Source organism: Rattus norvegicus, chromosome 1 (assembly GCF_036323735.1).
Source record: "Rattus norvegicus strain BN/NHsdMcwi chromosome 1, GRCr8, whole genome shotgun sequence".
Classification (NCBI taxonomy): Eukaryota; Metazoa; Chordata; class Mammalia; order Rodentia; family Muridae; genus Rattus; species Rattus norvegicus.
Window position 1 is genome coordinate 166,740,639 of NC_086019.1, and position 72,089 is coordinate 166,812,727.

Genomic DNA, 72,089 nt, shown 5'->3' on the forward strand with positions numbered 1-72,089 from the left:
GCAGAATGACTTTAGGAAAAGAGTCATTTTCACCCAGGATTTAGTGGCTGCAGTCTATCAGGAAAGTTGTGGTGGTGGAACGATTTCTGTATATAGGAAAGAGAGGATGAAGCTTCTTCCTCTCGTCTAGACAGAGCAGGAAGCAAGAGAGACAGATGGGATTCAACTGGCTTTCTCCTACTGTTCTTTAAAATTATCCATGTGAACTCAGCCCTTGGGATCACTCCAGACTCAGGAGAGATCACCTGCTCAGTTAATCCCCTTTGGAGCTTTTCAGTATGCCAAAGCCATGCCTCATTAATGACTTAGATATTAATTTGATCAAGTTGACAAAACTAAACATCATATTCATACTAAAATTTGTCCTAAGAAGTTATTCATCTCTTATGCTTCTCCTTTTCATATTTCTCTTGGTGACCATGATCATACAATATTTATTGGTTTGAGATTATGAATTCCAGCACTTGAATCAGACAAGCTCTACTAACTCCTTTCGAAACACTTTGCAAAGGGTTAGAATAGCTGAGTACTGCTAGATCCTGGAGAAGAATGGGTAGCATCTGACTGGGTGAACTTTTCTCTGCAACATAAGAATACCATTACAGAAACCCACGACTAATGAAAATGCAGTTATGAAGCCCAGTCCACGCCAATGCAGCTACAACTCAACAGCTCCACCTGAGGCTCAAGGAGTGCTTTGGAAGAGGAAGTGGACAGACTGTGGGAGCCAGAGGATCAGGGAGTTTGCTATAAGATTGTGCCTCCTCAGATGTCAGGAGATACATTCTTAAGGTCTCACCAACATGACTGCCAAAACATGAGCTGACCAGGGATGACACCAATAAACAACTGACATGGAAGGAAGAGGGCTAAAATACACAAAACTACCACCAGCTGAGGAATGCCAAGGATAGAACTGGTTTTCCTTGGGGGAAAGGAAAACTGATTATTATTATTCAAGTCAACCCTGAAAACATTCAGAGGGGTAACATTATACAGACTGCATGAGAATTTATTTGTTTAGGGATATGTATACGATCCAACAATACTTAATGGAAAAGAGGCTATAAGTTTGGAAAAGAACAAGGACGATGCATGGGAGGGGAATGAGAGAGGAAAGGAAAGGAGAGGAGAAAATTATGTAATTGGATTATAATTTCAGAAAATAAAAAATTAATAATGAAGATAAGGGAGGACACTTCATATTTATCAAAAGAAAAACCCACCAAGATGAACTCTCAAGCCTAAATATCTATGCAAGGGAACCTACATTCATAAAAGAAACCTTACTAAAGCTCAAATCATACATTGCACATCACACAATAATAGTAGGTTTCAACACCCCACTCTCATCAATGGGCACATCATGGAAACAGGAATTAAACAGAGACATAGAGAAACTAACAGAAGTTATGAATGAAAAGGATTTAACAGATATTTATAGAATATTTCATCCTAGAACCTCTAGAACAAAATGAAGCAAATACACCCAAGAGTAGTAAAAGGCAGGAAATAATCAAACTTAGGACTTTTTTTCAACCAAGCAGAAAAAAGATTTATACAAAGAATCAAGAAAACCAGGAGCTGGTTCTTTAAGAAAATCAACAAGATAGATAAACCCTAAGACAGACTAACCAGAGGGCACAGAGAGTGTATCCAAATTAACAAAATTAGAAATGAAAAGGGAGACATAACAGAATCTGAGGAAATTGAAAAAAAATCAGATCCTACTACAAAAGCCTGTATTCAACAAAACAGGAAAATCTGGAGGAAATGGACAATTTTATAGACAAATACCAGGTACCAAAGTTAAATCAGGAACAGATAAACCCTAAAGAACTAGAAGCAGTTATTAAAAGTCTCCCAACCAAAAAGAGCCCAGGACCAGATGGGTTTAGTGTAGAATTCTATCAGACCTTCATAGAAGACCTCTTACCAATACAGTCCAAACTATTCCACAAAATGGAAACAGACGGAGCACTTCCGAATTCCTTCTATGAAGCCACAATTACACTTATACCTAAACCACACAAAGACTCAGCAAAGAAAGAGAACATCAGACCAATTTCCCATATGAATATCAACAGAAAACTACTCAATAAAATTCTTGCAAACTGAATATAAGAACACATCAAAGCGATCACCATCATAATCAGGTAGGCTTCATCCCAGGGATTCAGGGATGGTCCAATATACTGAAATCCATCAACGTAATCTACCATGCAAACAAACTCAAAGAAAGAAACCACATGATCATTTCATTAGATGCTGAGACAGAATTTGATCACCTCTTCATGATCAAAGTCCTTGGAAAGATCAGGAATTCAAGGCCCATACCTAAATATAGTAAAATCAATGTACGACAAACCAGTAGCTAACATTAAACTAAATGGAAAGAGATTTGAAGCAATCCCAGTAAAATCATGGACTAGACAAGGCTGCCCACTCTCTCCCTACTTTTTCAATATAGTACTCCAAGTCCTAGCCAGAACAATCAGACAATGAAAGAAGGTGAAAGGGATACAAATTGAAAAGGAGAAGTCAAAATATCACTATTTGCAGATGATATGATAGTGTACTTAAGTGACCCCAAAAGTTCCATCAGAGAACTACTAAGCCTGAAAAACATCTTCAGCAAAGTGTCTGGGTATAAAATTAACTCAGACAAATCTTTAGCCTTCCTCTACTCAAAGGATAAACAGGCTGAGAAAGAAATTAAGGAAATGAAATCCTTCACGATAGTCCCAAATAATATAAAATACCTCAGTGTGACTCTAACCAAACAGGTGAAAAAGATCTGTATGAAAAAAAAAACTTCAAGAAGTTCTGAAGAAAGAAATTGAAGTAGATCTCAGAAGATGGAAAGACCTCCCATGCTCATGGATTGGCAGAATTAATATAGTAAAAATGGCCATTTTGCTAAAAGCAATCTACAGATTCAGTTCAATCCCAATCAAAATACCAATCCAATTCTTCAAAGAGTTAGATAGAACAATTTGCAAATTCATTTGCAATAACAAAAATCCCAGGATAGGGAAAACTATACTCAACAATAAAAGAACTTCTGGGGAAATCAGCATCTCTGATCTAAAGCAGTATTACAGAGCAATAGTGATAAAAATCTGCATGGTATTTGTACAGAGACAGGTAGGTAGATCAGTGGAATAGAATTGAAGACCCAGAAATGAACCCACACACCTATGATCACTTGATCTTTGACAAAGGAGGTAAAACCATCCAATGGAAAAAAGATAGCATTTTCAGCAAATGGTGCTGGTTCAACTGGAGGTCAACACGTAGAAGAATGCAGATCGATCCATGCTTATCACCCTGTACAAAGCTTAAGTCCAAGTGGATCAAGGACCTCCACATCAAACCAGACACACTCAAACTAATAGAAGAAAAACTAGGGAAGCATCTGGAACACATGGGCACTGGAAAAAATTTCCTGAACAAAACACCAATGGCTTATGCTCTAAGATCAAGAATCAACAAATGGGATCTCATAAAACTGCAAAGCTTCTGTAAGGCAAAGGACACTGTGGTTAGGACAAAATGGCAACCAACAGATTGGGAAAAGATCTTTACCAATCCTACAACAGATAGAGGCCTTATATCCAAAATATACAAAGAACTCAAGAAGTTAGACCGCAGGGAAACAAATGACCCTATTAAAATGGGGTACAGAGCTAAACAAAGAATTCTCAGCTGAGAAATATCAAATGACTGAGAAGTTCGTAAAGAAATGCTCAACATCCTTAGTTATCAGGGAAGTGCAAATCAAAACAACCCTGAGATTTCACCTCACACCAGTGAGAATGGCTAAGATCAAAAACTCAGGTGACAGCAGATGCTGGCGAGGATGCGGAGAAAGAGGAACACTCCTCCATTGTTGGTGGGATTGCAGACTGGTACAACCATTCTGGAAGTCAGTCTGGAGGTTCCTCAGAAAATTGCACATTGAAATACCTGAGGACTCAGCTATACCTCTCTTGGGCATATACCCAAAAGATGCCCCAACATATAACAAAGACACATACCCCTCTATGTTCATAGCAGCCTTATTTATAATAGCCAGAAGCTGGAAAGAACCCAGATGCCCTTCAACAGAGGAATGGATACAGAAAATGTGGTACATCTACACAACGGAATATTACTCAGCTATCAAAAACAATGACTTTATGAAATTCATAGGCAAATGGATGGAACTGGAAAAATCCTGAGTGAGGTAACCCAATCACAGAAAAACACACATGGTATGCACTCATTGATAAGTGGATATTAGCCAAAATGCTTGAATTACCCTAGATGCACAGAACACATGAAACTCAAGAAGGATGACCAAAATGCGAATGCTTCACTCCTTCTTTAAAAGGGGAACAAGAATATCCTTGGGAGGGAATAGGGAGGCAAAGTTTAGAACAGAGGCAGAAGGAACACCCATTCAGAGCCTGCCTCACATGTGACCCATACATATACAGCCACCAAACTAGATAAGATGGATGAAGCAAAGAAGTGCAGGCCGATAGGAACCGGATGTGGATCTCTCCTGAGGGACACAGCCAGAATACAGAAAGTACATAGGCAAATGCCATCATTAAACCACTGAACTGAGAACAGGACCCCCGTTGAAGGAATCTTAGAAAGGACTAAAAGAGCTTGAAGGGGCTTGAGACCCCATATGAACAACAATGCCAAGCAACCAGAGCTTCCAGGGACTAAGCCACTACCCAAAGACTATACATGGACTGATCCTGGGCTCCAACTGCATAGGTAGCAATGAATAGCCTAGTAAGAGCACCAGTGGAAGGGAAAGCCCTTGGTCCTGCCACGACTGAACCCCTAGTGAATGTGATTGTTGTGGGGAGTGGGGTAGTGGGGGGAGAATGGGGAGGGGAACACCCATGGAGAAGGGAAGGCTGAGGAGTTAGGGAGATGTTGGCAGGGAAACCGGGAAGGGGAATAACAATGGAAATGTAACTAAGAAATTCTCAAGTTAATAAAGATGGGGAAAAAAAAGAATTAAGGCAGAAGTGGAGCCAGCATGGGCTACATGAAACTCTGTCTCAATAAAAAGTGTCTTTGGGTGAAAAGTCAGGTTTCCATAGGTATTATGAAAATCACTTATGGTATATAGAAACATTAAATAGGTATAAAAATTACTCATAAATGCATTATTGTGCTATCAACTAGCTCTGACCATAATTTTTATAAGAGCTCCATAATAGCTTATGTAATAGTGAAATTGTTTATTTACCTATAATAAAACCCACCTAATCAATTTAACCAGTGACAAATTTATTTGTTAATACTTCAGAATAACTTCATGAACATATGATATGAGAACCCTTCATTTCTCACATAAAACAGAAGGAAATGAAGAATTGCGAAATGTAATAAGCATAGAACTTCTTTTGAAATAAAAAAAAGGTGTTGAATATGTCTATAGAGAAAACATAAAATAGACTTCCATTCTTAGAAAGAGGAGAGGATATTAGAGACATTTAGGAAGTACATTATCAAAGTATATAATTTATTCTCTATTTTTAAATTTTAATTGAAAAAAGATTTATTTTTTCATACAATGTATCCTAATTATAGTTTCACTCCTTCTACCCATCCCAGTTCTTTCCAAATCCACTAACCACTGGATCCAATCCCATTCTCTCGGAAAAAAGAGATCTCTATGAGATAACAACCAAACATAACAAATTAAGTCTAATAGTCTAATAAACTGAAGCAAAGACTTTCACATTAACATAGGAGAGGGCAGCCAACATAGGAGGTAGAGAGTCTCAAGTGCAGGTAACAAATTCAGAGACCTACTTATTCTCATAGTCAGGAGTTCCATAAAATACAAAACCAAAACCAAAACAAAACAAAGAATAACTAAAAAAAACTGTGGGTTTTTTGACAGATTTTTAAAATTCAATTTACATCCCATTTGTTTTCCCCTCTTCATGTCCCCCCTCCCAACTAACAGCTTTAATACATACACAGAGGAACTGCTGTAGACTCCCATAAGCCCTGTTCTTCCTGCTTCAGTGTCTATAAGCTCATGTGCACATTGCTCAGTTTATTCCCTGAATGCTCTCCATACCCTGGTTCTTAGAAGCTTTCCACTCACTCTTCCACAGTATTCCCTAAGCTCTGAGGGGAGAGGTTTGATGGAGATTTCAAATTTAGACTCTCTTTCTACATAATGTCTGGCTACAGGTCTCTGTATCTTTTCTGGTCTGCAGCTGGAGGAGACTTCCCTGATGACTGGATAGAGTACGAAGAATGTCCTTAGGAATCATTTCATTAGGAATCATTTCATCTCAGTCAGTCTGTTGATCGGGCTTTCCTCCTCCTCTTTTCTCTTGCTGCTGCTTCTTCCTCCTCCTTTAGAACAATTGTATTTGGTCTTTGAGTCTTTGGGATATTTAGTTTTGGTTTGAAGTCTATTTTGTTAGATATTAAAACAGTTACACAAGTTTGCTTCATAGGTCTATTTGCTTGGCATATCTTTTTCCAAGCCTTTACCTTTAGGTAATGACCATCTTTGATGTTGAGATGTATTTCTTGGATGCAACAGAAGGAAGGATTCTGCTTTTGTGTACATTCTGAGTCTTTGTCTTTTGAAGGCGAGGGGAATTAATACATTACATTGATATTGAGGGATATCAATGACCAATGATTATTGATTCCTATTGTTTTGTTGTTGTTGATGATGATGGTATTTGTGGTTCTCTTTTGATTTTGCTGATGTAAGATTATTTATTTCTGTGTTTATATAATTGTAATTAACCGCCATAGGTTGGAGTTTTCCTTCTAGCATTTTCTGTAGGGTTGAGTTTGTAAATAGAGATTGTAAAAATTTGACTTTATTATAGAATATTTCTCCATCTATAATGTTTGAATGTTTTGCTGGGTATAGTATAGTTTGGACAGGCATCTCTGGTGTTAGAGTTTGAAGCACATCTCTTCAGGCCCTTCTGACTTTTAGATTCTTTACGGAGAAGTCAGGTGTAATTTAATAGATCTGAATTTATATGTTATTTGGTCTTTTTCTCTTACAGCTTTTAATATTTTTCTCTTTTTTATGTTTATTGTTTTGATTAGTATGTGGCAAGGTTTTTTCCTGGTTATATCTATTTTGGGTTCTGTATACTTTTTGTACTTCTATAGGCATCTTTATTTTTCATGAGGAAAACTTTCTTCTATGAATTTTGTTGAAAATATTTTCTGGTTGTTTGAATTGGGATATTTCTCTTTCTTTTATTCCTATTATTCATAGGTTTGGTCTTTTCATAGTGCTCCCATATTTTTTGGATATTTTGTGCCAGTAATTTTTTAGATTTAATATTTTACTTGACAGATTCTCTCTTCCACCTCTTGTATTTCATTGGTGAAACTTGCCTCTGTAGTTTTTGTTTGCATTACTAAATTTTTCATTTTCACAACTTTCTTTTTTTTTTCTTTTTTTTTTTTTTTTATTAACTTGAGTATTTCTTATATACATTTCGAGTGTTATTCCCTTTCCCGGTTTCCGGGCAAACATCCCCCTCCCCCCTCCCCTTCCTTATGGGTGTTCCCCTCCCAACCCTCCCACCATTGCCGCCCTCCCCCCATAGACTAGTTCACTGGGGGTTCAGTCTTAGCAGGACCCAGGGCTTCCCCTTCCACTGGTGCTCTTACTAGTATATTCATTGCTACCTATGGGGTCAGAGTCCAGGGTCAGTCCATGTATAGTCTTTAGGTAGTGGCTTAGTCCCTGGAAGCTCTGATTGCTTGGCATTGTTGTACTTTTGGGGTCTCGAGCCCCTTCAAGCTCTTCCAGTTCTTTCTCTGATTCCTTCAATAGGGGACCTATTCTCAGTTCAGTGGTTTGCTGCTGGCATTCGCCTCTGTATTTGCTGTATTCTGGCTGTGTCTCTCAGGAGCGATCTACATCCGGCTCCTGTCGGTCTGCACTTCTTTGCTTCATCCATCTAGTCCAATTGGGTGGCTGTATATGTATGGGCCAAATGTGGGACAGGCTCTGAATGGGTGTTCCTTCAGTCTCTGTTTTAATCTTTGCCTCTCCCTTCCCTGCCAAGGGTATTCTTTTTCCTCATTTAAAGAAGGAGTGAAGCATTCACATTTTGATCATCCGTCTTGAGTTTCGTTTGTTCTAGGGATCTAGGGTAATTCAAGCATTTGGGCTAATAGCCACTTATCAATGAGTGCATACCATGTATGTCTTTCTGTGATTGGGTTAGTTCACTCAGGATGATATTTTCCAGTTCCAACCATTTGCCTACGAATTTCATAAACTCGTTGTTTTTGATAGCTGAGTAATATTCCATTGTGTAGATGTACCACATTTTCTGTATCCATTCCTCTGTTGAAGGGCATCTGGGTTCTTTCCATTTTCTGGCTATTATAAATAAGGCTGCAATGAACGTAGTGGAGCACGTGTCTCTTTTATATGTTGAGGCATCTTTTGGGTATATGCCCAAGAGATGTATAGCTGGATCCTCAGGCAGTTCAATGTCCAATTTTCTGAGGAACCTCCAGACTGATTTCCAGAATGGTTGCACCAGTCTGCAATCCCACCAACAATGGAGGAGTGTTCCTCTTTCTCCACATCCTCGCCAGCATCTGCTGTCACCTGAGTTTTTGATCTTAGCCAATCGCACTGGTGTGAGGTGAAATCTCAGGGTTGTTTTGATTTGCATTTCCCTTATGACTAAAGATGTTGAACATTTCTTTAGGTGTTTCTCAGCCATTCGGCATTCCTCAGCTGTGAATTCTTTGTTTAGCTCTGAACCCCATTTTTTAATAGGGTTATTTGTTTCCCTGCGGTCTAACTTCTTGAGTTCTTTGTATATTTTGGATATAAGGCCTCTATCTGTTGTAGGGTTGGTAAAGATCTTTTCCCAATCTGTTGGTTGCCGTTTTGTCCTAACCACAGTGTCCTTTGCCTTACAGAAGCTTTGCAGTTTTATGAGATCCCATTTGTCAATTCTTGATCTTAGAGCATAAGCCATTGGTGTTTTGTTCAGGAAATTTTTTCCAGTGCCCATGTGTTCCAGATGCTTCCCTAGTTTTTCTTCTATTAGTTTGAGTGTGTCTGGTTTGATGTGGAGGTCCTTGATCCACTTGGACTTAAGCTTTGTACAGGGTGATAAGCATGGATCGATCTGCATTCTTCTACATGTTGCCCTCCAGTTGAACCAGCACCATTTGCTGAAAATGCTATCTTTTTTCCAATGGATGGTTTTGGCTCCTTTGTCAAAAATCAAGTGACCATAGGTGTGTGGGTTCATTTCTGGGTCTTCAATTCTATTCCATTGGTCTATCTGTCTGTCTCTGTACCAATACCATGCAGTTTTTATCACTATTGCTCTGTAATACTGCTTGAGTTCAGGGATAGTGATTCCCCCTGAAGTCCTTTTATTGTTGAGGATAGTTTTAGCTATCCTGGGTTTTTTGTTATTCCAGATGAATTTGCAGATTGTTCTGTCTAACTCTTTGAAGAATTGGATTGGTATTTTGATGGGGATTGCATTGAATCTGTAGATCGCTTTTGGTAAAATGGCCATTTTTACTATATTAATCCTGCCAATCCATGAGCATGGGAGATCTTTCCATCTTCTGAGGTCTTCTTCAATTTCTTTCTTCAGTGTCTTGAAGTTCTTATTGTACAGATCTTTTACTTGCTTGGTTAAAGTCACACCGAGGTACTTTATATTATTTGGGTCTATTATGAAGGGTGTCGTTTCCCTAATTTCTTTCTCGGCTTGTTTCTCTTTTGTATAGAGGAAGGCAACTGATTTATTTGAGTTAATTTTATACCCAGCCACTTTGCTGAAGTTGTTTATCAGCTTTAGTAGTTCTCTGGTGGAACTTTTGGGATCACTTAAATATACTATCATATCATCTGCAAATAGTGATATTTTGACCTCTTCTTTTCCGATCTGTATCCCTTTGATCTCCTTTTGTTGTCTGATTGCTCTGGCTAGAACTTCAAGAACTATATTGAATAAGTAGGGAGAGAGTGGGCAGCCTTGTCTAGTCCCTGATTTTAGTGGGATTGCTTCAAGTTTCTCTCCATTTAGTTTAATGTTAGCAACTGGTTTGCTGTATATGGCTTTTACTATGTTTAGGTATGGGCCTTGAATTCCTATTCTTTCCAGGACTTTTATCATGAAGGGGTGTTGAATTTTGTCAAATGCTTTCTCAGCATCTAATGAAATGATCATGTGGTTCTGTTCTTTCAGTTTGTTTATATAATGGATCACGTTGATGGTTTTCCGTATATTAAACCATCCCTGCATGCCTGGGATGAAGCCTACTTGATCATGGTGGATGATTGTTTTGATGTGCTCTTGAATTCGGTTTGCCAGAATTTTATTGAGTATTTTTGCGTCGATATTCATAAGGGAAATTGGTCTGAAGTTCTCTTTCTTTGTTGTGTCTTTGTGTGGTTTAGGTATAAGAGTAATTGTAGCTTCGTAGAAGGAATTTGGTAGGGCTCCATCTGTTTCAATTTTGTGGAATAGTTTGGATAATATTGGTATGAGGTCTTCTATGAAGGTTTGATAGAATTCTGCACTAAACCCATCTGGACCTGGGCTCTTTTTGGTTGGGAGACCTTTAATGACTGCTTCTATTTCCTTAGGAGTTATGGGGTTGTTTAACTGGTTTATCTGTTCCTGATTTAACTTTGATACCTGGTATCTGTCTAGGAAATTGTCCATTTCCTGAAGATTTTCAAATTTTGTTGAATATAGGTTTTTATAGTAAGATCTGATGATTTTTTGAATTTCCTCTGAATCTGTAGTTATGTCTCCCTTTTCATTTCTGATTTTGTTAATTTGGACGCACTCTCTGTGTCCTCTCGTTAGTCTGGCTAAGGGTTTATCTATCTTGTTGATTTTCTCAAAGAACCAACTTTTGGTCCTGTTGATTCTTTCTATGGCCCTTTTTGTTTCTACTTGGTTGATTTCAGCTCTGAGTTTGATTATTTCCTGCCTTCTACTCCTCCTGGGTGTATTTGTTTCTTTTTGTTCTAGAGCTTTTAGGTGTGCTGTCAAGCTGCTGACATATGCTCTTTCCTGTTTCTTTCTGCAGGCACTCAGCGCTATGAGTTTTCCTCTTAGCACAGCTTTCATTGTGTCCCATAAGTTTGAGTATGTTGTATCCTCATTTTCATTAAATTCTAAAAAGTTTTTAATTTCTTTCTTTATTTCTTCCTTGACCAGGTTATCATTGAGTAGAGCATTGTTCAATTTCCACGTATATGTGGGCATTCTTCCCTTATTGTTATTGAAGACCAGTTTTAGGCCGTGGTGGTCTGATAGCACGCATGGGATTATTTCTATCTTTTTGTACCTGTTGAGGCCCGTTTTTTGACCAATTATATGGTCAATTTTGGAGAAAGTACCATGAGGAGCTGAGAAGAAGGTATATCCTTTTGCTTTAGGATAGAATGTTCTATAAATATCCGTTAAGTCCATTTGGCTCATGACTTCTCTTAGTCTGTCGACATCACTGTTTAATTTCTGTTTCCATGATCTGTCCATTGATGAGAGTGGGGTGTTAAAATCTCCCACTATTATTGTGTGAGGTGCAATGTGTGTTTTGAGCTTTAGTAAGGTTTCTTTTACGTATGTAGGTGCCCTTGTATTTGGGGCATAGATATTTAGGATTGAGAGTTCATCTTGGTGGATCTTTCCTTTGATGAATATGAAGTGTCCTTCCTTATCTTTTTTGATGACTTTTAGTTGGAAATTGATTTTATTTGATATTAGAATGGCTACTCCAGCTTGCTTCTTCTGACCATTTGCTTGGAAAGTTGTTTTCCAGCCTTTCACTCTGAGGTAGTGTCTGTCTTTGTCTCTGAGGTGTGTTTCCTGTAGGCAGCAGAATGCAGGGTCCTCGTTGCGTATCCAGTTTGTTAATCTATGTCTTTTTATTGGGGAGTTGAGGCCATTGATATTGAGAGATATTAAGGAATAGTGATTATTGCTTCCCGTTATATTCATATTTGGATGTAAGGTTATGTTTGTGTGCTTTCATTCTCTTTGTTTTGTTGCCAAGACGATTAGTTTCTTGCTTCTTCTAGGGTATAGCTTGCCTCCTTATGTTGGGCTTTACCATTTATTATCCTTTGTAGTGCTGGATTTGTAGAAAGATATTGTGTAAATTTGGTTTTGTCATGGAATATCTTGGTTTCTCCATCAATGTTAATTGAGAGTTTTGCTGGATACAGTAACCTGGGCTGGCATTTGTGTTCTCTTAGGGTCTGTATGACATCAGTCCAGGATCTTCTGGCCTTCATAGTTTCTGGCGAGAAGTCTGGTGTGATTCTGATAGGTCTGCCTTTATATGTTACTTGACCTTTTTCCCTTACTGCTTTTAATATTCTTTCTTTATTTTGTGTGTTTGGTGTTTTGACAATTATGTGACGGGAGGTGTTTCTTTTCTGGTCCAATCTATTTGGAGTTCTGTAGGCTTCTTGTATGCCTATGGGTATCTCTTTTTTTAGGTTAGGGAAGTTTTCTTCTATGATTTTGTTGAAGATATTTACTGGTCCTTTGAGCTGGGAGTCTTCACTCTCTTCTATACCTATTATCCTTAGGTTTGATCTTCTCATTGAGTCCTGGATTTCCTGTATGTTTTGGACCAGTAGCTTTTTCCGCTTTACATTATCTTTGACAGTTGAGTCAATGATTTCTATGGAATCTTCTGCTCCTGAGATTCTCTCTTCCATCTCTTGTATTCTGTTGGTGAAGCTTGTATCTACAGCTCCTTGTCTCTTCTTTTGGTTTTCTATATCCAGGGTTGTTTCCATGTGTTCTTTCTTGATTGCTTCTATTTCCATTTTTAATTCCTTCATCTGTTTGATTGTGTTTTCCTGGAATTCTTTCAGGGATTTTTGCCATTCCTCTTTGTAGGCTTCTACTTGTTTATTAATGATTTCCTGTGTTTCCCTAAGTGTGTTCATGTCTTTCTTGAAGTCCTCCAGCATCATGATCAAATATGATTTTGAAACTAGATCTTGCTTTTCTGGTGTGTTTGGATATTCCATGTTTGTTTTGGTGGGAGAATTGGGCTCCGATGATGGCATGCAGTCTTGGTTTCTGTTGCTTGGGTTCCTGCGCTTGCCTCTCGCCATCAGATTATCTCTAGTGTTACTTTGTTCTGCTATTTCTGACAGTGGGTAGACTGACCTATAAGCCTGTGTGTCAGGAGTGCTGTAGACCTGTTTTCCTCTCTTTCCGTCAGTTATGGGGACAGTGTGTTCTGCTTTCGGGCGTGTAGTTTTTCCTCTCTACAGGTCTTCAGCTGTTCCTGTGGGCCTGTGTCTTGAGTTCACCAGGCAGCTTTCTTGCAGCAGAAAATTTGGTCTTACCTGTGGTCCCGAGGCTCAGGTTCGCTCGTGGGGTGCTGCCCAGGGGCTCTCTGCAGCGGCAGCAACCAGGAAGACCTGTGCCGCCCCTTCCGGGAGCTTCAGTGTACCAGGGTTCCAGATGGTCTTTGGCTTTTTCCTCTGGCGTCCGAGATGTGTGTGCAGGGAGCAGTCTCTTCTGGTTTCCCAGGCTTGTCTGCCTCTCTGAAGGTTTAGCTCTCCCTCCCACGGGATTTGGGTGCAGAGAACTGTTTATCCGGTCTGTTTCTTTCAGGATCCGGCGGTGTCTCAGGCGCTGAAGTCCTGCCGCTCCTGGGCCCTCCCCCACGGGAGCCCAGAGGCCTTATACAGTTTCCTCTTGGGCCAGGGATGTGGGCAGGGGTGAGCAGTGTTGGTGGTCTCTTCTGCTCTGCAGCCTCAGGAGTGCCCACCTGACCAGGCGGTTGGGTCTCTCTCTCACCGGGTCTGGGAGCAGAGAGCTGCTGCGGGCCGGGATCCGCGGGTGTGGGACTTCCGGTAAACACAGACCGTGCGGGGTCCTAGAGAAATTCTGCTTCCGTGTGTCCCAAGCTCACCAGGCAGCTTTCTTGCAGCAGAAAATTTGGTCCTACCTGTGGTCCCGAGGCTCAGGTTCGCTCGTGGGGTGCTGCCCAGGGGCTCTCTGCAGTGGCAGCAACCAGGAAGACCTGTGCCGCCCCTTCCGGGAGCTTCAGTGCACCAGGGTTCCAGATGGTCTTTGGCTTTTTCCTCTGGCGTCCGAGATGTGTGTGCAGGGAGCAGTCTCTTCTGGTTTCCCAGGCTTGTCTGCCTCTCTGAAGGTTTAGCTCTCCCTCCCACGGGATTTGGGTGCAGAGAACTGTTTATCCGGTCTGTTTCTTTCAGGATCCGGCGGTGTCTCAGGCGCAGAAGTCCTGCCGCTCCTGGGCCCTCCCCCACGGGAGCCCAGAGGCCTTATACAGTTTCCTCTTGGGCCAGGGATGTGGGCAGGGGTGAGCAGTGTTGGTGGTCTCTTCTGCTCTGCAGCCTCAGGAGTGCCCACCTGACCAGGCGGTTGGGTCTCTCACTCACCGGGTCTGGGAGCAGAGAGCTGCTGCGGGCCGGGATCCGCGGGTGTGGGACTTCCCCACAACTTTCTTAGTTTATATTTTCTTTATTATTTCTATTTCTGTTTTTGGGTCTTAAATGGATTTGCTCATTTCTATCAACTTTTTCTCTTGGCTTTCTATAAGGTATTTACTAATTTCCTCCCCTTTATTTGTGTTTTCCTAAATTTTCTTAAGGGATTTATTAATTTTCTCTTAGGAACTCTTTCATTTTTATATTGTTAGCTTTATGTTTTTTCTTGTGTTTCAGCTGTGTTAGAATATTTAGGGACTACTGTGGTATGATAGCTGGGATCTTGGGGAAACATATTGCCCTGGCTGTTGATTGTGCTTTTACAATGTCTAGGCACCAGGGCTTGGGATGATTACAGATCTAGGTGATGGGTTTTGGATTTGTCTTTGTTGGGTTAATGTTTTGTTGCTTGGTTTCTGTTTTCCTTTTGGATTTTGGAGAGTGTGATGGCTGTCTGATGCTTGTTTTACTGCCCAGTTCAGTTGGCAAATTCATAGAGAATGCCTCCTGGTGTTGTGGGGCTAGTGTACAGGGACGAGTGGGGTGAGGGTGGTTAGGAAATAATGTCAGTAGGATCCATGGAGGATGTAGACAGGAGAAAGAGATGCTGAAGCTGCTGTTTTATTATAGCATTCAGGACAAGACTGAAGGATTGGGTCTTGAGAAACAGAGAAAGAGAGAGAGGAGAAGGTCTGTGGATAGCATACCTTATAAAAGTAGATCATGCAAAACCCTTGAGTCCTTCTTGTTACTTAGCTTCTCTGGATCTGAGGATTATAGCATAATTATCCTTTACTTTATAGCTAATATCTACTTATAAATTATTTATACCATGCTTGCCTTTCTAGGTCTGGGTCATCTCACTCAGGATGAATTTTTAAAATTCCATCCATTTGCCTATATATGTTGTGATTTTTCTAACAGCTGGGTAATACTCCATTGTATAAATGTACCACCTTTCCTTTATTTATTCTTTGGTTGAAGGACATCAAACAGTGGGAGAAGGGACTATCTCTGAATCTTTTACTTATTTTAGGGACCCTTTCCTCCTACCGAGTTGCCTTGTCCAGACTTAATATGAGGGGATGTGCCTAGTCTTATTGCAACTTGACATGCCATAATTGGTTGATAACCCCTGGAGGCCTGGGCGTTTCTGAAGGGAAACTTGAAGAGACAGTGAGGATTAGATGGAGAAAGGAGGTGGTAGAGAGGAGAAACTTGGAGGAAAAAAGGGAGTAGAAACCAGTTAGGATGCAGCATATGAAAGAAGAATAAAAAATTTTAGAGTAGATTGTGCTATCAATAACAGATTTTATTTTCAACTGAGTTATAAAGTTAAAGAAATGCTTAGTAAGATATTAGTAGTTAGAAAGTTGTGTTTTTCATCAACCAACATATTAAAATAAAAATGATGTGATAAAATTTGTTAAAGTTGTATAGTTGAGCTGATTTGGTATGAGAGAAAAACAACAGAAATCAGATTACATAGAGATATACTTGATTGATTGACTTGGATAAGTAATAAAGTAGTATTTGTTAGATATTTAAAATAAAATTATGATTATTCAAATGCAGAAACAATTATTTGTTTGAAGTGAGAAAAACTGAATAACAGCATGATATATTGCGAGATGATATATTTACTATGAACACTGGAACACAGAAGTTAGGATGTTGAAAGTAGAAAAGATCTTTATGTTATTAGCTTGGTAATCATACTAAAACATGGTTATGTAATTTAAAGATGAACCTTGAGTTGGAAACATAACATTTTGAGGGACTCTGAGAATACAAAAATGTCTGTACCAGTGCTGACAAATCTGGAGTTAACATGCAGATAGATGAACAGCAGATGTGGAGCAGGGACCAGTACATGAATTCCATTCTTTGTCATCATTTTGTCCTCCCCTTTAAGATTATAGGACACAAGGGCACAATTATGCCAGAGTTTCTTCTGTTATTTCTATCCTGTGTTATTTCTTCTATTTAATTTCTACAAATTGTCTGGAACAATTTCTAAAATGATCTTTTCTGAACAAGAGATCAATATACTTGCCATATTTATAAAGAGTCGTGTGTGTGAAAGACTATGAATAAATGTAATAAATAATATTATAGGAGATATTATTGATTATGAATGCTGTCAGCTATTATTTTATTTTTTATCTGAAGTGATAACTAGATATTGTAGAATTCATTTTCCCTTGATTGATGGAGGCATTGACTAATGACTCCCCATATTTCCTCTTACTTGCCTTATGATTAGATTTGCTAGGTGAATATTGATGACTGAAAAGTGAAGGTGAAATATAAGAAAAAGTGATGAGAAAAATCATTGTAATTTGGAATGTTTTCCAAATTGGAAAATAACGAATGTATTTTTCTCTGATCTTTTAAAATTTGGATGTATTTTGAGATAAATAAAAGTGTATATCTCTTGTTCAGTGCATGGAAACAGTGAGATGCATAAACAGGCCAGGAGAAGATGTCATAGGCACTAACCAGTTTCTGGAACGCCCCACGTACTGTCTTAGTAGTTGGTGCTCTCAGCATTATCTCATTTTAAAATCCCGAATGGTTGGGGGTTGGTTTAGTTGCCCTGGAGAGATCTCTGTTTTGGAAGCCCAGGGGATCTGCAAAAGTCTCCATTGCACAATAAAGGGGAGAATCCTAGAATAGGTCAGTACATAAAATTCCTAATCGTGTCACGGCAATGGTTTTGCCAGATGAGCCTCTGGCTGGGATGTTTCACATCTTTCCTTAGTTAGTGTACTCTCCGCAGGCAGGTAAGTGTGAGCGAAAAGTAGGAAGATCAAGCTGGCCACGGGAACGGAGATTTTAAGATAGCACTACGAAAGCATCCTTGATGCCTCCTGTATCTCTGTCTCTTGGCTTTGATTTCTCCCCAGAAGCAGCCTGTGGCTTGTGTGTTGTTCTCTTTCTTCTCACATTTAGTTTAAGGGAAAGGTGTGAATCAGTAAACTTCTGTAATCTAACCTGTAGGACAGTGATGGAGATCATGTTCCAGAGGGAACACACTGACTTGGAAACAGTGGATTTCAGTCATGGAGTTAATGTGGCCGAAGACACATGTCACCTATGGGTTATGGTGTGCTTATTTCTGTATTGAGCAAGGTCGGAAATTTCTTTCCTTATGCTGGACATTCATGGTTTAACTAAGTGATGATGGTTATAGTTAGTCTATGCTGGGACAGTTTTTATTTTATACTTATTTCTCTAATCTCATCTTCCCTTTATACATATGGAAATAATGAAGAGTAAATTTCTCCTGTTATTTCCAATCCTAGTCATAGTCTACTGTATGCCAATAGATGGGGATCTTTAGTATCCCAGAAGTCACTTATTGATTTACAGAAAATTTAGATCTGTTTTTGTTTCTTGGTGGAATAAAAGATTCCATCTGCTTCTTCAATCTAAGATGTACAGATCTTAGACTAGGAACCTAAAGTACAGATATGGAATATTTACATGGCCTCACATATCCACCAGGAGGGGTACAGTGCACAGCATAGAAGGACAGGGCTCCATCAAGCCACCAATGGCAGAGTTTTGGGTCCAAGGGCACAATCTTCAGAAGATAGAATTGAATTCCATTTGTTTTCTAGATCTTAGATATTTTACATAAACTCAAGACTTAGGATTCATGTGGAAAGGGTCTCTGTCAGGAGTTGCTGTGAGTTTGCCGTTTCTAATCGAGTCTGCAACTCCCTTGGCATTTAGTTTTAATTCTCAACAATGCTATGCAGCTCCTCATCTCTTATTGTCATAGAATTTTTCCTCCTAAATTGAGTGAATGAAAGAATAATAGCAAAGAATGTTAATTCTATTATCTGGGCTTCAGAGTTTTGTTAATAAATAATTAAATGCATCAACTTTTATCTCTACTGCTCCTGGATTTCTGTTTTTTCTCCTATTCTTATTTCCTCCCACACTACTGTACCCCTCTTTTATTTGCTCACCTTTTAAAATTCTTTTATCATCAATCTGTATTACAGGCATTTTGCTTAGTAAGAGTTTTCCTTCTCAAAAAGCACTAAGGCATAGATATGTGACACAATAATTTATTGGAGAGGTAGAAAATGTAAGCTACTAATATAAAAGATGAAATCATTTAATGAATAGTCAACCGTGTTCTGTAAGCACAATGGAAAGAAATGAGTATTGCATAGAAGTAGTAAATGTCTCACTGGAATTCTTGGTAAGAAATCTTTAGAGAGAGATAGCTGGAAGAGTTAAAGCACAATTACAAGCAGCTATCATATATTTTTCCAACATGTCAGAGAGTCAGCCATGAATGAGATTGGACAAGCACAGGATGATCTGCTTAATAATAGCAGAACAGAGGGTGAAAATGTTTTTAATTACAAAAGATATTGATTAAATATAATTCTTTGTGTTGTGGGAAAAACTATCAGCTTCAACTTCCACTGTCTGAAAAGAACTCTGCTTCATATAAAAAAGTAAATAAGACTTCCAGAAACAAGAGCAACAAAATTAAACAGACAAAATACAATATCAATATTAAAACATATGTATATTCTAAATTATCATGATCCCAGCTCATATTATTTTTTCTTCCCAGTGATCCTTTTGAGTAAATACTGTCATTGTCTCATATTATCTGACTGTGAATGGAGAACTGGGATTTGAGTTCATAATAGGTGGATATAGAGTGTATATTATTAATATTTCATTGGCCAACATGAAACTTGATTCCAGCCAAATGATAAAGTAAACAATTGCATATGTTAATGCTGAGATGTTTTCAAAGAGTATATTCTACTTCTGGTTGTGAATCATGTGATGACTTCTCAAGGGGGGGTCTCTGGAAAAATCATAAATACTGGTTCTGGTTATATAAGCATATACTATATATTTTCATTAAAGTGATCATATCTTTCCCCCAACTAGGGTATGCGGCATGACAAATGTGCTTTAGAAATAAAAACTGTAACATGAAATGATCTTTAGGTGAGCCCCAATGTATTCTACATTAACAAAATAAATAGCTTACTCTGGAAAAGATTTTAACTGTTGCTTCTTTATTCTGCCTTCTACTAATATCTCACCAATTTAGAAGAGACAAATACTTTCATTTTAATGATTGATATGACTGCAGTATTTGGATTCACGTTAAGGCTGGTGTTACATCCAGACTCAACAGGATGAAGAAAGGTTGGGCTTTGAGCAGAAGTATACAAATGCGAACTAGGCATTTTAAGAGCCCAAGAAGAGTGATTGGTGGGAGAGGTAATCATTATGGCAAATAAATAATTTATATTTTATGCTATTATTATTGGAATTGTACTGTGTAATTTATCCTCAGTCATTCACTGGTGCTGTGTCACCTTAGGTATGACTCACATAGAGGTTGTACAAGGGAGGGCTGGGATCTGAATAGAAGATGTGTGCTTCTCAGCTTAGTAAATTTGAATCCAATCAAATAATAAGGAACACTGTGTCTTAAGATTGATTTTCAAGAAGGATGCTCTGCCTTATAAGTTGCTGATTAATCAACATGAAGGACTTTAATGAGGAAGAAAGAATAGAAAAGGGGAAAGTTTTTTCTTTCTTCTATATTTTATATAAGTAGTATTATGGCTGATGAATATCTGGGTGTGTCATTTTTCCCTGGACCATTAGGCATTTCTTCAGTAAGATCTTCTTTAGAATGGTAATTTCGGCACACACTCAATGAGGAAACAAAATGGCTTCACTCTCAAAGAGGTCAGTTTGTAACACAGTAATAAACACTGCCATTGTCTTTTCAGGAAGACACTTATCAGGATTTCCAAAGATTCCTCATGCCTGTATCATATTGACTTCATGGCAGATCATAACCATTCTCAATTCCAGCATCTGTACTTTGTCTTAACTGGAATCCCTGGACTTGAGCAGAAGTATTACTGGATGGCATTCCCATTGGGTGCTATATATGCCATTGCTCTCTTTGGAAATGGTATCATCATCTCTACAATCAAGTCTGAATCTTCTCTGCATATTCCTATGTACTACTTTCTGTGTATGCTGGCATTTGCAGATATGGGGCTCACTCTTTGCACTCTGCCCTCTATGCTAGGCATATTCTGGTTTAACTACAAATTCATTACTTTTGATGGTTGTCTTGTTCAGATGTACTTCATTCACACCTTCTCAGCCATCGAGTCAGGAGTGCTAGTTGCAATGGCCATTGATCGGGTCATAGCAATCTGGAGCCCTCTTAGATATGGCACCATTTTAACCAATGGTGTGGTCTGTAAAATAGGGGTGCTCATCTTGTCAAGAGCAGTCTGTGTGGTCTTCCCGGTGCCTTTCCTCATCAAGAGGCTCCCTTTTTATCGCTCTAACATCCTCTCCCACTCCTTCTGCCTCCATCAAGATGTCATGCGCCTTGCTTGTGCCAGCACTCGTGTCAACAGTCTCTATGGCCTTATCGCTGTCATCTTTACCAAGGGTTCTGACTCCCTTTCTATCCTCTTCTCCTATGTGTTCATACTTCGCACGGTGATGGCTATTGCCTCTGGGGAGGGCCGGTTGAAGGCTCTCAACACCTGTGTTTCACACATCTGTGCTGTACTTATCTTTTATGTGCCTTTGATTGGGGTGTCACTCATTCATCGCTTTGGAAAGCACCTGTCACCACTGACTCACGCCCTCATGGCGAATGCCTACCTTCTTGTTCCCCCTGTGCTAAACCCCATAGTTTATACCGTGAAGACGAAGGAAATACGAAAAAAGATTATCCAGATATTTATTCGAACCAGGATTTCCACAGAAGGTTAAAACTTCCTTTGAGATAGCAGGAAAAAGTTCTGTAAACACTCAACTATGACTATGAAAATTAAAAAAAATATATTTTTTAAAGTTTTCTGTGTGAGTTGAATTGTGAAAAGACATATTTTCCTTCTTGGAAAATGGATACTTCATTTCTCCAGTGCCAAATTGTAATTTTCTTTTCTTTTCTTTTTTACTTATTCACTTTACATCCTATTCACTGCCCTCTCCCAGCCAACCCTCCCAAGATCTTTCCCCCATCCCCATCCCCTTCTCCTCTGAGCAGGTTGGGGACCTTGGTATCTCCTAATCCTGGCATTTCAAGTTTCTGCAAGGATAGACACTTCTCCCACTAAGGCTAGACAAGGCAGCCCAGCTAGTAGAACATATCCTACACACAGGAAACAGCTTTTGAGATAGCCCCCTTTCTAGTTGCTCAGGACTGATATGAAAGTCAAGCTGCACATCTCTTACATATGAACCAGGAGGCCTAGGTCCAGCCTCCGTATGTTCTTTGCTTGGTGGTTCAGAGGAGTAGCATATGTAATTCTGGCTCCTTTATAAAAAAAATAAGTTGTTCACATTATGTGCATTTGCATTTGTGTCTTTGTCTTTCATTCAATTTCATTTATCAAAATGTCTGTTTTTGTGTGACTAATTTTGTGAGTTCTTTTTTTAAAAAAATCTGGCTACTTTACTGAAAGTGTTTAGCTGTAGGAGTCTCCCAGTGGAAGTTTTAGGCTCACTTAGGTATACTGTCATATCATCTGGAAATAAATATACATTGACTTCTTCCTTTCCAATTTGTGTACTCCTGATATCCTTCAGTTGTCGTATTGATCTAGCTAAGACTTCAAGTACTATATTTAATAGGCAGGGAGAAAGTGGACAGCCTTATTTTGTTCATGATTTCAATGGAATTGCTTTGCGTTTCTCTTCATTTAATTTGAAGTTGGCTATAAACTGCTTTTATTGTGTTATGTCTTTTGTGTTCTTAATCTCCCCAAGACTTTTATCATGAAAGAAATTTTGTCAAAGTTTTTTTTTCCATCTAATGAGATTGTAATATAGTTATTGTCTTTCAGTGTGTTCAGATGTTGGATTACATTCGTTGATTTTAGTATGTTGAACCATCTCTGTATTTCCGGGATAAAGCTTATTTAACCATGGTGGATGATACTTTTGATATGTTCTTGGATTTGGTTTGCAAGTATTATGTTGAGAATTTTTGTACCTAGGTTCATGAGGGAAATTGGGCTATAATAATCTTTCTTTGTTGTGTTTTTAATGTGGTTTTGGTATCAGGGTAAAGTTGGTCTCATAAAACAAATTGGACAATGTTCCCTCTATTTTTATTTTTTAGAATAATTTGAGGAGTATTGGCATTAACTCTCTTTAAAAGTCTAAAAGCATAGTGTACTACATCATCTAGCCTTAGGAATTTTTTGTTTGAGAAATTTTATGTCTGTTTCAATTACTTATCTAATCTTAATTAACTTTGATAAGTGGCATATATCAAAAAATTATCCATTTATTTTTAGATTTTTCCCACCTGTTAGAGTACAGGTTTGTAAAGTATTGTCTGGATTTCTGCAATGTTCGTTTTTATACCCCCCTTTTCAATTCTAATTTTGTTCATTAGATAGTCTCTTTGCCTTTCACTTTAATTGATTTTCTCAAAGAACCAAATTTTTGTTTAATTGACTGTAATTTTTTGTTGGTTTTGTTTCTGTTTTATTGTTTTCAGCGTTGTGCTTGATTATTTTTGGCATGTGTTCCTTTTGGGTATTATTTATCCTTCTTAATTTTCAGGCGTGCTTGTATGTTGTTCGTACCAGATGACTCTAATTTTTATGTAGGCATTTAGTGCTCTGAAGTTGCATCTTATACTACTTTTTATTGTGTCACATATTTTTGTGTATTAAATTCCACTCAATTCCAGAAAGTCTGTAATGTCTTTCTTCATTTCCATCTTGACTAAATTTTCATTCAGTAGTGAGTTGTCCAGTTTTCATGAGTTTGTAGGCTTTCTATTGTATCTGTTGTTGATATCCAGTTTTAATTCACTGTGGTCAAATAGGATACATGGTGTGATTTCAGCTTTCATATATGTGTCAAGACTTGGTTTGTATGGGAAAGTTATTGGAGAAATTTTGGAGAAAGTTCCATGAGGTGCAGAGAAGCAATATTCTTTTGTGCTTGGGTGAAATGTTTTGCAAGTATTCGTTAAGTCCATTTGGTTTATAACCGCCGTTATTACCAGAATTTCTCTGGTCGGTTTTGTTTAGATTATCTGCCTATTGACAAGAGTCAGATATTTAAGAATGAAGTACATCACTATCAGTGTGTTAAGGTCAATATTTGGTTAAAGCTGTAGTAGTGTTTATTTCACAGACATTGGTGACCTTGTGCTTTGGACATAGATGCTATGAATTGTAATGTCTTCTAGGTATTTTTTCTTTGATAAATATGTAATATCTTTCTGATTAGTTTTGTTTGAAATTTATTTTGATAGTTATTAAAATGGTTATAAGAACTTGCTTCTTCGTTCCATTTTCTTAGTATATCTTTTTCCATCCTTTTAAGCTAATCCAATGTCTGTGATTAATATTAAGGTGTATTTCTTAGAATCAGCAAAAGGATGGATATTGAATCCATTCTGTTTGTCTATATCTTTTTATTGGGGAATAGAGTTGATTGATATAGAGAAATATCAATGAATAGTAGTTGCTGATTTCTTTTATTTGGTTATTGTTGTTATTTGTTATTGCTGTTCTTGATGTTGGTGGTGGTATGTGTATGTGTGAGTGAGTGTGTATGTATGTGTGTGTGTGTGTGTGTGAGAGAGAGAGAGAGAGAGAGAGAGAGAGAGAGAGAGAGAGAAAGAGAGAGAGAGAGAGAGAGAGAGAGAGAGAGAGAGAGAGAGAGAGAAAGAGTAAGGGGGTTCCTCTCTTTCGATTTGTTGATCTGGGATTAGTTAATCTGAAATTGGGTGATGTTACTTTTCTTAGGTTGGAGTTTTCCTTCTAATAGCTTCTGTAGGGATAAATTTGTAGATAGATATTGTTTAAATTTGGTTTTATTAGATGGTCTTATTTTCTCCGTCTATTGTAATTAAATTTTTCTTTTTTAATAGTATTTTTATTTATCAATTTAAGTATGTATATTTCTTTTTATTGGAGTTTTTAAAATTTATTTACATTTCAAACGATATCCCCTTTCCCAGTTTCCTGTCCATAAACTCCCTATCACATCTACCCTTGCCCTTCTGAGGGTGTTCTCCTATGCATCCACACACCCCTTCCCTCCTCTTTGCCTTGACATTACCCTACACTGTAGGGGTTGAGTCTTGGCAGGAACAAGGACTTCTCCACCCATTGGTGCCCAGTATGGCCATCCTCTGCTACATATGCAACTGGAGCCATAGGTCTGTCCATTTATATTTTTTGAATGGTGATTTAGTCCCTGGGCACTCTGATTGGTTGGTATTATTGTTCTTATGGGTTTATTAACCCCTTTATTTCCTTCCAACCTTTCTCTAACTCCTGCAATGGGGACCCCATTCTCAGTGATGTTTGGCTGTGAGCATCTGCCTCTGTATTTGTCATGCTCTGACTGAGCCTTTCAGGAGACAGCTATATCAGGCTCCTATCATCATGTACCACTTGACATCCCCCAAAGTGACTGGGTTTCATGGGTGTATGGGACTGGATCCCCAGGTGGGGCAGGCTATGAATGGCCATTCCTTCAGTCTCTGCTCCAAACTTTGACTCCATATTTTCTCTGATGAATATTTTTGCTCCCCCTTCTAAGAAAGACTGAAGCATCTGCACTTTGGGTGTCCTTCTTCTTGAGCTTCATGTGGTCTGTGGGTTTAATCTTGGGATGTGGATGGGGCGAACACCCATATGGAGGAGGGGGTGGGCATGCGGGCTTATGGACAGGAAACCGGGAAAGGGAATACCATTTGAAGTGTAAGTAAAGAAATATATCTAATAAAAATAGTTAAAAAAAAAAGAATCGACAAATGGGACCTCATAAAACTGCAAAGCTTCTGTATGGCAAAGGACACTGTCATTAGGACAAAATGGCAACAAACAGATTGGGAAAAGATCTTTACCAATCCTACATCTGATAAAGGCCTAATATCCAAAATATACAAAGAATTCAAGAAGTTAGACTCCAGAGAGCCAAATAACTTTATTAAAAATGGGGTATCAATGTAAACAAAGTATTCTCAGCTAAGGAATATCAAATGGTTGAGAAGTATCTAAAGAAATGTTCAATATGTTTAGTCAGGAGGGAATGAAAAATACAACCCTGAGATTCTACCTCACACCAGTCAGAATGGTCAAGATCAAATACTCAGGTGACAGCAGAGGTTGGTGAGGATCTGGTGAAAGAGGAACAGTCCTCTATTGTTGGTGGGATTGCAAGCTGGAAACCAGTCTGGAGTTTCCTCAGAAAATTGGACATTGTCATTAAAACAAAATGGCAAACAATATACTAACCCTACATCTGACAGAGGGTTAATATCCAATATATACATGGAATTCAAGAAATTAGACACCAGAGAATCAAATAACCCTGTTAAAAATGGGGTACAGAGTGAAACAAAATCTTTCTTGGGTATAGTATTCTGAACTGTTCAAGGTCAGCCTCATCTACAGAGCAAGTTCCAGGACAGGCAAAACTATATGGAGAAACCCAATCTCAAATTACCTAAAGGGGAGAGAGAGAGAGAGAGAGAGAGAGAGAGAGAGAGAGAGAGAGAGAGAGAGAGAGAGAGAGAGAGAGATTCTGTCCCTTGACCTGGCTTTTTTCTCCTTCCTCTATTACTATTATTTTTAAATATGTATTTTTCTTAGTATCATACATTTCTTGGATGTTTTGTGCCAGGAAGTTTTTAGATTTAAGATTTCTTTTGACTTACATGTCCACTTTTTCTATTGTGTTTTCAATGACTTAGGTTCTCTCTTCTGCTTCTATTATTCTGTCAATGAGGCTTACCTCTGTTTCCTAAACTTTTCATTTCCAGATTTACCATAGTCTGGGGTTTCTTTATTGACTCTGTTTCCATTTTCATGTCCTGAAACATTTTATTTCACTCTTTATGATTCATGTTGATATTGAATAAAACAAGCATATCTCTAAATATTATTATATTCTACATCTAATCCTTTAAAATTACACAAAAATACAAATGTAACAGTATATATCATGCATGGTAACATAAACATAGAACTTTTTAAAAGATAAGGTTATCAAATACAAATCCAATCTATTAGTTTACCTTATAGATCAACAGGTCATAATGATTTTTGACTTTTTTTGTTCATTTCTGCTTACATTGCATTAATACTGAGTCCTTGTTTAAGTAGAATAATGCTTCATAACCTTCAGACTTATATATTCAAATTCTGCATAGATCAAGAAGTGGTCAGATAACTTCTGTTGAAATCTCAAGCTTAGTCTTTCAGGATTATTCCTTTTTATTAATCACTTTATTTGCTTAAATTTCAAATGATATCCCCCTTCCTGTTTGTTTCCTCCACAAACTCCCCATCCTGTCCTTCCTCTCCCTCCTCCCCTTTGCCTCTATGAGGGTGCTCCTCCACCCACTCACCCACTCATGCCTCACTGCTATAGCATCCCACTACACTGGGACATCAAGCTTCCTCCCCTCCTATTGATTTCAGATAAGGCAAATCTGCTCTGTATGTATCTGGAGTCACAGATCTCTCCATGTATACTCTTTGGTTGGTGGTTTATTCCCTGGGAGTTCTGGGTGGTCCAGTTAGTTGATACTGTTCTTTGTGTGCTGTTGCAGTCCCCTTTAGTTCCTTCAGCATTTCCCCTATCTGTTCCATTGGAATCCCTTGGCTCAGTCTGATGGCTGGTTGTGAGTATCTGCATCTGTATTGGTCAAAGAACAACTCAGGGAACAGCCATACCAGGCTGTCAACAAGTACTTCTTGGCGTCAGTAATAATGTTGGGGTTTAACCTCTGTCTTAGGGTTTTACTGCTGTAAACAGACATCCTGACCAAGGCAAGTCCTATAAGTGACAACATTTAATTGGGACTGGCTTACAGGTTCAGAGGTTGAGTCCACAAGGCAGGAGCATGGCAGCATCCCAGCAGGCATGATGCAGGAGGAAGGGAGTTCTACATCTTCATCTGAAGGCTGCTAGCAGAATTCTGGCTTCCAGGCATCTAGGGTGAGGGTCTTAAATCCCCCCCCCAACACAGTGACACACCTACTCCAACAAGGCCACACTTCCAAATAGTGCCACTTCCTGGGCCGAGCATATATAAACCATCACAGTGTCTGCAGATGGGATAAAGCAATAGGTGGGGCAGCCTCTGAATGGCCTTTCCTTCAGTCTCTGTTCCATTTTTTGTCCCCGTCTTTCTTTGGACAGGAACATTTCTGTTTGAGATGCATGGGTGGCCCCATCCCTCAACTGGGTGCCATGTCTACTTACTAGAGGTGGGAGATACAGATTGTATCTCCCCTTCATTGGGTATGTTATCTAAAATCATTGCTATTGAGTCCTGAGAGCCTCTTGCTTCCTTGGAGTCTGGGACTTTCTAGTGGCTACACCCAGTTCACCAAACCCCATTGCTACATGTTTCTATTCATGACCCTCTGTACTTATCTCCTGTCCGTTCCAATACCTGTGCCTGCCATCCTTTTTTCCCTTCCCCTCCTCTCTCCCATACAGGTCCTTCCCTCTCTCTACCTTCCGTGATTATTTTGTTCCCCCTTCTCTGTAGGATCGAAGCATCAGGATTATTCTTAAACTGACTCTGTGTAGTTCATCTTATGAAGTTGAAGTTTTTGTTTAAAGTTTTAACAGTATTGATTGTTTTTCAACCATCTATCCTAGAGCCACAAGGTCCATTTTCTCTTTGCAATTGACTTTTGAATTTTGGAACCCCTGAGGACTAAGCCAAGTCTCAGTCCACAGGTTTCAGGTAAACAGCTTACGGTTTGAATTCAGCTATGCCACTTATGAGAAGTATAACCTTTGACAAGTTACTAGTCTGTACCTTACTTTCCTTCTGTATAAAAAAGCTTATACATATTTTCAAAGATGGTTGAAGAATTCAGTGAAATAACAGTTAAATGTTCTAGTGTTATCAGATCTATGCATTAAATGCAGAACATCTAATATGGTCTTGCATTGTAATCTTCTGAGAGCACTTATTTATAGAGAAACATTGTAGGATTGAACAGAAAATACTATATGTGTCTTTGTATCCATGGGGTCTAGTATAATTACTGGGATTTCTTAGTATTAAATATATATTAAATGAATGATAAATGACCTAACAAATTAGTTGTCTGATAGTTAACATAATTATTAAAACAGATACTAGTATAAATAGAAGGACAAGTTACATATTCATCTAACATGTGTACATTGCATTTCAAATCTTTCACTTATGCTCAGCATTTCTACTCAGCTTACACAAACCTTGGAAGTGGCTTTATTATGCTAACTTTTATCAAAACCTCTAGTACACAATAAAATGGGAAACAATCTTTCTAGGTCAAAAGAATTCTGCATTATTTTATTAAATATGTGAAGGAATACTAAACCTACATCATTTTTAAAAAGATAAGCATGAGAAATAATATGAATAATTTATTTTTATAAGAGAATTCTTTAAATACACAAATAAATACCTGGACAGAAAGGTAATTAATTATTGCGCTGTATTGTAACTGTAGAGGAATTTTAATCCAACAACATGGCTGCTCTGGCAAGGGATCATATCCAAAGACCTTCTAGGTCTATGAGACCCAGCTGGAATACAAACACACCTTTGGTACACACTTTTAATTCCAAGCAATGGCATCTAAGTGAAGGGCAGTTCAGTGAGGACAGTCAGTTGATTTCAGTCATGCAGTATAGTTCAGGTCTGTTTAGTTTATGCATCAGTGCAGTTCAGTTTGTGGAGTTCAGAGGCAATGTTTCCAAGTAGAACAATTCAGTCAGAAGCCGAGAGAAGCAGTTTTAATCAGTCAGCTTGGAGAGGAGTTTGAGCCAGAACAGTTGAGTTGAACCAGCCAGCCAGAGCTCAGAACCAGGTAGAAAGGGTGGGTTTATTCAGCAGTAAGCTTCTGTGACAACAATTACATCTGGTGAATAAAAGAGACTTACATATAACAATTCTTTTTCTATTTAAAATTTATTATATTTAAATATAATATTCTACAGCCAATTATTCAGTAGTTTTGTGGGATGTATTGAATCATTGTTAGTGCAACTACTGCTTAACAGGCACATCAAATATTACGTAACATTATGAGAATAAATTCTCAAAGAACAAATAGAAAGGATAAAGAAAATACTCATAAGGATTATTTTATCTGTAAACCCATAATACATTATTACTAATGCTCATGTCTAATTTGTAGACAAAAAGTACATCACCAAGTTAAATTTGATTTTTTTGATAGCAGATATCAAAATGTGTGCTTTCTAAAATTGAATACAAACATAACAAAATGATGTGGCTTATCTTTGCCCATACCCTTGCTCACTCGTACATTGCATTTAAATCAGATTTCAAAATTTGATTGTGTTATAACTGTTGAAAATGGAAATATAAATCACTCCAGTGTTGACTGAATTTTTCATGTGATTCCATTTGACTAGGCTCTGCTCTTTCTCCCCTGGAACATTCTCATGACTCGACCTCTTATCTGTTTGTTCTTTACACTGTACACAATAGGGTTTAGCACAGGGGGGAGGAGAAGGTTGATATTGGCCATAAGCATGTGCACAATTGGTGATAAATGTTTCCCAAATCTGTGGACCATGGTGGCACCAATGAAAGGAATATAAAAAAGAAGTACAGCACAGATGTGGGAGAGGCAGGTGTTGAGGGCTTTGAGTCTCTCAGCTCTGGAGGCAATGCCCAGCACTGTCTTCAGGATGAGTATGTAAGAGAAGAGAATGATGAGAGCATCAAGCCCTAATGTGAGGATCACAACAATGAGGCCATAGAGACTGTTGACACGGGTGCTGGCACAGGCTAGGCGCATCATATCTTGGTGAAGACAGTATGAATGAGATAAGACATTGGGATGACAGAAGGGCAGCCGCTTTATAAGAAAGGGCACAGGGAAGACCACACAGACTGCCCGGGCAAAGACAACTAGTCCAATCTTTCCAATAACACCATGAGTGAGGATGGAAGCATAATGCAGTGGGTCTCGGATAGCCACAAATCTGTCAAAGGCCATGGATAATAATACTCCAGAATCTACTAACCCAAACACATGGATGAAGAACATCTGTGCCACACATGCATCAAAGGGAATCTCAGGAGCATTGAACCAGAAGACGCTGAGCATAGAGGGCAAGGTAGACATGGAGAGACTAACATCAGTCAAAGCCAAGATGCAGAGGAAGTAGTACATAGGCTCATGGAGGCTCTGCTCTACCTTGACAACTGCTAGGATGCTGCCATTTCCCCGGAGGGTTAGTGTGTAGAGAAATCCCAGGGGAAAGGCCATCCATGAGTTCTTGTCTGACATCCCTGGGATGCCTGTCAGAGTGAAAACTGGGCGACTGGTATGTTATCCATTCAAGTTTACCATGGTGTGCTCTCCACTAAGTAAAATAACTCTTTCAATAGTTCACACTTGCAAATTGAAATAGTGCCTCATATGAGAGAAGTAAATGGCTTTATAATTGCAAAAATAAAACAACAGAGGAAGAATAAGTTAAAAACAAATTTCTGAACAACTTTTATATTACGTTGTCCTTATCTTTCCTCGGCAGTTCATACGTGGTGTTTTTTTTTTTTTGATTTATTTGTTGACCTGAAAAATGAAAATGACACTAAACATTCCATGTATACATTAGAGAACTTAAATCTCAATTCTTTTGACAATTCTCAAAGTTTAAAAAAAGAAACAAACATACAATTTATAGCCTAGAGAAGTGAGATAATAATAGAAAAGTTCCTAAACTCACTTCCACAGTGACATCCAATTTCACCTACCCACATTTACAAAACCAACACACATATTCATATGCGTACATGTATGAATATATATAGACATACCACCTATACATACATTTATTCATCTACCTCACATTGATTTAAAATGAACTATGTGGATAGTGACATTTCGTTGGAATATAACTAAGAGCATAGTGAAAAATGTACTAGCTCATATGCACCCACATGCAAAACCTAAAATAATATACCACCTGCACAACTTTATTTAATATTGTAATTTAGGAACTTTTCTTGAAACCCAACATGAACCTATTGCAAACACTTCTACAAATCACATGACTATTACAAGATTCTGTCTTTCTGAGACCCACGAAGCTGTGTGACATTTTCCTTTGAGGTTCTGTTACTGGTCATCTACAACCACTAGGATTTTCCTCAAATGAGTTATTTATTCTGCAGTTAATGTTGTTGTTTTTAGAAATGTGATATATTCTGTACAAGCAGAAATTCCATTAAAGTGTTTCCAGAATCCTAGGCAATTTTCACTTTTGAGGTAGCATGGTTCGAGCCTTGTGTACCTCCCTGTTACTTAATTACACCATTTATTCTCACCTTTGATACCTTGAATTCAACTAATTTACAAGTGTGTTATCTCAGTGTCTATGTAATGGAGATAGGAAATAAGTAGTTGATGTTTGTAATATTTCTTCTGGATTGACAGTTGAAAGCAATTACTGATAAAGCAAAATCTGGTATTTGGTCTGTATATTTATTTCTGATTTGGATTCAAATGGTCATATTATAATTAGTTCTATAATAAGAAGAAGTGGACTGTTATATAGTCATAAAATAATTTTGTTTTTCTGTCTTTGTGTTTCACATTATATGTTGATATAAAGTAACATGGATGATGACTTTATTATGTGATTTATTTCCCTAAACCAAGATTCTATCATTGTTAGAATTTCTATTTTCCATGTCTTTTTAAAAGAGTATCTCTGATAACAATAGAATAAAACAGAGATAAGTATGGAAATGTAGCTGTAAGAGCAACAGGCATTGCATGATAATCTCAAGTGGGTTAAAATTTAAAACTACCAGAATTTAATGCATTCTACTTATACCAAAGTTAGTTATTAAGAACTTCACAAATGTTATAAACTAGAACTGGAGGGATGGCTCAATAGTTAAGAGCACTGATAGCAGCTCTTCCAGAGGTTCTGAGTTCAATTCCCAGCAACCACATGATGGCTCACAAATGTTATAAACCTCATATTCATAAATTGGATGCAAAATATCTGAAACTATTGCAATTCAGTTGTAAACATTGTCCTGTGAATAGAGCCAAAAGATTAAGAAATTTATGAGTGATATGGCTAATGTAATAACTTTAAGGGAGAAATATGACACAATTGTGTAGATCTAGTTCATATAATAATGAGAAAAATAGACTCTCTACTTTTCTGTTTCATTTTGCAGTATAAATTTATTTCAATTAAAAGCATAATATTGACAATGTAATATATATATATATATATATATCACAAGACATGAGAGATTTCAAAATACAGAGAAAAAATAATGTCTTATATCAGGACTGTATCAGTTGAGAACAGAACCTATTATGTCACAAATGAACGCATATCAATTGTCTTTATTTTACTTTCTTTCCCCCCGCCCAGATCTTTTTGTTTCTCCTTTCTTTCTTCTTTGCTTCCTTCCTCCCTCCCTTCCTCCCTTCCTCCCTCCTTTCTTTTTTCCTTCCTTCCTCACTCACTCCCTCCCTCCCTCCCTTCCTTCCTTTCTTCCTTCCTTCCTTCCTTCCTACTTTCCTTCCACTCTTCCGTCTCTCCTTCTTCACTTCCTCCATCTTGCCATTGAACTCAAGGCATTGTGCTTTGTAAGAACATGTTATACTACTGACTCATACCTGAGCCTTACTGACAACTTTTAAAGGCCTGTTCTTTTTTGAAGGGAATCATAGGATGAATGGATCGGGGGGAAAGGGGAGGTGGTGGCAGGAGGATAAGGAAGAGTGGACGGGGAAAAACTGGCTAGGATGTAATATATTAAAGAAGAATAAAAGAAAAAAATGTCCCTATTTCATATAGTTTTACATCTGGGTTGGCATATTGGAGGCAAATAAAAATTTTAATAATACTACAATCGTAATGCAACATACACATGATTTTTTTAAGAATAACTTGAAACTTTTATATAAAATATCTATAAAAATCCAGATGGCTACAGTTAATGGTTAATGAAAAAACAAAATCAAAAACAGAAGTAAGAAAGCAAGAAAATACTGAGGACATCTTAATTAGGTTATTGATGGACTAGATGTACAGCACTCATAATCTTTGGTTTTAGAAACATATAATTAGTATTCTGAATTAGTGCTTGTGAATGACATCTGCATTAGCATCACCAGGATAGCACTTAAAGCAGAGAAGCTCACTCTCCCCTGACAGGTCAAATCAATCTAACCACTGAGGGACAGTGCCCACACATCTGGTCAATCTTTTTCTTTTGGTAATAAGTTGTGGTTTGCTTGATATTGAAGGAGCTAGAGACAGGAAGAAACACCACTGAATATAGATTTCTCTGCGTGAAAGTTTTGGTTATACAGAAAATAGATGACTGAAGAAAGTAGAAGAAAATAGAACCCAGGAAGATAATAGGGAACCTGGTCACACATTTCTGTCTATGGTAACACCTCCTATTAACCTCATAAAAGAGAATATGTCTGTTCTACCTATTATTGTTGTTTCTGTGATAATTTTTATGTTGCAATATAAGAGTAGTGAGAGAGTAGGAAGTTCAGAACATACAAGCTCTATAAAAATGTAGAGCTAGGGCCAAATTAAAAGATTGCAAAAGTCTATTAAAAACTAAGAGAAGTTCAGATGCCAGCCAAAATTAAAGTCTGTTACACCTGTCACTTTGGGGGCCACATTGGATATTCTACTTCACATATAGTCCGTAATTGCCTTTGATATTTTCATCTTGGAAAAAGTAATACTTGCAAGTTTTTTTCACAGATTTCTCATTAAGTTCCTGCAATTTTCAGTTTGTGTATCATATTTCAAACCCATCATCTCAATATTTCTGCTCTTTGATTTTCAGTCCTTTAGGTCATCTGACTCCTTTCGCTGTTCCCTGCTCTGGTCTGTTCTTTCCATCTCAGCTGTCAACCATCTCTGCTCAATGTGCATGCTCTACCTGGTTCTAGCACCTTACCTGGCTCTTACCAGGAGAGGAGGTTCTCTGTCCATTCATTGTCCAGCTAAGTATGTGTGCACAAAGCTCATGGACCAGTTTATCTATAAGGAACTCATAGCACAAGTGACACTGCCACTAGATACCCTTGGGACAGTAAACGAGGTATGGAAATTAGACGTCCCCAGGAGGCTCCACACACTATCATGAAGCAAGTTGCAATAATATATTAATATCTCTTTTAAAGTTTTTCTTTCTTTAAAACAGTTTTCAAAATCTGCTTAATATGTATTCATTGGCACAATAGTGGAGCTTAATATGATATTTCAATAATGTCATAGCATTAGCTGATCAGATGAGGGTTTTAAACAATATCCTCATAAATGACTCAAAATCTTTAAGCACCTTTCTTCTAGATTTTCATAAAACAGATGATATATTTTTTTAAGTTATAACCATTCCATTGTGTCATGGAACACTAAAATGTAGTTTTCCACCACCTTGCCTTGTCTAGCTTGTCGTTATAACTACTGTCCATTTAAATGAGCATTTCTATATTATAAACACACTGCATTCAGTGTTCAATATGGCTGTAAGTTTGCTTGTATGTCTTCATTTATCTGTTTCCATATACATGATAAAGTGGTATGTAAAGAGTCAATAAACAAGAGACAATATATTCAAAAGGAAACTGCATGTGCAAAGATGGCACATGTATTATGCTAGAGGAATATCCATTTCCAGACTTGAATCTCAATTTCAACCTTATGTCCAATGATGCTCTGTTATCTCCATTTCATTATGCTGGAATCTTGCAATGAACTAAGATATCTAACAGTGTACAGTGTGTGTTCGTTTTTTACTATCCTATATACTACACACTAACCAAGGCCTTTTCCATCTCAGTGTACTTTAAATGCTTAGTGTAGCTCAGTATCTATGGGATGAACTTGTCTCATCTGTTAAAATTTAATTTAATAACCAATGATAACTGTACATCTCCCCCTTTTGAAAATAGCCTCTTTTCCTCACAAAATATGTCCTCATTACAGTTCTTCCTGTACCCCTCCCAGTGCCTCTCTCACTTTAATCCAGATCCATCCCATTTTGTTTCTTATTAGGAAACAAATAGGCTCCTAAGAAATAATTATAATAAAATATAATGTAATGTGGTACAACCAAAACTAATACATTGGAATAGGATAAGGCAAATAAAAGAAAAAGAATTCAAGAATAAGCATAAGAAACAGTTACAAATGCAGAGACATATTCATTCCCCATACTCAAGGATCCCATAAAACATTAAATTGGAAGCCATAGTATGTATGAAAAGAACTGGTAGTCTAGAAGAGTAAAATATATAATATAATGAAAACAATGATGAAAAATAAGATAAAGTTTAAAACTGCAACATATCACTATGAAACAAGGAATCATCAGTGTTGCTGTTGGACATCTAGTTCTGGGCTTGAAGCTCACACTTGAAAGTAGTTTGTTTCCCCAGTGAGACCCCCTGGAAAATCTAAACTTTCATTTGTAAGTTGTTATCAGCTGGAGAAAGCTTCTGGGTTATGGGTGGGCACATGTGTCCTTTCAGCTCCAGTACCTTATCTATTGCAGACCCATGTAGGCTCTGTGTATGTCGCCTCTGTCTCAGTGAATTCACACGTGTATTGATCCCGTTGAATCAGAGGGTCTTGTTTAGTTAGTATTGTCCATTCCCTCTGACTCTTTCTGCGTCCTCTTCTGCAAGCTTCTTTGAGTCCTGAGGGGAGGGATTCGATGGAGATACCCTCTTTTAGGGTTGAGTGTTCCAAAGTGTCTCATTCTCTGAATTCTCTGCTTGGCTGTGGGTATTTATATTTGTTCCCATCTGATGCAGGAAGACGCTTCTGTGATGACAGCTGAGCTAGGAACTAATCTATGAGTGCAGCAGAATGTTATCAGGGGTTGATATATTGGTATTTGTTTTACTGGTGTTGTTATCTTTTGTTTTTAAGACAGTGAAATTTGGTTTTATACTAGGTCCCTGAGCTATCTAGCCTCAGGTTTTTGGTCACCAGAGTGGTGCTAGGTATAGGTTTTAGGAATGAGCCTTAAAACCAATCAATATTGATTAGGTACTGTCACAAGTTTTGTGCCACATTGTGGTAGCCTATCTTGCAGTCAGGACAGAATTGTATATTGAAGGCTTTGTGCTTGCTTGGTATTTATGTTTCTTCTTTGATAGTGTGTGGAATACCTTCCTATTCAAATCTACTAACACATAAGGATGAAGTTTCCAAGTAGGCACTGGCTCAACTTCTCCATATTCAATGAGCTGTGTATGTTTTAGCTTCAGCAATGGGACCCTGCCTTCAGTTTGTGAAGAACAAAGTGCAGACTTGGCACCAGCCTGGATGGATTGATTGGAGGTTCCCATAGGACCCTTTCATCCAACAACTAAGTTAGATGCAAATATATATATATATACACATATTCTCCATATATATGTATATTATCCATATATGTGTATCTCTATCTCTATCTCTATCTAAATCTCTATCTCTATCTCTATCTATATCTATATCTATCTCCAATTCTCCAATGCTTCTACTGCATTAGGTTTCATACTAACCTCAAATAAACCATAATTGTAGATGTCACTCTCAATATTCCTTCTCATGGCTCTCTTCAGTCTCCTCCCCACTTGATTCCATCCCAGCCCCATCCATCTATAATTATCTTTCCCTTTCCTAGGGAGATGTACCTGTTCCCCTAGTCCTTACTGTATAAATAACCTCTGTGTTTTTATGAATTATAGCTTTTTTTATCGTTGACTTAACAACTAATACTCAAATAAAAGTAAATTTATACCATATTTGTCTCTGGGTTTGGGTTACCTCACTGACCATGTTTTTTTTTTCCTAGTTCCATACATTTACCTGAGGATTTCTTTATCCATTTGTTTGTTGAGGGACTTCTATTTCTTTTTAGTTTCAGGCTATTATGAACAGTACTGCCATGAACATGGTGGAACAGGTATCTCTGTGGTATGGTGAAACACTGGTGTGTGCCCAAGAGGCCTATGGATGCGTCTTGAGGTAGACTGAGTTCCATCTTCCTGAGGAATTGCCACACTGATTTACATAGTGACTGTACAAGTGTGTACTCACACCAGCAACAGATAAACGTACCACTTACACTACCTCCTTGTCAATATTAGCTCTCAATTGTTTTATTGGTTTTAGACATTCTCACAGATATGTGATAAAATCTCAAAGTAGTTTGATTTTTATTGCCCTTATGACTAAGGGCGTTGAACCTCATTTCAAGTGTGTCTCAGTCATCTGTGATTTCTCCTTTGAGAATTCTGTTTAGACCTATGCCATACTTTTTAGATTGGGTTCCTTTTTTGATATTTAGGGTTTTTTTAGTTTTTTACATATTTTAGATATTAGCTCTCTATTGAATGTTGGTAAAACGTATTTTCCTATTCCGTAGGTTTCCACTTTGACAAAAATATGATGTCCTTTGCCTTGTGGAATCTTTTCAGTTTTACGAGGTCACATTTACTAATTGTTGATCTAATGCCGTGCTATAGGTGTTCTGTTCAGGAAGGTTTCTTCCATGCCGGTGAGTTCAAGACTATCCCTAATTTCTCTTCTTCATTTTTATTGATTTCTTTGTATTTTATTGTATTTATTGCTACTATTTTATTAAAGCCTATTTTTTTAAAAAGTATTTTCTTTCCTTTAAGAACTCAGGTAACATTTATTTATAAGTCTTATTTGAAACCTTACTATCCTTAGGAAATGTATTTGCATATAAATAGGAACTTTTCTTAATTTGTAATATATGAAATTATTCATCTCTATATACTGTGATAAACCATTTTATTGTGTAGTTGTCATGCAAAGATTATAAAAATATGGCTAGGAAAACTTTTGAAAAGAGGCAAAATCCAGGGAAAATTCACTATTATAAAGATTATTGTTTTAGTACCAGCTACAGCAAGATGGATTCTAGTCAAAAGGGGTAGGAATCAGGTTTATAGGATGGTTAATTGAGAATAAAACATTGAAACCATATTTACCAATGATGTGGATAAAACAGTTTACTGAAAAGTGTGTTGTAGCAGATTGAGTGAATTCCAGAACTTTGAGATAAGCATTCATTTAAATTCCAGGCCTATAATGTCTTAGCTTTTAGATAAAGTTACTCAAAATCTCCTTCTGCTGTTATTTCCCTCAGCTGTGTAAAAATTGGAGACTACCTGTTTTTGTTTTTGTTTTTGTTTTTGTTCTTTTTTTTCGGAGCTGGGGACCGAACCCAGGGCCTTGTGCTTCCTAGGCAAGTGCTCTACCACTGAGCTAAATCCCCAACCCCTGGAGACTACCTCTTAACTCACTAGGTTGATTATGGTTGTATAAAAATATATTTTGAAAGTATAGCATAGGTTTTGTACTTAACATATATTAGATTGTTTATACTTAGGAACTGTAGCAAGCAGGTGTGACTCAAGTAGTATGTGCTCTCAGAAAGGGTTCTTGCATAACAGAGGCTTATGTTTAGTAATAGAACTGTCAGACAAAAGGTATATTAGCATCATAGTAGAGAGGGATTAGCTTTTTATCATGTCCTAATTAATTTCTGACATTTAAGGGAGCTTATTTGGCTGAGAATCTGTTGCCCAGGGCTAGGTGAAGAGAAATGGCTGTAGTTATCTGACACAGGCAGGCTGTTTTTGTAGACACCAATTACAGACAGCCTCCAGGCCAGGCCTTTGCTCCCAGCTTTGATAGATGGGGCTTGTCTGAGCCTTAAAGCATTGTGTTCAGTTGAGTCTGAGCTGCTTTGGGGGAACATTTGATATTGATCTCATCATTCTTGTTTTATCTAGTGTACTTCAATAATTAAGATTACTATTGCCTGATGACTCTATGAGACTCTCTATATAGTCCCCTTCTTAGGAACTGCTTAAATCTCGGCTATGTGAAGAGGCTCAAGAGATGTGGCCAGGTAAGTGGAGTGCGTATAAGGGAGGGGATTGGAGGGTGAAAAATTAAAGAGTGAGAGATAGAAGGAGAACAATGGAAGGAAGCTAAAGAAAATCTCAGAAGATGATGAATCTGGTTGAAAAAAGAAGAGAGAGGTTTTTAGAATCATAGTTACTGCAACAAAGAAACAGAGGACAAATAGAAAAATAAGAAAGAGAAAATAAACTTAACATCAGAACTTTCTTTTTATGGCCATTATTATGTTATAATCAATATTATTAAGTCTTCTATTGTTCCAGATCTTGTATCACTAGCTAGTACTGAGAGATGTAAGACACACAAGCCATGCGTATCAAGAAATTAACACTCCAGGTTGGTAAGATGTCACCTGTTTATACTATTCTCAATGTTTCTTCTGGAGACCCTTGGTCCTAGGAAATCTTGATGCCCCAGCAGAGGTGGTAGGGGGAGCACTGTCATAGAAGCAGGGAGAAGGGGGTGGGACAGGGGATTTTTGGAGGAGAAACTAGGAAGGGGGATAACATTTGAAATGTAAATAAATAAAATAACCAATTAAAAATTAAAATAAAATATCTAAACCAATACCCAAACATTGTGGCCCCAAAATTTATCAGCAGAGGAGAATTTTCAATTTAGTATGCTCTGGAGTTGTCAAAGTATGCTGTAGATTGTGGGGAAAATGCAACAGAGTATTAATAATTGGGGAAAAAACAGTGTCTGGGAACTACAGAGGTTGGGCTTTGTCAATGTTGATGCTGGAGGCAGTGTTGTAGTCCTTTAAGTTACTAAAGTATAGGATAGAGTGGGTTTTTATCTGAGTCATTGTTTCTTGCCTCTTATATGGGCCAATGTTACTTCCAGCTTGGTTGGTCAGATAAGGACTTGTGTGGTAATTAAAAAGCACTAATCTATTTTATTCTGGTTTCTGGGACATGTAGGGAAAATGAGAATTCTTCTAATTCTACTAGAACAATGTTCAGAAATCTTGACAGGGCTCTTCAAAACAGTATACTCGCAGTATGTAGGTTCAAGTCACATGATGGATCTCAAAAGGAAGGGGTGTCAACAACAGAGCAAAAGTGTAATTAGGAGGAAAGAACAGGAGCTAGCTGGTTCAGTAGAGCTGGAAGCTGCACAGAGAAACAAACAGAGCAGTGAGGGCAGCTTACAAATATGTGTGGTGGGAAAAGGAAGGCTTATTGGAATTATTTCAATCTAGGAAATAAAATAAAGAACCTATAATACTAATACTAGACTATGAGGAGAGGGTGGCCCATGTTTCAGATACAAGGAGACATCTGCACAGCAACTTCTTAAAGCATATACTAACAGGGTCATCCTGTGGTGTGTATTCTAAGTGGCAGTATGGTTCCAATGTACTTCTCTAGTACTCTGGAACAGATCAGCTTAGTGGCTCACTGCAAAGTCCTACTGGGTTACAACATAACTCTTCTTATTTCATAGTCTACATTTGTGTGATATATGTTTATAAGATATTATGTCAAGTCTAATCTGGAAAATAAGATGTGAATGAACCTAGGGAGACTAGGAGAAATAATTTATAAAGTAGAAAGGCTCATTTCATTTTATGGCTTTAGTCCACGGTACTTGACTTGGTTGCTTAAGGCTGTGGTAAGACAGTGCACCATGGTAGAAGGCCAAAGCAAAGAAAAATTTCTCATTTAATGGCAACCAGAAGACAGAGAGAAAGGGGAAGAGTCAGGAATCAAAATGCATACTTCTATGGCACACCTTCAGTGACTAACTTCTTTTAAGTTTTTTCTAAATATCTTTATATCTTATTGAGCTAAATAAATTAATACAGCCATGATTTAGAGATTTTTATGATTTAATCAACTTTAAAAGCTCAACTATAAACAGTGCTATACTTGGAACCAAGAGCTCAACATATGAGTTTTGAAGATATTTGGAGAGTAAAATGCAAGCGCTAGTAGCTATATCTAAAAAGAGCAGAGGCAAGAAAGTAGAACCAGGAGCTAGAAAAAATGTTTAAAGTGCTGTAGAAATTATGTCAGAGGTTTTAATCTCTTCGTAGTATAGAGATTGAGGAGCTCCAAAAACAGGAGATACAGTTGTGTAATTTGAGAAAGATGTACAAAAACACTGGGGTTTACAAGAAGGATCTGATGACAAATACTATTACTCCCATTTTTTTTTCAGAGTGTGTCTTCAACTTGCCATGCTGATTTTCAATAATACCACGTCCACCGCCTCGTCCAGTTTCCTCCTCACAGCCTTCCCTGGTCTGGAACTTGCTCATGTCTGGATCTCCATTCCTGTTTGTGGTCTCTACACCATTGCACTCTTGGGAAACAGTATTATTTTGTTTGTCATTATCATCGAACGTAGTCTCCACAAGCCCATGTACTATTTTCTCTCCATGCTGTCTGTTGTTGATCTAGGTCTGACCATCACAACCCTTCCCACAGTCCTTGGTGTCCTTTGGTTTCATGCCCGGGAGATCAGCATTAAAGTGTGCCTCATTCAAATGTTCTTTGTGCATAGCTTCTCATTCCTGGAGTCTTCAGTGTTGGTGGCCATGGCTTTTGACCGCTACTTAGCCATCTGCAGCCCTCTCAAGTATGCTACTTTCCTCACAGACATGATGAGTTTTGTGATTGGATTGATCATATGTATAAGACAGGTGGTTTTCATTTTCCCCTCAATTATGGCTGTGAAGAGTGTGTCCTTCCAAGGAGGCCAAGAGCTTTCACATCCATTTTGCTTCCATCCAGATATAATCAAATTCTCATACACCAACCCCTGGATCAGCAGTTTCTGGGGAATGTTTCTTCAGCTCTACCTGAATGGTACTGACTTATTGTTCATTCTTTTCTCCTATGTCCTGATCCTTCGCACTGTTCTGAACATCGTGGCCCCTCAAAAACAACAGAAAGCTCTTAGTACATGTGTCTGTCACATCTGTGCTGTGACCATTTTCTATGTACCAATGATCACCCTGTCTTTGGCACACCGTCTCTTCAGTTCTACGCCCAGGGTGATCTGTAGTATTTTGGCCAATATGTATCTGCTCTTGCCACCAGTGCTGAATCCTATCATTTACAGCTTGAAGACCAAGGTTATTCGCCAAGCCATATTCCGCCTGTTCCGATTCAAGGGCTCAAGGGGCTACAGTATGAGGAGCCTCAGAGGAAGGTGGGATAGAAGGAGACAGTTTTCTAGTACATGAGTTATGACTAAAGAAGATTATTGGCTAGTTATCCCCAGGCATGATGGCTAATAAGGAAATTCCAACTTGATTATGGGAGAGAGAAGAACCACGTGTCTTTGAGTTTATGAAAGCTGTAAAAACACGTTTTAAAGCCAATTAGTGAGCAAATATGTAAAACTATATTTAAATAATTTACATGGACTTTCATGTGCGAAATGACGCTTTCATGGCTAGTAAGATGGCTCCCTCCGTAGATGCCCCTGCTGTTAAGTCTGAGGACCTGGGTTTTATCTCCTGGATCCACCCCAGGGAAGAGAGTACTGACACCAATGAATTGCTCTTTGCCCTGGTCCTATACCATGGCACACCACAAACACACATCACAAACCCTCAAAATCTTTCTAGTGGAACTCCTATCTCGCTATAAAACAGGAAATTTAGAACAGAAACAAATGGCATTATTTACATTTTTGTATTTGACTAAATAAATTCTTCTTTTTCCACACTGAGGTTCATATTCCCCAGGGAATGATTTTTTTTTTACCCATGCTGGTGAAAGGAAAAGTTACTTGTGTGTACACAAGACACAGTCATAGAAATGTGTAATTAAAAAGTCTAGAAAATTCTTACACGCTTGTTTCTCTTCGAATCAGAGTCCTGTTTCCTTGCACAAGGACTCTCAAATTTTTTTGTTAATCCTTTACTTTCTTAAGAAAGATGTTGCCTTTATATTTAAACCGCTTTCATATTTCCTTTTAGTACACTATATAACATTACATTTTACCATCTGTTGTTGTTGCATGACCTAGGATGCTAGGATAGGTCCTTATTCTTAGTCCCCAGCTCCTCCTTAGTGCAGACTCTGCCTCTGTACTGTAGCCCTTGTTCAAAAGTGTTTGCTGCCTTCTTACAAGCTAGTTACCTCTGTCTGCCCTTTAGTGCACTAGACACAGCAGCATTGGACAGGGACTTCAGTGTTCTTTAATGAGGAATTCTATGCTGTGTACAATCAGTCATTTTGATGCAATTCTAACATTAAGAGACCACCTTAATTAAAGATATTTGTTTTGTAGTGAAATGCCTGGGGTATGGTACCAGTTGATGGTAGAGTAGAGCTTTCTAAAAATCTTTTTACACTCATGGAATTATAAAACTTTTTTCCCACCTGGAGTAATCCATGACTGAACATAGAAAGGCAACAGATTTTCTGATCTGAGCCATGGGCTTCTTTACAAAGTAGCTAATGCCAGTCTTAAACTTTCCTATGTGTCTCAGTTTTCTGGGGAACGCCACCGTTCTGCAGAAACACTGCTCGCTTGGTGATTCTGCTTTGCTTAGCTCACTATATTTTTTTCAGTTAATAATTACCAAGGGATAGTGACACTACTTTAATCGAAGTTATTTGTATTGGGTTCCCTTTCGGTGAAACATTCAAGTGCTTTGGATATTTCACACAGTTTATGTTCCATTGGAATAATCAATTTGTTACTCATTTACGTGTGCTTAAAGAATATACATTCAGCCAGAAAACTTAATCATTAATTTAATGTTTCTTCCAAATCAGACTGTGAGATGTTTAATAGTGGGCCTAACATTTTTAGGCAACCCATAACTTTTTCTTTCTTTTTCTTTTTTTTTGGGGGGGGGGGGCTGGGGACCGAACCTATGACCTCGCGCTTGCTAGGCAAGCACTCTACCACTGAGCTAAATCCCCAACCCCATAACTTTTAGCTTAGTCAATATCACTTAGTTAATACAGTGTGACATGTATTAAATCATAATTAATCTTACTAGTTATTACTTTTAATAGTTCAGTAGCTTCTTACATAAACTCTTACAAGCAAATATTTGATAACACCAACCATTATCTTCATAGATTCTAAGAAATTGAAGTCCTAATTTTAGAAGGAACCAAAAATTTCAAGGTCTTGTAGTGTTGTACACTTTGGATTTACAGTTTCTGATCTCAGATTCAATGTCTAGATGCTTTAGAAATCTCGGTCTTTGAAAAGGTTTTTAAATTTTTTTCTAAGCTTTAACTTATGACTGTGGAACAGGCATAAGCAATGAACTTATCTTTCACATGCTCACACCAAGCCTCTTGGTATTAACGGAATCAGAGTGCAGTGCCTGGATCTGGTAACCATAGACTATAATCATCCACCAATTATAGTACCTTAAAAGTTATTTTTGAGTAAAAAACACCATTTTATTTTGCACAAAACTTCTACTTATTAGAGTTGTTCACAGTCAAAGTTATCTCTGTAATCAACAATTTTGTTTATTTCTATGTGACAAAAATATCAGAGCTACACTTATAATACTAAGCTGATTGAATTTGTCTTTTCACTGTTATCTGATTAGTCAATCTATCTCTATCATGTGATATTTATAAGCATGTTGTCTTCAATAATGTATTCAAGCTGTTTTGCTTGTCCTCTTCACCGATTTACTAAGAAAACACAAAGGTTTAAAGCTTCTTATTAAATGCCAGTATCACACTCAGCTTAAACTCAGTTTCCATTTGTTTTTATTGTTTATTCATTCATATACTTTTGTATCTTCAGTTTTAGAATTACTTGGGTAAATTCTAAAGGAATTGGTATTATAAGTTTGATGGGAAATGCATGGACTCTATAAAAGGCTCAGGGGAAAGACTTGCTTTAGCCTATTTACCCTTCTGGTGGAGAAATAGCCTAACTGATGGGGATTTAAATTTCTGAACACAGATTAAAAATTAGGAGAGATATAAACATTTTCTTATTTCTTTCATGACAATGTGTTTGCATTATGGTATAAAAGAACATGTGGTATTTTAGGTGCACATTTGTTGAGTCTAAGGTGAGAATGGAGTAGTGGCTTGGGGAGCACCCTCATAGAGCCAAAGGGGAGGGAGATGGAATGGGGGTTTGCAGAGGGAAACTGGGGAGAGGGACGACATTTGAAATGTAAATAAACAAAATAACCAATAAAAAGTAAAGAAGAGAATAAAAGTTTAAGCTACCACCTTTCATTTGTAACAATAGGGCTTTTTTAAAATGAGTGTGACGGTTCAGGTGTGTTATCCCAAATTAGGATGTAGAATTGGAGACTCAGAAATTAGAATGTAGCCATCTGGGCTACACAGTGAAATCAAGGCCACATGAGCCATTCCGAAACTGTGCCTGAGAAAATCTAAATATGAGAAGGGCGGTCAGTGATAAATGTTCATCTCATATCCAAAAGGCCCTCAGTTTGATCCCTACCACAGTTTTGAAGAATTCGATAATCTCTGCATGTGTCTCTTTTTATTCCATCTGACTAAAATGTTCCCCAATCATTGAAGCTCCAGTAGTAAATATGACTTACCTAATTATTCAATTGAAGCAGAATTCAAATTAGAAAGATGAAGTTAAGTGTTGTGACATAATGAAAGAATGCTTGGGAGCAACTAGAAAGAACTGAGTGCGCTAACCTAGGAAGAGGCACACAAGGTCCATGTAGGCCCACAGGCGCCAGTCATTGTCACTGAGCAGGGTAACCTAGGAAGAGGCACACATGCTCCAACTAAGCCAGGAGTGCCAGTCATGGGCAGGTAGCCAACAGTAACTTCCTGAGTAAACTTACAAGGGGCATAAAACCAGGCACACTTAATCATTTAAGAATAACTTTATCAGGATGGTTCTTTGGAACAAAAATTATTTGCAAGTACAACCTAAGTAAAGAAACATTGATGGTTATTGACAATTATTTTCTTTCAATTCATGTACAAAAATTTAAGCTTTGAATTAAATAGTTTTTAACTTTTTTAGCAGTGAATGTTCACAAATAAAAGCAGAACAGGAAACAAGAAAATTATTTGAGAGACCCAGTCATCTTTTGTTAGCTGCTTATCTTGTTAGAACATGGAAAAAGACTTTCAGACACACACACACGTGCACACACACACACACACACCACACACACACACAGAGAGAGAGGAATTTCTGCTGCTAATGTACAAATATCTTCAGTTACTTAAAAACTACCTCAGGTTCATTGGGTTAATTTTAAAGTATTTTCAAAAATCCTACAAAATCCCTTATTTTATAATAAATATTTTAAACCAGGCAATAAAAATTCCAGTTATTTAGAAATGCCATATATTTGTTTGCAACTTCTCTAATTCTTACTAATAATGAAGTCTTCTTCCCCTTTATCCTTATTTTGGCCATTATTGCTAGCAGTTCAGAAATAATGTAGAGAAAGATTTTTTTATTCTTAAAGAATAATATATTGTAGAGAAGGACAATCTAAAATAAAACCTCTAATTGAATTAAATTGGAATAATAGTACTCTATAATTCTCAAGTACTCTGATATTATTTTTAAGAAGACAGTAACTACTTCGTTCTGTAAAGAGCAAAGTCAAAATATTATAAAAAATGTGTGAACTCAGTTTCAATTATATAATTCTTCTCCATTCATCTGTCAATTCCTATGAGAATTTTCTGTTCATATAATATCCAGATTAGTAGTTGTATTAATGATAAAAAAATGGTTAAGATAGATAATTGTGAGTTTGTATCCAGACCACCTTGGGTGGTCACCGTGCGATCACCTGATGTTGGTATTTAAAAAGATTTGTCTTGCTTAGAACTTCTCTGAGAAAATGGTATTGATGAATTCTTGAAAATCCTTTGCTTAGAAAGAAATTATCTTCTCAGTGATTTTGACTAATCTGACCCAGATTCCTGCCCCTCTCAGCTGTATTTTTATTTTAGACCTAACTTTCCTAGAACCTTTTCACGAATTTGCCGTGTCTTTACACAGTATACAATGGGGTTCATCAGAGGTGGCACTAGCAAGAATGTCAGCAATAAGGATCATGGCCATGGGTGACTTGTGCTTGCCAAAGTGGTGCATGGAGGCTAAAGCAATGATGGGTACATAGAAGATGAGCACAGCACAGATGTGGGAGACACAGGTATTGAGGGCCTTGAGGTGCTCTTTGTGGGATCCGATGCCCATCACAGTCTTCAGGATGAACACATAGGAGACAGCAATGAACATACTGTCTGACCTCATACAGAGTGCAACAAAGAAACCATAGAAAAATTTGACAGTGTTATCAGAGCAGGCCAGCTTCATGACATCGTGATGGACACAATAGGAGTGAGAAAGGAGGCTTTTCCGGCAGTATGCCAGTCTCTTCAGAATGAAAGGGAATGGGAGCACTAGGAGCATGCTTTTAATGAGAAACACCTGTCCCATTTTGGCAACTCTTGCACTGGTGAGGATAGAGCTGTATCTAAGGGAGATGCGTATGGCCAAAAAGTGGTCAAAAGACATGATCAGGAGCACTGAGGACTCCATGTCTGTGAAGCCGTGGATAAAGAATTCTTGAGCAAAGCAGGCATTTGGAGAGATTCTCTTGAAAACAAAGATCTGGAGCATGGTGGGGAGGGAAGAGAGGGACAGGCCCAAGTCAGAGATGGCCAGCATAGAAAGGAAATAGTACATGGGAGCATGGAGTGAGGGTTCAGTCCTGATCACAAAGAGGATGGTACAGTTGCCCAAGATGGCCACCAGGTACATGAGGCAGATGGGAATGGAGATCCACATGTGAGCATACTCCAGGCCTGGGATTCCAATCAGGAAGAAGGTGGTGATCTCAATTTCTGAAGAAATTGAGAATGGACATTATAGAAGACTTCACAAGCATTTACTTAGACAGCTGAGGTGACAGTTGCAACATGAACTCCTCTTGCTTATCTTCCTTCTTTTTTTTTTTTTACCATAGATGCCCAAGAGACAGAGAAGATGCAGTTAAAGCCAAAAGAAGAACACATTTATTTTAGGTAAACTCTGAGATAGTTGGTTCCTGTTATTTGGCAATAAGAATATAATCACTGCCTCAAGTAATCTTATGTCTCCATTCCTCGTTCAGGGGGAAATATATAAAGAAAAATAACTTGCTGATTTATTTCCTTTGCCATATCAACCTTTGTTCTTATCATTTGAAAACTCACCGAGTCATGCAGAACTCTAGGATAACTTAATTTCTTCTGCTTGGGACATAGAGGTCCTTGAGGGAGGGAGGGAAAAGGAAAGGAAGGAGAGGCTGAGAAAGATAGATGATAGAAGGTAGATAGATGATAGATGATGGACAAGATAGGGAAGGCACTATTAACCTTCAATTACAATGAAAATCTTTCTTTGTTGTAGAATAGCATATGTAAGAAAACAATGTCACATATGATATATGTTTCTTAGGGTAGGATAAGTTATCTTAATATGCTGAGGTATTAAGCCCACAGAAAGAAAGTAGCTTACCGAGTACCAATCTAGAGGAAAAGTACTGAGGATGGGTGGAATCAGTACTCAGATAATTTTCTGGCACCATAAGACAAGTAGACTATCAACTATGGAATAGTTTCAAAGGCAACTGAATTAGCAGCATGTTTCTGAGACTAATTTCATCAAGGAAAATGAATCTCTAAAATATATAGAACAACACTTGCTTTTTGGTTTAAAGAATGTGAGGGCTTCTTTGAGTCACTCTTAGGACAATTGAGAGCAGATCAAAAGATTTTGTATTGTGTTTTTTTTTTTGGTAACTTTTGGTTGAAAGTTGATTTTATATGATATTAGAATGGCTACTCCAGCTTGTTTCTTTGGACCATTTGCTTGGAAATTTTTTTCTCTGCCTTTTACTCTGAGGTAGTATCTGTCTTTGTTACTGAAGTATGTTTCCTGTATGCAGCAAAATACTGAGTCCTGTTTACATATCCAGTCAGTTAGTCTGTCTTTTTATTGGGGAATTGAGTCCATTGATGTTAAGAGATATTAAGGAAAAATAATTTTTGCTTTCTGTAAATTTTGTTGTTAAAGTTGGAATTATGTTTGTCTGGCTATCTTCTTTTGGGCTTGTTGAAAGATTGCTTTCTTGCTCTCTCTAAGGTGTAGTTTCCTTCCTTGTGTTGGAGTTTTCCATCTATTATCATTTGTAGGGCTGGATTTGTATGAAGATATTGTATAAATTTGATTTTGTCATGGAATATCTTGGTTTCTCCATCTATGTTAATTGAGAGTTTTGCTGGGTATGGTAGCCTGGGTTGGCACTTGTGTTCTCTTAGGGTCTGTATGACATCTGTCCAGGATCTTCTGGTTTTCGTAGTCTCTGGTGAGAAGTCTGTTGTAATTCTGATAGGTTTTGTGCATTTTGTGTTTTGGTTATTATGTGATGGAAGGAGTTTGTTTTCTTGTCAAGTCTATTTGGATTTCTGTAAGTTTCCTGTATGTTCATGGGCATCTCTTTCTTTTAGTTAGGAAAGTTTTCTTCTATAGTTTTGTATTGTTCCTTTTCCATAATTAGTCAATGAAATTGTGTTCTAGGGTACCTGAGCTGCCCTCTCAAGGGAATGAAGCAGAGGACATGCCATGATCTAGATACTAGCCACTCCTCCTCTAAAATGCTTCTTTCAGGACAGCGTAACTAGCTTCTCTGTTATTACAATTAGAGGAGCTATGGAGTGGCCCTGCTCATGGAAGACTTCTTAGTTACTCCAAGCAGGGACCATGTACTCCAATGGCCAACTCACCCTGTAACTATATTACAGAATCTTAATGGGCATCTGACTGCTGTGTATGTGTCTCCTTTCCATAGTAGCCAATAAAGTTGCTTATAGAATAGTTGCCATCAAAGTGATTGTGACATTTACCTGACCCAGCACAGTTTCTGGCAAATACATATCCATTATTCTGAATAGTATGCATCCCAACTTATTGAATAGAATACATCCTATCTCCTATCTCATAGAATAACTAAGTGGTATTGATTTTCATTGCTTGAAAATTATGTTTTAGCTTCTTATGAGGTAAGATTAATGTCATTTCCTCAGGTTTAGCATTAGGCTACAATTACTATCTATAAAATATTAAAATAAGCCATTTCATATATCTATATACATACAAACTATATAGCAATAAACATAAAAATACTATTCTAAGATTGTTAACTTATGTATAAAATATGTATATAAATATGTATATAAATAGTAAGTAGATAAATACCATTATTTGTGTTTTCCTAGATACTAAATCTTAGAAAGAGGAAGTGTAGCAAGTTCTTAAAGAGAAGACTGGAGAGTGAAATGATCAAACACTGATGTTCAATTGACACCAAAACACATACAAGCTTCTCTAAATCTGGTATCTCATTCAGTTTCCACATCAAAAGCATTATTTCTAATGTAAAATTTAAAAACTGAAGCCAAAGTTCAAGAAAGTTTTCAGTATAGCATTGTGAACAGATATAAGAATAATAGGCTGTTCGAATTTGAGCTTTGTCAACTGTGTGATTATTTCCATTTCATTTTAGCTAATATAGTAAATACAAAGAAATTGTATTCTATTGCTGGATACATAAATATTGATGCTGCTACAAGGAATGTATCAAAAATGGCTATTGCCTTGAACTTTACGATGGACACGTTACACATTGTTCTCCATAGTTCTATTAGTAAGTGTGATTGCTGACTAAAATGAGTCAAATGATGTAACAACAGTTGGCCATGTTGATAGCAAAACCCACCAAGCAGCAGCCACTCTGAAGCAGTAAGACAGATGCACATTGTCAATTTCTGTCTAGGAAGACCAGGGAATGTACAGATAAGACATGGCCTGGGCTTTTGTTCTGAGAGGGTAGAAAAAAAGAGGAAGGGGGTGAATATTTTAAAAACACAGAGAGAGAGAGGGGGGGGGGAGGGAGAGAGAGACAGAGACAGAGAGAGACAGAGACAGAGACACAGAGACAGACAGAGAGACAGACAGAGAAAGAGAGACACAGAGAGACACAGACAGGGAGACAGAGTCAGAGAGAGACAGAGAGAGACAGAGGGAAAAGGAGACAGGGAGAGACAGAGAGACAAAGAGATAGAGAAATAGAAATAGAAAGAACATGAGAGACACATTGAGTTCTCTTAGAACATACAAGATACTTTGTGATTCTTACATTAAAGGCTTTTTTTTATATTCTAATATAATAAAACATCTATCTATGGCACTAATAGTCTGGTAGCAGGGCAAATCAAAATAACACATTTTCTTTAAGGATGAGTGATAATCTTGGCAAAGTTACATATTAATCTAAAATATAAGAAATTTCTTATTAGCCTTATTTATAACTAGAATGCTATAGTATATTTATTTCCAAGCTCTGTAACTGATAAAAAAAATCTTAATACCATAAAAACTTGGCATTTTTGAAAGAATGTCTTAAATTTTACTATTAACAAGAATTGAGAGGGCAGCACAGATCTTCCTGGTGGCTGCCGCCGCGGAGAGCTTATAAGCAACACACCACAAACAAACTTGAACCTCGGGACCACAGGTAAGACCAACTTTTCTGCTGCAAGCGACTGCCTGGTGAACTCAGGACACACAGAGGCAAAATTCCTCTAGGACCGGACACTTCTGGTATTTAGCAGGAGTCCCAAACCAGCGGATCCCTGCCTGCAGCAGCTCTCTGCTCCCAAACCCCGTAGGAGAGAGCCCTCACCGCCTGGTCAGGTGGGCACTACTGAGTCTGCAGAGCGGAAGAGACCATCAACACTGCCCACACCTGCCCACATCCCTGGCCCAAGAGGAAACTGTATATAGCCTCTGGGTTCCCGTAGAGAAGGGCCCAGGAGCAGCAGGTCCACTGCATCTGAGACACCGCTGGAACCTGAAGGGACCGACCAGATAAACAGTTCTTTGCACCCAAATCCCGTGGGAGGGAGAGCTAAACCTTCAGAGAGGCAGACACGCCTGGGAAACCAGAAGAGACTGCACTCTGCACACATTACTGATTCCAGAGGAAAACACCAAACCCCATCTGGAACCCTGGTGCACTGAAGCTCCCGGAGGGCAGCGCAGATCTTCCTGGTGGCTGCCTCCACGGAGAGCTCATAAGTAACACCCCACGAGCAAACTTGAGCCTCAGGACCACAGGCAAGACCAACTTTTCTGCTGCAAGTGACCTGCCTGGTTAACTCAAGACACAGGCCCACAGGAACAGCTGAAGACCTGTAGAGAGGAAAAACTACACGCCCGAAAGCAGAACACTCTGTCCCCATAACTGGCTGAAAGAAAACAGGAAAACAGGTCTACAGCACTCCTGAAACACAGGCGTATAGGACAGTCTAGCCACTGCCAGAAATAGCAGAACAAAGTAACACTAGAGATAATCTGATGGTGAGAGGCAAGCGCAGGAACCCAAGCAACAGAAACCAAGACTACATGGCATCATCAGAGCCCAATTCTCCCACCAAAGCAAACACGGAATATCCAAACACACCAGAAAAGCAAGATCTATTTTCAAAATCATATTTGATCATGATGCTGGAGTACTTCAAGAAAGACATGAAGAACTCCCTTAGAGAACAAGTAGAAGCCTACAGAGAGGAATCGCAAAAATCCCTGAAAGAATTCCAGGAAAACACAATCAAACAGTTGAAGGAATTAAAAATGGAAATAGAAGCAATCAAGAAAGAACACATGGAAACAACCCTGGATATAGAAAACCAAAAGAAGAGACAAGGTGCTGTAGATACGAGCTTCACCAACAGAATACAAGAGATGGAAGAGAGAATCTCAGGAGCAGAAGATTCCATAGAAATCATCAACTAAACTGTCAAAGATAATGTAAAGGAGAAAAAGCTACTGGTCCAAAACATACAGGAAATCCAGGACTCAATGAGAAGATCAAACCTAAGGATAATAGGTATAGAAGAGAGTGAAGACTCCCAGCTCAAAGGACCAGTAAATATCTTCAACAAAATCATAGAAGAAAACTTCCCTAACCTAAAGAAAGAGATATCCATAAGCATACAAGAAGCCTACAGAACTCCAAATAGATTGGGCCAGAAAAGAAACTCCTCCCATCACATAATAGTCAAAACACCAAACGCACAAAATAAAGAAAGAATATTAAAAGCAGTAAGGCAAAAAGGTCAAGTAACATATGAAGGCAGACCTATCAGAATCACACCAGACTTTTCGCCAGAAACTATGAAGGCCAGAAGATCCTGGACTGATGTCATACAGACCCTAAGAGAACACAAATGCCAGCCCAGGTTACTGTATCCTGCAAAACTCTCAATTAACATAGATGGAGAAACCAAGATATTCCATGACAAAACCAAATTTACACAATATCTTTCTACAAATCCAGCACAACAAAGGATAATACATCGTAAAGCCCAACATAAGGAGGCAAGCTATACCCTAGAAGAAGCAAGAAACTAATCGTCTTGGCAACAAAATAAAGAGAAGAAAAGCCCACAAACATAATCTCATATACAAATATGAATATATCAGGAAGCAATAATCACTTTCGTTAATATCTCTCAACATCAATGGCCTCAACTCCCCAATAAAAAGACATAGATTAACAAACTGGATACGCAACGAGGACCCTGCATTCTGCTGCCTACAGGAAACACGCCTCAGAGACAAAGACAGACACTACCTCAGAGTGAAAGGCTGGAAAACAACTTTCCAAGCAAATGTTCGGAAGAAGCAAGCTGGAGTAGCCATTCTAATATCAAATAAAATCAATTTTCAACGAAAAGTCATCAAAAAAGATAAGGAAGGACACTTCATATTCATCAAAGGAAAAATCCACCAAGATGAACTCTCAATCCTAAATATCTATGCCCCAAATACAAGGGCACCTACCTATGTAAAAGAAACCTTACTAAAGCTCAAAACAAACATTGCACCTCACACAATAATAGTAGGAGATTTCAACACCCCACTCTCATCAATGGACAGATCATGGAAACAGAAATTAAACAGAGACGTAGACAGACTAAGAGAAGTCATGAACCAAATGGACTTAACAGATATTTATAGAACATTCTATCCTAAAGCAAAAGGATATACATTCTTCTCAGCACCTCATGGTACTTTCTCCAAAATTGACCATATAATTGGTCAAAAAACGGACCTCAACAGGTACAGAAAGATAGAAATAATCACATGCGTGCTATCAGACCACCACGGCCTAAAGCTGGTCTCCAATAACAATAAGGGAAGAATGCCCACATATACGTGGAAATTGAACAATGCTCTACTCAATGATAACCTGGTCAAGGAAGAAATAAAGAAAGAAATTAAAGACTTTTTAGAATTTAATGAAAATGAAGGTACAACATACCCAAACTTATGGGACACAATGAAAGCTGTGCTAAGAGGAAAACTCATAGCGCTGAGTGCCTGCAGAAAGAAGCAGGAAAGAGCATATGTCACCTGCTTGACAACACACCTAAAAGCTCTAGAACAAAAGGAAGCAAATACACCCAGGAGGAGTAGAAGGCAGGAAATAATCAAACTCAGAGCTGAAATCAAGAAGTAGAAACAAAAAGGACCATAGAAAGAATCAACAGAACCAAAAGTTGGTTCTTTGAGAAAATCAACAAGATAGATAAACCCTTAGCCAGACTAATGAGAGGACACAGAGAGTGTGTCCAAATTAACAAAATCAGAAATGAAAAGGGAGACATAACTACAGATTCAGAGGAAATTCAAAAAATCATCAGATCGTACTACAAAAGCCTATATTCAATCTGCAGGAAATGGACAATTTCCTAGACAGATACAAGGTACCAAAGTTAAATCAGGAACAGATAAACCAGTTAAACAACCCCATAACTCCTAAGGAAATAGAAGCAGTCATTAAAGGTCTCCCAACCAAAAAGAGCCCAGGTCCAGACAGGTTTAGTGCAGAATTCTATCAGACCTTCATAGAAGACCTCATACCAATATTATCCAAACTATTCCACAAAATTGAAACAGATGGAGCACTACCGAATTCCTTCTATGAAGCCACAATTACTCTTATACCTAAACCACACAAAGACCCAACAAAGAAAGAGAACTTCAGACCAATTTCCCTTATGAATATCGATGCAAAAATACTCAACAAAATTCTGGCAAACGGAATCCAAGAGCACATCAAAACAATCATCCACCATGATCAAGTAGGCTTCATCCCAGGCATGCAGGGATGGTTTAATATATGGAAAACCATCAACGTGATCCATTATATAAACAAACTGAAAGAACAAAACCACATGATCATTTCATTAGAACCTGAGAAAGCATTTGACAAAATTCAACACCCCTTCATGATAAAAGTCCTGGAAAGAATAGGAATTCAAGGCCCATACCTAAACATAGTAAAAGCCATATACAGCAAACCAGTTGCTAACATTAAACTAAATGGAGAGAAACTTGAAGCAATCCCACTAAAATCAGTGACTAGACAAGGCTGCCCACTCTCTCCCTACTTATGCAATATAGTTCTTGAAGTTCTAGCCAGAGCAATCAGACAACAAAAGGAGGTCAAGGGGATACAGATTGGCAAAGAAGAAGTCAAAATATCACTATTTGCAGATGATATGATAGTTTATTTAAGTGATCCCAAAAGTTCCACCAGAGAACTACTAAAGCTGATAAACAGCAAAGTGGCTGGGTATAAAATTGACTCAAATAAATCAGTAGCCTTCCTCTACACAAAAGAGAAACAAGCCTAGAAAGAAATTAGGGAAACTACACCCTTCATTATAGATCCAAATAATATAAAGTACCTCTGTGTGACTTTAACCAAGCAAGTAAAAGATCTGTACAATAAGAACTTCAAGACTCTGAAGAAAGAAATTGAAGAAGACCTCACAAGATGGAAAGATCCCCCATGCTCATGGATTGGCAGTATTAATATAGTAAAAATGGCCATTCTACCAAAAGCGATCTACAGGTTCAATGCAATCCCCATCAAAATACCAATCCAATTCTTCAAAGAGTTAGACAGAACAATTTGCAAATTCATCTGGAATAACAAAAAACCCAGGATAGCTAAAACTATCCTCAACAATAAAAGGACTTCAGGGGGAATCACTATCCCTGAACTCAAGCAGTATTACAGAGCAATAGTTATAAAAACTGCATGGTATTGGTACAGAGACAGAGAGATAGACCAATGGAACAGAATTGAAGACCCAGAAATGAACCCACACACCTATGGGCACTTGATTTTTGACAAAGGAGCCAAAACCATCCAATGGAAAAAAGATAGCATTTTCAGCAAATGGTGCTGGTTCAACTGGAGGTCAACATGTAGAAGAATGCAGATCTATCTATTCTTATCACCCTGTACAAAGCTTAAGTCCAAGTGGATAAAGGACCTCCACATCAAACCAGATACACTCAAACTAATAGAAGAAAAACTAGGGAAGCATCTGGAACACATGGGCACTGGAAAAAATTTCCTGAACAAAACACCAATGGCTTATGCTCTAAGATCAAGAATCGACAAATGGGATCTCATAAAACTGCAAAGCTTCTGTAAGGCAAAGGACACCGTGGTTAGGACAAAACGGCAACCAACAGATTGGGGAAAGATCTTTACCAATCCTACAACAGATAGAGGCCTTATATCCAAAATATACAAAGAACTCAAGAATTTAGACCGCAGGGAGACAAATAACCCTATTAAAAATGGGGTTCAGAGCTAAACAAAGAATTCACAGCTGAGGAATGCCGAATGGCTGAGAAACACCTAAAGAAATGTTCAACATCTTTAGTCATAAGGGAAATGCAAATCAAAACAACCCTGAGATTTCACCTCACACCAGTGAGAATGGCTAAGATCAAAAACTCAGGTGACAGCAGATGCTGGCGAGGATGTGGAGAAAGAGGAACACTCCTCCATTGTTGGTGGGATTGCAGACTGGTACAACCATTCTGGAAATCAGTCTGGAGGTTCCTCAGAAAATTGGACATTGAACTGCCTGAGGATCCAGCTATACCTCTTTTGGGCATGTACCCAAAAGATGCCCCAACATATAAAAAAGACACGTGCTCCACTGTGTTCATCGCAGCCTTATTTATAATAGCCAGAAGCTGGAAAGAACCCAGATGCCCTTCAACAGAGGAATGGATACAGAAAATGTGGTACATCTACACAATGGAATATTACTCAGCTATCAAAAACAACGGCTTTATGAAATTCGTAGGCAAATGGTTGGAACTGGAAAATATCATTCTGAGTGAGCTAACTCAATCACAGAAAGACATACATGGTATGCACTCATTGATAAGTGGCTATTAGCCCAAATGCTTGAATTACCCTAGATGCCTAGAAAAAATGAAACTCAAGAAGGATGATCAAAATGTGAATGTTTCACGCCTTCTTTAAAAGGGGAACAAGAATACCCTTGGCAGGGAAGAGAGAGGCAAAGATTAAAACAGAGACTGAAGTAACACCCATTCAGAGCCTGCCCCACATGTGGCCCATACATATTCAGCCACCGAATTAGACAAAATGGATGAAGCAAAGAAGTGCAGACCGACAGGAGCCGGATGTAGATCGCTCCTGAGAGACACAGCCAGAATACAGCAAATACAGAGGCGAATGGCAGCAGCAAACCACTGAACTGAGAATAGAACCCCCGTTGAAGGAATCAGAGAAAGAACTGGAAGAGCTTGAAGGGGCTCGAGACCCCATATGTACAACATTGCCAAGCCTCCAGAGCTTCCAGGGACTAAGCCACTACCTAAAGACTATACATGGACTGACCCTGGACTCTGACCACATAGGTAGCAATGAATATCTTAGTAAGAGCACCAGTGGAAGGGGAAGCCCTGGGTCCTGCTAAGACTGAACCCCCAGTGAACTAGACTGTTGGGGGGAGGGCGGCAATGGGGGGAGGGTTGGGAGGGGAATACCCATAAGGAAGGGGAGGGGGAGGGAGGAGGGGGATGTTTGCCCAGAAACCGGGAAAGGGAATAACACTCGAAATGTATATAAGAAATACTCGTTAATAAAAAAAATGGGGTTCAGAGCTAAACAAAGAATTCACAGCTGAGGAATGCCAAATGGCTGAAAAACACCTAAAGAAATGTTCAACATCTTTAGTCATAAGGGAAATGCAAATCAAAACAACACTGAAATTTCACCTCACACCAGTGAGAATGGCTAAGATCAAAAACTCAGGTGACAGCAAATGCTGGCGTGGATGCATAGAAAGAGGAACACTTCTCCATTGTTGGTGGGATTGCAGACTGGTACAACCATTCTGGAAATCAGTCTGGAGGTTCCTCAGAATATTGGACATTGAACTGCCTAAGGACCCAGCTATACCTCTTTTGGGCATATACCCAAAAGATGCCCCAACATATAAAAAAGACACGTGCTCCACTATGTTCATAGTAGCCTTATTTATAATAGCCAGAAGCTGGAAAGAACCCAGATGCCCTTCAACAGAGGAATGGATACAGAAAATGTGGTACATCTACACAATGGAATATTACTCAGCTATCAAAAACAATGACTTTATGAAATTCGTAGGCAAATGGTTGGAACTGGAAAATATCATCCTCAGTGAGGAAACCCAATCACAGAAAAACACACATGGTATGCACTCATTGATAAGTGGCTTTTAGCCCAAATGCTTGAATTACCCTTGATGCCTAGAATGAAACTCAAGACAGATGATCAAAATGTGAATGCTTCACTCCTTCTTTAAAAGGGGAACAAGAATACCCTTGGCAGGGTATTCTTGAGAGAGGCAAAGATTAAAACAGACACAGAAGGAACACCCATTCAGAGCCTGCCCCACATGTGGCCCATACATATACAGCCACCCAATTAGACAAGATGGATGAAGCAAAGAAGTGCAGACCGACAGGAGCCGGATGTAGATCTCTCCTGAGAGACACAGCCAGAATACAGCAAACACAGAGGCAAATGCCAGCAGCAAACCACTAAACTGAGAATAGGACCCCCGTTGAAGGAATCAGATAAAGAACTCGAAGAGCTTGAAGGAGCTCGAGACCCCTTATGAAGAACAATGCCAAGCAACCAGAGCTTCCAGGGACCAAGCCACTACCTAAAGACTATACATGGACTGACCCTGGACTCTGACGTCATAGGTAGCAATGAATATCCTAGTAAGATCACCAGTTTAAGGGGAAGCCCTTGGCCCTGCTAAGACTGAACCCCCAGTGAATGTGATTGTTAGTGGGAGGGCGGCAATGGGGGGAGGATGGGGAGGGGGACACTCATAAAGAAGGGGAAGGGGAGGGATTAGGGGGATGTTTGCCTGGAAACCGGGAAAGGGAATAACACTCGAAATGTAAATAAGGAAACACTCACGTTAATAAAAAAAAAAAGAACAAGAATTGAAACTCAGGTAGGTTTTTTGTTAGATAATGCTTTGAGTTCATTATACCTATCATTTCATTTAATTATATGAGAACCCCTATGAAGCAGTGGCCATTAGTTATCTTTTACTAGTTAGGAAGGAAATAACTAGCAAGGAGCACACACAACTGCAACTCCAGCCTATGTCCTCTCGCTGCTTCCGTTGTGCTTATAGTGCACAGGCATCGCTAGTCTTCTTGATCAAAAGTTTTTCTTCCAATCACTTGAAAATACACACTTATCTCACTTGCCAGTTCTTCCAATAATAAAGTTTTTCTCCATAACTCCAGCATAGCAACTGGGGTTCTGTTTGACAATCTGAATTATGTGTTTGGGGATGACTGTCTTTACTAGGCAAAAGTATTTTATCCTTTGTAGATGAACTTTCTGAGCTATTCTTATATATTTGGTTGTGAGCCTAGCCTTTAAGGGCTGAGCCATCTCTCCAGCCCTGAGCTATTCTTACACTAAAGATTGGAAGCTTCTGATATAGTCATTCTTATTGACAAGCCGCTTTGGGTTCTGGCTCTTGAAGCATTATTGGATTAAGTGTGCCACAGGCCTCAAAGACATATTACACTCTAAGACAATGTGATGTTATGACCACTCACCACTCAACCGAACAGCGAAGTAAAATGAATTTAGACCAGATTTTTCTCAGCCTGCTGCTCTAGTCAAGTCTGCCAGTCAAGGCTCTTATCTACACATACCAGATGTCTAGAGGTGCCTTTGGACTTTGTTCTCATGGGACACCTATTACATCAGCTCTCCTCCCCTCTGTAAACAAGTGATTTCTTTGACCAATGGAATAAATGAAAAGGTATGAAAATAATATGACAAAGCTATGTTCAGTTAATTTTACCAAAAGAGGTAAAAGCAAAGAGAGGAAAAATATAACTTATTTAACGAATAGTGCTTGTGGTTTATCTGCAGGAATATGAAATTAGATTTAGGTCTTTCGTTTTGTATAAAAAGCAATTAAAAATGGATTGAAGAACTTAATTTAACTGGAAACACTGAAACTTCTAGTAGAATGAAACAGTCAGTAGGGAATGCTCTCCCAGACACTGAAGTTAGAAAGGACGTTGTAAAAAGATTGCTAAACTGAGCACCAAAGGATGGAAATATGTACCCCAAAATGAGAAGTTTCTGCACAACACCAAAACTATCACTGAAGCAAACAGCCAACAGAATGGGGAAAAACTCTACGAGCTCTACATCAGCAAAGGGACTAATATTCAGAGTTTCCAAAGGATGCCAAAATTAAATATCAAGGAAGTAGAAGTATGAGTAAGCAATTAGGAAAATGAAACCCGTATTGACCAATAACTACTTTAATTGAAAGAGTTGAAGGAGCTTGCAACCCCATAAAAACAACAATGCCAACCAACCAGAGCTTCCGAGGACTAAACCACTTCTGAAAGTCTACACATGGACTGACCCAGGGCTCCAAATGCATATGTAGTAGAGAATAGCCATGTTGGGGCACCAGGGGAAGGGGAAGCCCTTTGTCCTGCCAAGGTTGGACCCCCAGTGCAGGGGGATATGGGGGGGTCAATAAAGGGGATGTATAGGGGAAATACCATATGGGGAGGGAGAGGGGAGGGAATGGGGGCTATGGACAGGAAACCAGGAAAGGGAATAAAGTTTGAAAAGTAAGAAATATATCTAATAAAAAATATAAAAATATAAAAAAATTATTCAATATCACTAGCCATCAGAGCAATACAAATGAAAACTTCTTTAGGATACCACCCTGAGCTGGTCAGAATGGTGTCATCAGCTACTGACAACAAATGCCAGAATATGGGGAAAGGGAAACTCTTATTCATTGTTGCTATGAGTACAAATCTATACAGCTATTGTGGAAATCAGATTGAAGGTTTCTCAACAATTAAAAATAGAACTACGAGTTGACCCACATATTTCACTCCTGGTTATATACCCAGAGAACTTCACACCCTATCACAGAGGTATCCGCACCACTATGTTTACTGATACTCCGTTCTACTCATTATAACAGTAAACGGAAACAACTCAATTGTCCATCAGTTGGCTAATGAGCAATGAAAATGTGGCATGTATATAAAGTAGAATACTATTCAGCTCTGAAGAAAAATGAAGTCACACAATTTATACAAAATTGATGAACTTAGGTTCGATATTAAGAGTGGGCACACAATCTCAGGAAGATACCAGCACATGTTCCATGTTCTCCCTCATGTATAGAACCTAGTCTGTAGTCTCTCTCTCTCTCTCTCAATCACCCTCTCTCTCCCTCCCTCCGTCTCTCTCTGTCTCTGTGTGTGTGTGTGTGTGTGTTGTGTTGTGTGTGTGTGTGTCTATGTGTGTGTTTGGTGTTGTTTACATGTAAACAAATGTACATCTGTGTACACTATGACATACATAATGGAGAACAAGAAAGAATATACATTAGAAAATAAGGACTGGGGGTTGGGGATTTAGCTCAGTGGTAGAGCGCTTGCCTAGGAAGCGTAAGGCCCTGGGTTCGGTCCCCAGCTCCGAAAAAAAGAACCAAAAAAAAAAAAAAAAAAAAAAAAAGAAAATAAGGACTGAATGCAGGTAAAGGGCACATGCGTCATGGAAGAGGTTATAAAGCTAATTGTTTTTCTGGGTTTAACTCTGTCATCGACTTTTTATTTTCAGGTCATAGATAAGTAAATAAAATATCTTTCATAGTGGAGATATAAAATCCAAGGTGATGTTCGCCATTTTCAGAATGAATGCTCTATCTGCATAATAGTTCACTGAGATAGAGTTTGAATCTGGTTAATTTTGATTTATGATTTTTTTATTTGGAGATTCTTTTTTTTTCTTTTTTATTGGGTATTTTATTTACATTTCAAATGTTATTCCCTTTCCTGGTTTCTCGTACATAAGCCCTCTATCCTATTCCCCTCCCCCTTCTTCTATAAGTGTTTTCCTCCTCCCCAACTACTCCCCCTTCCTGCCTCCCCACCCTGACATTCCCCTAGTCTCAAAGGTGGCCCAGCCTTGGCAGGACCAAGGACTTCTCCTCCCATTGGTGCCTAACAAGGCCATTCTCTGCTACATATGCAGCTGGAGCCATGGGTCTGTCCATGTGTAGACTTTGGGTAGTGGTTTAGTCCCTGGGAACTCTGGTTGGTTGGTATTATTGTTCTTCCTATGTTCAGCTCCTTCAATACTTTCTTTAACTCCGCCAATTCAATGGTTTGCTGTGAGCATTCACCTCTGTATTTGTTACGCTTTGGCAGAGTCTCTCAGGAGATGGCTATATCAGGCTCCTGTCAGCATGCACTACTTGGCTTCATCAATATTGTCTAACTTGGGTGACTGTATACATATGGGCTGGATCCCCAGGTAGGGCAGGCTCTGAATGCCATTCCTTCAGTCTCTGCTCCAAAATTTGTCTCCATATCTCCTCCTATGAATATTTTTGTTCCCCCTTTTAAATAGGACTGATTTTTTTATAACAAAGTTTAAAGAAAATACTTAAGAAACCAATACTCAAAACTTAAATATCTTTAGGCAACTAGTGGTTGCCAGGGTGAATTGACTTAGAAGGCCCCATTCATCTTTGAGGGCCTATAGACCAGTTGGTAATGGATACTAGGGAAGGAAAATACATTTTGTTCAATGGTGTAGTCAGTTGTAAGTTGTCCATATGCCTTTAAATAAATCTTGTTCCTGCAAATAATTTTAACTGATGTCATTAGATTGTTTAAAATAAAAATACGTGAAAGTAGAATTGTTGAGAAGAGAAAGATCAGTGGGAATGGAAAGCTGACAAGAGAAAGCTGTGGCATGGGTGACTACAATAAAAGTACACTGTATACACAGATGAAATGTCATAATAAACTCTTGCCATTAATATACACTAATAAAAACACATTTTCTTTTTTATAATTTTTTAAATTTATTTTATTTATATGAGTACACTGTAGCTGTTTTCAGACACACCAGAAGAGGGCATCAGATCTCATTACAGATGGTTGTGAGCCACCATGTGGTTGCTGGGAATTGAACTCAGGACCTCTGGAAGAGCAGTCAGTGCTCTTAATCACTGAGTCATCTCTCCAGCCCCACATTTTTCTTTAATTGTGTTTGGAACACAACAAATGAGATTTTCTTCAATTGTCCAAAATAATATTGTATTTGTCTCTATAATTTATATGTACAACATTATCATCAAGTCTTCATTACTGCTTCATAGTTTCGATGCAACTATTACATAGGCTTGATAAAAATCATTAGAAAGCCATGGTGGAAGCACACAGCGTGGCCATCACATACCTTATTGTGAGTATAGCATGTAATGCAAGAGGAATGCAATTCTGAATTATCTAGCTAAAAATGTGACATAGGGTCACAAATCACATGCACTTCTGTTTACCAACAGCTGTGTGGATCACTGGAAAAAAACATTCTGGACTTGTAACATGGTTTCAGAAGTGTTCTGCCCTTGGGTGTCACTCATTATTTTACGAATTAAGAAAGTAATCTGAAGGAAAGTCCAGAGGTATGGCTTGGAATTGGAATTAGAATGTTTAATTGCACCAAGTCTATTATTTTAATTATGCTTCGAGACCTATGTGAACATCACGTTTCAAACTTCCTTGTGATTTCCACTGTCTAACTCTCATGGTTGTGATCACGCAGTTGGTGACCTGACTCTGGCTCCTGCCGAGACCTGGGTGCTGAGCAGTTAACTCACAGACTCACCATGTTCTTCATAAGCTTACAGTCAGAATGCCCAGGAGACTTTCCTTAACTCCCAGAGGCCTATACTCTGGAGCAAACAGAAGAGACCGATCTAGATAAAGTAGAGGTCAAAGTAGAGGGCTCTTGTCCTTACCTTTCAGGGAAGTGTGCTTCTGGTTCTGGTAAGGAAGAGGAACTAAACATCCCTTTGAGAATTTAAAATTAAAGCTTTGCTACATGAAATTAAAGCTATTTTTTAAATAAGTAATTATGAAAAGGAATAGGAAGCAACTTTGGGCTATGCCTGTGTGGAGATATTTATGAGAATAAGTGTGTTCATGTGTGTGTGTGTGTGTGTATGCATGGTTGGCAAGTTCATGTATGTGTGCAAGTGTGTGTGTGTGTGTGTGTGTGTGTTTTGAATAGTCTGATGGTTAAACACGAAGGTTAAGTATGAGTCTATTTCATTAATATTCTGACATTCTTAGCATCTCATTTAATTGATAAAATGTCAAATAACCGTAGCCCTTATCATCAGTAAAAAGAAGCGCCACCTGCTCCATTTAGCATGTGATGCCACAAAGAAATGGTTGGCCATTTTTTTCTTGAATTATTTGTAAAAGCAGCTGCTACTATTGATTATGTGTATTTTGTTAGAAACCATATCATACTGTCTCCAATAACTCTGAAGTCGAAATTCTTATTTATAATATTCAATGAAACAGGATAATATATTTGATTTCTTAGATTTAGTATGATGCCTGGTTGAGCATTATACACAGATATTCATAAAGTCTTCTAAGGTCTAGTTTCTTAACTGTGGATTTTATAGAAGCTCTGGGCAGTGCTTGATCATTCTTCCTTGGCACCTACAACATCCACTATCATAGTCTTTTTCCAACTCTCTGTTTTCAATACATGACTCTCTCAGCAATCTTGCACTTACTAAAGTTTAGTGAGATTCAAATTTGTATTTTGTACATTTTTCTTCCCTCCTTGATGATTTCATTTATTCTTATAGACCCAGTTAACAACTATTATATCAATGTTTCTTAATCTAATGTTTTGGGTTGTAAAAAATTCTCTAGCAATCCCAAAGTAAAAGCACATATTAAATGAAAGTTAACTAACATGTCTTTGATCTACGACCTATCCTTGGTTGTTCCTCATTTCTAATTTGAATTTTTAATAATTTCAATTTTGTTTAATAATTTTATTAACTTATACATTTATTTCCAATAGTCTTAAATATAGGACAGTTTATGTTAAATATATTTGTGTTATTTTGAATATATTTAGAATCAAACAACATTGGGTTACCTCGAATCTAAAATGTATAAATTGCAAGATTATATATTGAATCTGAAAATGAAATAATTGACCTCATTAATACAACCAGATTTTAGGTTATTATATGGATGCATCTTTAGTATTTATACTTCAAAGGGAAATTGTATGGTTTGGATTTGTTTCTAAATTGGACATTTTTTTTCAATTGATCATAGCAATCAGAGTTAATTAGTCTAGTCAGGATGGAGAAGGGGCATTTGTTCATCATATTGCACAAATTATAAGACTGCACAAATTGCTTCTGAAATAATAAGATGAAAACCTGAACTGCGACCCATAACTGCTTAAACTAGGAAACTTCTCATGATATAACACCTGACCACATGGGTGAGGAAACAAACAGAAAAAAACATTTCAGGGTTAATTTCTCAAACTGTGTTAGAAACTAGTATTTTTACTAAATTAAGTTAATATTTAAAATTATTTTTAATGTGATATATATGTGTGCTGATTAAAATCTACTGGGAGAGAATAAATCATACTGATACAAAATCTGGCTTAAGACAGTAAGAGTTAATCAATCAAGACCATTCAAAGAAGTGGTGTAGATGCTTGAACAACATTTTGTTATTTTCATTTTTATAAAATTATTGACAGATATGTAGATATGTAGTATAGATAATATGGATAGATAAAATTGCATAATGAAAACTTATCTCTTAAGATTACGACATTAATTACACTTGCTTTCTAGCAGTTTGTTTTCTAAATTATTTTAAGTGATTTCTGAGTATTTTAGTAGACTATAATTTTAGACTCTCTTCTATGAAATTCAGAGATTTGTAGTAAAGTCAACATGGAAATCGCTAAAGGTTGTTTTGGGGAAGTAGTGCAAAGGATTTTGGAATCTTTTAACTGATCCAAAGAACATAGTTGAATTGCCATCAATTTAGAAAAGTAGATAGAACTGTATTTTGCCATATGAAAGATGGTAACATGCTGAGCGATTAACAGTATGTTTGGAAAACTGTACAAGTTGCATATATTAAATATGTTTTGTTGCAAAGTATTTAACTCATTCCTGTAAAACTGAATATTGTCTAAAAGAATGATTTTTTTTTTTGTTACATGGTTTCAGATACAGCTCCTGTCCCCACGCATGTCTGTTTTCAACAACTCTGAGGTCAAGTATTTTCTTCTAATTGGGATCCCAGGACTGGAATATGCCCATGCATGGATCTCCATCCCCATCTGCCTCATGTACCTTATTGCCATCGTGGGTAACTGCACTATCATTTTTGTCATCAAGACAGAGCCTTCTCTTCATGAACCCATGTACTATTTCCTTACCATGTTGGCTGTCTCTGATATGGGTTTGTCCTTCTCTTCCCTTCCTACCATGCTTAAGATCTTCTGTTTCAATGCCATGCAAATCTCACCCAATGCCTGTTTTGCTCAAGAGTTCTTTATCCATGTATTCACTGCCATGGAGTCCTCTGTGCTTCTGATTATGTCTTTGGACCGCTTTCTTGCCATTCACAACCCCTTAAGGTACAGTTCTATCCTCACTGGCAGTAGGGTTGCTAAAATAGGGTTAATTTTAGCCATCAGGAGCACAGCTTTGGTGCTTCCATTCCCTTTCACACTAAGGAAACTGAAATACTGTCAAAAGAATCTGCTCTCTCACTTATACTGCCTTCATCAGGACGTCATGAAACTGGCCTGCTCTGATAACAAGATCAATTTCATCTATGGTTTCTTTGCGGCTCTCTGTACTATGCTGGACTTTGCCTTGATTCTTATGTCTTACATGCTGATCTTGAAGACAGTTCTCAGTATTGCATCTCTGGTAGAAAGGCTAAAAGCCCTAAATACCTGTGTCTCCCACATCTGTGCTGTGCTCATCTTCTATGTCCCCATCATCACCTTGGCTGCCATACATCGCTTTGCCAAGCACAAAAGCCCCCTACTTGTAATCCTTATTGCAGATATGTTTTTGTTGGTGCCACCCCTGATGAACCCCATTGTGTACTGTATAAAGACTCGACAAATCCGGGAGAAGGTCTTGGGAAAGTTGGTTAACTTATGTGTGAGATAAGGACTTGGTAATATAAATAATTCATTATCTGAAAATAGGTACTTACTGGTACCTGCTGTGCTCAACTTCATTCATGGTGGTTATTATTTGGTGAATTTCTGGAGTGAGGCACTGAAATTCTGTGATGTATAGAATTTATAATGAGTTTAAAACATTTCCAGTAACTGTACAAAAATCAGCTGAGAGATATGATTTAGTGAGGCATAACTAATAATTTAAATGGTTTTTTAAATAAATCATTTATGTGATTGAACAGATAAATCAGGCTTTAATTAATTGACAAAATTTGAGTAGACTTACTACCTTTCAATTAATATTTATAAAATATTTCTGTAATGCATAATATTTATACCACAAAAGAAATCAAATTGGCAGTATAGATAGTAGTTATTTGGCAAATACTGAGTGATAGTTTTAGATGAAAGGCCTGAACTTGGTTAGGAGTATATGAAAGAAGTTGAAACCTTGACATATTTTGAAAGTTTTTTTGGGAGGAAGGGCAATATGTCTGATCTATATTCAAGATAGATTGAATCTAGGAGAAAAAAAGAGACAGGTCAACACTCTTCTGTGATGTGATAACTCTTACATGAGGAGAGAGGTAACAGAAGTATATAGTTTTTGTCGTTTGTTTTCTTGTTCTCATTTTGATTGTTATTAAATAAAAATATAATTTATATTATGTTTCCACATTTCAGAAAGTACCTGAAAAATAGCTTTAAACTCTGTTGTTCTTGTTTAGTCTTTTACGTCATATTGTTAGTGACTTTCAAATAAAATGTAGCTCTTAAAATTAGATTTTTACAGGTCACAGAAATTCATACCAAGATACTTTTCATCATATTTATTTATTTATTAACATTTTCACGATATAAGAAAAATTTTAAAGAAAGATTACATGTTGCGGTACATGTTGAAGTGCAGTTGAAAGAAAAGTTAAGGTGTTAAGGTTCTCATGGGATACCTATTACATCAGCTCTCCTCCCCTCTATAAACAAGTGGTTTCTGTGACCAACGGAATAAAAGAAAAAATATGAAAATATTAGGACAGAGCCCTGTTCAGTTAATTTTACCAAAAAGAGGTAAAAGCAGAGGGAGGAAAAATATAGCTTATTTAACAAATGGTGCTGGTGGTTTATCTGCAGGAAAATGAAATTAGATTCAGATCTTTTATTTTGTGTGAAAAGCAATTAAAAATGGATTGAAGAACTTAATTTAACTGGAAACACTGAAACTTCTAGTAGAATGAAACTGTCAGTAGGGAATGCTCTCCTAGACACTGACTGTTAGAAAGGACGTTGTAAAAAGATTGCTAAACTGAGTACCAAAAGATGGAAATATGTACCCCAAAATGAGAAGTTTCTGCAGAACACCAAAACTATCATTGAAGCAAACAGTTAACAGAATGGGAAAAAAACTTTACCAGTTCTACTTCAGCCAAGGGGCTAATATTCAGAATTTACAAAGGATGCCAAAAGTAAATATCGAGAAAGTAAAAGTATTAGTAAACAATTGGGAAAATGAAACCCCTATTGACCAATAGCTACTTTTAAAAGTTACTCAATATCACTAGCCATCAGAGCAATACAAATGAAAACTTCTTTGGGATACCACCCTGACCCGGTCAGAATGGTGTCATCAGCTACTGACAACAAATGCCAGAATATGGGGAAAGGGAAACTCTCATTCATTGTTGCTATGAGTACAAATCCATACAGCTATTGTGGAAATCAGATTGGAGATTTCTCAACAATTAAAAATAGAACTACGAGTTGACCCACATATTTCACTCCTGGTTATATACCCAGAGAACTTCACACCCTATCACAGAGGTATCCGCACCATTATGTTTACTGATACTCCGTTCTACTCATTATAACAGTAAACGGAAACAACTCAATTGTCCATCAGTTGGTTAATGAGCAATGAAAATGTGGCATGTATATAAAGTAGAATACTATTTAGCTCTGAAGAAAAATGAAGTCACACAATTTATACAAAATTGATAAACTTAGGTTCGATATTAAGAGTGGGCACACAATCTCAGGAAGATACCAGCACATGTTCCATGTTCTCCCTCATTATAGAATCTAGTCTGTAGTCTCTCTCTCTCTCTCTTCCTCTCTCTGTCTCTCTCTCTCTCTGTGTGCATGTATGTGTGTGTGTGTGTGTTTGTGTGTCTGTGTGTGTTTAGTGTTGTGTACATGTAAACAAATGTACATCTGCCTACACTATGACATACAGAATGGAAAATGAGAAAGAATATACACTAGGAAACAAGGACTGAATGCAGGTAATGGGCACATGCATCATGGAAGAGGTTATAAAGCTAATTGTTTTTCTGGGTTTAACTCTGTCATCGACTTTATTTTCAGGTGATAGATAAGTAAATAAAATATCTTTGATAGTGGAGATATAAAATCCAAGGTAATGCTCACCATCTTCAGAATGAGTGCTCTGTCTGCACAAAAGCTCATTGAGATAGAGTTTTGATTTGGTAATTTTGATGTATGATTATTTGGAGACTCTTGTATTTTATTTTATTTTTTTATTGGATATTTTTATTTACATTTCAAATGTTATTCCCTTTCCTGGTTTCCCAGACATAAGCCCTCTATCCCATTCTCCTTCTTCTATAAGGGTTTTCCTCCTCGCCAACTATCCCCTTCCTGCTTCCCTACCCTGACATTCAGGAGAGCATACAGCCTTGGCAGGACCAAGGGCTTCTACCCTCATTGGTGTCCAACAAGCCCATCCTCTGCTACATATGCAGCTGGAGCCATGGTTCTGTCCATGTGTAGTCTTTGGGTAGTGGTTTAGTCCCTGGGAACTCTGGTTGGTTGGCATTGTTGATCTTATTGAGTTGCAAGACCCTTCAGCTCCTTCAATCCTTTCTCTAACTCCTCCAATGGGGATTCATTCTCAGTTCAGTGATTTGCTGTGAGCATTCACCGCCTCATTTGTTATGCTTTGGCAGAGGCTCTCAGGGGATGGCTATATCAGGCTCCTGTCAGCATGTACTTCTTGGCTTCAACAATATTGGGTTTGGGTGGCTGTATATATATATGGTCTGGAACCCCAGGTGGGGCAGGCTCTGCTCCAAATTTGTCTCCATATCTCCTCCTATTAAAATTTTTGTATCTCTTTTTAAGTAGGACTGATTTTTTATAACAAAGTTTAAAGAAATTTTTTAAGAAACCAATATTCAAAACTTAAATATGTATAGGCAATTAACTCTTGCCAGAGCTAATTGGCTTAGAAGGCCTCATCCATCTTTTAGAGTCTATAGTCTAAAAGTAATGGATTCAATGCAAGGAAGATGTCAGTATCCGCGCTGACATGGTACTGAGAGCCGGGCATAGGCCTGTGAGGTTTAAGAAAAAACACACAAATTTGGGTCATTCATGTTATGAAAAGAGAATGCCAAATCTTTTACTTGATTCACCGAATATATACCCCAAGTTCACCTGGTGGAAAATTCCAGGAAGCACAGTGGGAAATCTGGCTTAGGCCCTCAGGAACAAAGAAAGAAGAACAAAGGACAGGAACTGATTATTGCCCAGGCAAGTCCCTTCAGAGCCAGGTCATTCCTTTGTTGGGAACAGAAGGCTTCCACATGCATTAGCAAGGCTTCAGCAAGGGTCAAATGCTGAGGGTGGCCCAAGAGGGTCTGACAAGTTTCCCTTTTTTCTTTTTTATTAAGTAGTGCCTTCTGAGCAGTGGAACCATGCTTGAGATCCGGACATCCAAGGAAAAGTTCCCTGAACCTCGGCAGCTTCATGCAGATGGCATGCCTGCAAAACCACAGTCTGGAACATGGCAACACCAGGCATGACAGCTGCCGGGGTGGGGGGAATGGAGAGTGATAGGGGTAACAGCTGGAGTCCAGCCTTTTACTCCAGTATGCAGTGGTGCTCAGAGGGTCAGAGTGCAGACATGGTGGGACGGGACATGCAGCAGCGGTAACAATGACTGCAACAATGCCAAAATCTTCTCTGTGATGACACAAGGTGAGGGGGAATCCTCCATCTTCATCCAAGGGCACAGGAACGATTCCAGGGACCCAAACCACAAGAGCTGAATCTTCCTGTTTCCAGAAG

General features: G+C 38.1%; 4 protein-coding genes and 1 pseudogene across 5 annotated transcripts; 3 read left to right on the forward strand and 2 right to left on the reverse strand.

Annotated features, from left to right (window-relative positions):
- The first annotated feature begins 20,240 nt into the window (after window positions 1-20,240).
- Or51h5 (olfactory receptor family 51 subfamily H member 5) lies at window positions 20,241-21,301 on the forward strand. Its single transcript, NM_001409144.1, has one exon. It carries the CDS (start codon window positions 20,345-20,347, stop codon window positions 21,299-21,301), a length of 957 nt encoding a protein of 318 aa, NP_001396073.1. The 5' UTR covers window positions 20,241-20,344.
- An 8,657-nt stretch (window positions 21,302-29,958) lies between these two features.
- On the reverse strand, window positions 29,959-34,552 carry Or51h1l1 (olfactory receptor family 51 subfamily H member 1 like 1). The gene is made up of 2 exons (XM_006229922.3): window positions 34,518-34,552; window positions 29,959-30,880 (listed from the first exon to the last, which is right to left on the reverse strand). Exons 1-2 carry the CDS (start codon window positions 34,550-34,552, stop codon window positions 29,959-29,961), a joined length of 957 nt encoding a protein of 318 aa, XP_006229984.1.
- A 7,114-nt stretch (window positions 34,553-41,666) lies between these two features.
- On the forward strand, window positions 41,667-42,707 carry Or51t1 (olfactory receptor, family 51, subfamily T, member 1). Its single transcript, NM_001401084.1, has one exon. It carries the CDS (start codon window positions 41,697-41,699, stop codon window positions 42,705-42,707), a length of 1,011 nt encoding a protein of 336 aa, NP_001388013.1. The 5' UTR covers window positions 41,667-41,696.
- On the reverse strand, window positions 47,422-48,310 carry Or51a6-ps1 (olfactory receptor family 51 subfamily A member 6, pseudogene 1; annotated as a pseudogene).
- Window positions 64,754-68,782, forward strand: Or51a7 (olfactory receptor family 51 subfamily A member 7). Of its 2 annotated transcripts, XM_063269276.1 has the most exons (2): window positions 64,754-64,783; window positions 67,030-68,782. In XM_063269276.1, the coding sequence occupies exon 2, from the start codon at window positions 67,051-67,053 to the stop codon at window positions 67,987-67,989; it is 939 nt and encodes a 312-aa protein (XP_063125346.1). In that variant the 5' UTR covers window positions 64,754-64,783; window positions 67,030-67,050; the 3' UTR covers window positions 67,990-68,782. The 2 variants fall into 2 exon arrangements, with proteins under 2 accessions (XP_063125346.1, NP_001001279.1); NM_001001279.1 differs by lacking the exon at window positions 64,754-64,783 and having other exon boundaries at window positions 67,051-67,989.
- The last annotated feature ends 3,307 nt before the right edge of the window (window positions 68,783-72,089 follow it).

Excerpts from the sequence above, each read along its gene's own strand:
- Or51h5 (NM_001409144.1), top strand. The coding sequence starts at position 20,345 with ATGGCAGATCATAACCATTCTCAATTCCAGCATCTGTACTTTGTCTTA.
- Or51h1l1 (XM_006229922.3), bottom strand. The coding sequence starts at position 34,552 with ATGGACAGAGAACCTCCTCTCCTGGTAAGAGCCAG. Across the intron at positions 30,881-34,517 it reads CCTCTCCTGGTAAGAGCCAG|TCGCCCAGTTTTCACTCTGA; the intron begins GTAAGGTGCTAG and ends ATAACATACCAG.
- Or51t1 (NM_001401084.1), top strand. The coding sequence starts at position 41,697 with ATGCTGATTTTCAATAATACCACGTCCACCGCCTCGTCCAGTTTCCTC.
- Or51a7 (XM_063269276.1), top strand. The coding sequence starts at position 67,051 with ATGTCTGTTTTCAACAACTCTGAGGTCAAGTATTTTCTTCTAATTGGG.